Here is a 72,089-nt window from a genome sequence, read left to right on the forward strand (position 1 = left end):
AGAGTACACATGTAGTGTCTCGAAATTAGCCATATAGGCATTCGCGTAGGGGGGGGCTACATTAGCCCCCATTGCTGTACCCTTCCGCTGAATATAATAGTCATCACCAAACAAAAAATGGTTACGCCGTAATACTAATTTGAGTAGATCGATACAGAAATTCTGTTGTTCAATATACAAAAGCGAGAACTGGAGAATATTAGAAACGGCCTGTACACCCCCATCATGAGGTATGGAGGTGTACAGGCTGCATACATCCAATGTCACCAAAAGGGCATCATGAGGCAAGGAGCCAATATTAGAGACAATACTTAAAAAATGACTGGTATCTAACAGAAATGAATCAGTTTTTTTAATTAATGGAGTTAGAATTTTTTCCACACATTTAGGCCCTGGCACCCAGACAGAGGAGAGAGGTCCCGTAACAGAGAATCTGGCTTCATGTCAGCACAGAATCAGTCTTCATGTCATAGCAGAGAATCAGGCTTCACGTCACCCACCACTGGAAGAGGCCACTGTAACACATTTAGGCCCTGGCACCCAGACAGAGGAGAGAGGTCCCGTAACAGAGAATCTAGCTTCATGTCAGCACAGAATCAGTCTTCATGTCATAGCAGAGAATCAGGCTTCACGTCACCCACCACTGGAAGAGGCCACTGTCACACATTTAGGCCCTGGCACCCAGACAGAGGAGAGAGGTCCCGTAACAGAGAATCTGGCTTCATGTCAGCACAGAATCAGTCTTCATGTCATAGCAGAGAATCAGGCTTCACGTCACCCACCACTGGAACAGGCCACTGTCACACATTTAGGCCCTGGCACCCAGACAGAGGAGAGAGGTCCCGTAACAGAGAATCTGGCTTCATGTCAGCACAGAATCAGTCTTCATGTCATAGCAGAGAATCAGGCTTCACGTCACCCACCACTGGAACAGGCCACTGTCACATATTTAGGCCCCAGCACCCAGACAGAGGAGAGAGGTCCCGTAACAGAGAATCTGGCTTCATGTCAGCACAGAATCAGTCTTCATGTCATAGCAGAGAATCAGGCTTCACGTCACCCACCACTGGAAGAGGCCACTGTCACACATTTAGGCCCTGGCACCCAGACAGAGGAGAGAGGTCCCGTAACAGAGAATCTGGCTTCATGTCAGCACAGAATCAGTCTTCATGTCATAGCAGAGAATCAGGCTTCACGTCACCCACCACTGGAAGAGGCCACTGTCACACAATTAGGCCCTGGCACCCAGACAGAGGAGAGAGGTCCCGTAACAGAGAATCTGGCTTCATTTCAGCACAGAATCAGTCTTCATGTCATAGCAGAGAATCAGGCTTCACGTCACCCACCACTGGAACAGGCCACTGTCACATATTTAGGCCCAGGCACCCAGGCAGAGGAGAGAGGTCCCGTAACAGAGAATCTGGCTTCATGTCAGCACAGAATCAGTCTTCATGTTATAGCAGAGAATCAGGCTTCACGTCACCCACCACTGGAACAGGGCACTGTCACATATTTAGGCCCCGGCACCCAGACAGAGGAGAGAGGTCCCGTAACAGAGAATCTGGCTTCATGTCAGCACAGAATCAGTCTTCATGTTATAGCAGAGAATCAGGCTTCACGTCACCCACCACTGGAACAGGCCACTGTCACATATTTAGGCCCCGGCACCCAGACAGAGGAGAGGTTCATTCAACTTTGGGTTGCCCCGCAATATAATGGTAAAATGAAAATAAAAATAGGATTGAATGAGAAAGTGCCCTGGAGTACAATAATATATTGTTAAGGGAAGGTAGTTAATGTCTAATCTGCACAAGGGATGGACAGGTCCTGTGGGATCCATGCCTGGTTCATTTTTATGAACGTCAGCTTGTCCACATTGGCTGTAGACAGGCGGCTGCGTTTGTCTGTAATGACGCCCCCTGCCGTGCTGAATACACGTTCAGACAAAACGCTGGCCGTCGGGCAGGCCAGCACCTCCAAGGCATAAAAGGCTAGCTCTGGCCACGTGGACAATTTGGAGACCCAGAAGTTGAATGGGGCCGAACCATCAGTCAGTACGTGGAGGGGTGTGCACAGGTACTGTTCCACCATGTTAGTGAAATGTTGCCTCCTGCTAACACGTTCCGTATCAGGTGGTGGTGCAGCTAGCTGTGGCGTGGTGACAAAACTTTTCCACATCTCTGCCATGCTAACCCTGCCCTCAGAGGAGCTGGCCGTGACACAGCTGCGTTGGCGACCTCTTGCTCCTCCTCTTCCTTCGCCTTGGGCTTCCACTGGTTCCCCTGTGACATTTGGGAATGCTCTTAGTAGCGCGTCTACCAACGTGCGCTTGTACTCGCGCATCTTCCTATCACGCTCCAGTGTAGGAAGTAAGGTGGGCACATTGTCTTTGTACCGGGGATCCAGCAGGGTGGCAACCCAGTAGTCCGCACACGTTAAAATGTGGGCAACTCTGCTGTCGTTGCGCAGGCACTGCAGCATGTAGTCGCTCATGTGTGCCAGGCTGCCCAGAGGTAAGGACAAGCTGTCCTCTGTGGGAGGCGTATCGTCATCGTCCTGTGTTTCCCCCCAGCCACGCACCAGTGATGGGCCCGAGCTGCTTTGGGTGCCACCCCGCTGTGAACATGCTTCATCCTCCTCCACCTCATCCTCGTCCTCCTCGTCCTCCAGTAGTGGGCCCTGTCTGGCCACATTTGTACCTGGCCTCTGCTGTTGCAAAAAACCTCCCTCTGAGTCACGTCGAAGAGACTGGCCTGAAAGTGCTAAAAATTACCCCTCTTCCTCCTCTTCCTCCTGGGCCACCTCCTCTTCCATCATCGCCCTAAGTGTTTTCTCAAGGAGACATAGAAGTGGTATTGTAATGCTGATAACGGCGTCATCGCCACTGGCCATGTTGGTGGAGTACTCGAAACAGCGCAACAGGGCACACAGGTCTCGCATGGAGGCCCAGTCATTGGTGGTGAAGTGGTGCTGTTCCGCAGTGCGACTGACCCGTGCGTGCTGCAGCTGAAACTCCACTATGGCCTGCTGCTGCTCGCACAGTCTGTCCAGCATGTGCAAGGTGGAGTTCCAACTGGTGGGCACGTCGCATATGAGGCGGTGAGCGGGAAGGCCGAAGTTACGCTGTAGCGCAGACAGGCGAGCAGCGGCAGGGTGTGAACGCCGGAAGCGCGAACAGACGGCCCGCACTTTATGCAGCAGCTCTGACATGTCGGGGTAGTTGCGAATGAACTTCTGCACCACCAAATTCAGCACATGCGCCAGGCAAGGGATGTGCGTCAAACCGGCAAGTCCCAGAGCTGCAACGAGATTTCGCCCATTATCGCACACCACCAGGCCGGGCTTGAGGCTCACCGGCAGCAACCACTCGTTGGTCTGTTGTTCTATACCCCGTCACAACTCCTGTGCGGTGTGGGGCCTGTCCCCCAAACATATGAGTTTCAGAACGGCCTGCTGACGTTTACCCCGGGCTGTGCTGAAGTTGGTGGTGAAGGTGTGTGGCTGACTGGATGAGCAGGTGGAAGAAGAGGAGGAGGAAGCTGAGTAGGAGGAGGAGGGGACAGGAGGCAAAGAATGTTGCCCTGCGATCCTTGGCGGCGGAAGGACGTGCGCCAAACAGCTCTCCGCCTGGGGCCCAGCCGCCACTACATTTACCCAGTATGCAGTTAGGGAGATATAGCGTCCCTGGCCGTGCTTACTGGTCCACGTATCTATGATTAGGTGGACCTTGCCACAGATGGCGTTGCGCAGTGCACACTTGATTTTATCGGACACTTGGTTGTGCAGGGAAGGCACGGCTCTCTTGGAGAAGTAGTGGCGGCTGGGAACAACATACTGTGGGACAGCAAGCGACATGAGCTGTTTGAAGCTGTCTGTGTCCACCATCCTAAATGACAGCATTTCATAGGCCAGTAGTTTAGAAATGCTGGCATTCAGGGCCAGGGATCGAGGGTGGCTATGTGGGAATTTACGCTTTCTCTCAAATGTTTGTGAGATGGAGAGCTGAACGCTGCCGTGTGACATGGTTGAGATGCTTGGTGACGCAGGTGGTGGTGTTGGTGGTACATCCCATGTTTGCTGGGCGGCAGGTGCCAACGTTCCTCCAGAGGTGGAGGAAGAGGCCGAGGCTGCAGCAGCAGAAGAGGCCGAGGCGGCAGCAGCAGAAGAGGTAGCAGGGGGAGCCTGAGTGACTTCCTTGTTTTTAAGGTGTTTACTCCACTGCAGTTCATGCTTTGCATGCAGGTGCCTGGTCATGCAGGTTGTGCTAAGGTTCAGAACGTTAATGCCTCGCTTCAGGCTCTGATGGCACAGCGTGCAAACCACTCAGGTCTTGTCGTCAGCACATTGTTTGAAGAAGTGCCATGCCAGGGAACTCCTTGAAGCTGCCTTTGGGGTGCTCGGTCCCAGATGGCGGCGGTCAGTAGCAGGCGGAGTCTCTTGGTGGCGGGTGTTCTGATTTTGCCCACTGCTCCCTCTTTTGCTACGCTGTTGGCTCGGTCTCACCACTGCCTCTTCCTCCGAACTCTGAAAGTCAGTGGCACGACCTTCATTCCATGTGGGGTCTAGGACCTCATCATCCCCTGCATCGTCTTCCACCCAGTCTTGATCCCTGACCTCCTGTTCAGTCTGCACACTGCAGAAAGACGCAGCAGTTGGCACCTGTGTTTCGTCATCATCAGAGACGTGCTGAGGTGGTATTCCCATGTCCTCATCATCAGGAAACATAAGTGGTTGTGCATTAGTGCATTCTATCTCTTCCACCCCTGGGGAAGGGCTAGGTGGATGCCCTTGGGAAACCCTGGCAGCAGAGTCTTCAAACAGCATAAGAGACTGCTGCATAACTTGAGGCTCAGACAGTTTCCCTGATATGCATGGGGGTGATGTGACAGACTGATGGGCTTGGTTTTCATGCGCCATCTGTGCGCTTTCTGCAGAAGACTGGGTGGGAGATAATGTGAACGTGCTGGATGCACTATCGGCCACCCAATTGACTAATGCCTGTACCTGCTCAGGCCTTACCATCCTTAGAACGGCATTGGGCCCCACAAAATATCCCTGTAAATTCTGGCGGCTACTGGGACCTGAGGTAGTTGGTACACTAGGACGTGTGGCTGTGGCAGAATGGCCACGTCCTCTCCCAGCACAAGAGGGTCCACTAACACCACCACGACCATGTCCACGTCCGCGTCCCTTACTAGATGTTTTCCTCATTGTTACCGTTCACCACAATAAGAAAAATATTATTCGGGCCAATGTATTGAATTAAAATTCAGGCCTTTTTTTACAGACACCTAACACTGTCTGGCTATCTATTTAGGTACCGTATTACACTAATACAGGCACACCAGTAATGACAGATTTAGCTGAATATAAATGTGAGGCCTATTTTTTAGGCGCTGTGTGACAGGTATACCTTTAATCACAGAATTAGACTTGTATCTGCACTGTAGCGTGTGTGTTAAGTTTTTCAGAATGACACTATCAGCACCTTGAATCTAATATACCCTTTTTGGGATAGATTTAAAGTAGGCCTGATATAGCAGAAACTACTAATTTTGAAAATGGCAAATTTGGGAATAGTTTTTCAACCCAGAACAAAAACTGTGCTTTTACGGTCACTACAAATAACTTGACCAGCTAAAACAGTACTGATTTGGAGGAATATAAATGTCAGGGCTATTTTTTAGGCGCTGGGTGACAGGCTCAACTTGCCCCTGATGTATTATATGGCCAAAAAATAACCACACTATTGATGGTTAAATGCACTTGGGTGACACAGGCTCAGCCTGCACCTGATGTAGTATATGGCCAAAAAATAACCACACTGTTGATGGTTAAATGCACTTGGGTGACACAGGCTCAGCCTGCACCTGATGTAGTATATGGCCAAAAAATAACCACACTGTTGATGGTTAAATGCACTTGGGTGACACAGGCTCAGCCTGCACCTGATGTAGTATATGGCCAAAAAATAACCACACTGTTGATGGTTAAATGCACTTGGGTGACACAGGCTCAGCCTGAACCTGATGTAGGATATAGCAAAAAATAACCACACTATTGATGGTTAAATGCACTTGGGTGACACAGGCTCAGCCTGCACCTGATGTAGTGTATGGCCAAAAATTAACCACACTGTTGATGGTTAAATGCACTTGGGTGACACAGGCTCAGCCTGCACCTGATGTAGTTTATGGCCAAAAAATAACCACACTGTTGATGGTTAAATGCACTTGGGTGACACAGGCTCAGCCTGCACCTGATGTAGGATATAGCAAAAAATAACCACACTATTGATGGTTAAATGCACTTGGTGGTAGCTTGTGCTGGCGCACCACAAGCCACAAAATGGCCGCCGATCACCCCAGAAAAAAGTGATCTAAAAACGCTCTGGGCAGCCTAAAATAAGTGAGAAATTCAATATCAGCACTTCAATGATCCACAGCTGGAGATCGATCACTGAATCAAGTCTTTTGGAGGAGTTAATCTGCCTAATCTCGCCCTAACGTCGCAGCAGCAACCTCTCCCTATGGTTGAATCAGCAGAGTGACGTGCAGCGCTACATGACCCAAGCTTATATAGAGGCTGGGTCACATGCTGCACTGGCAAATCACAGCCATGCCAATAGTAGGCAAGGCTGTGATGGCCTCTTGGGGCAAGTAGCATGACGCTTTTTGATTGGCTGCTTTGCAGCCTTTCAAAAAGCGCCAAGAAAGCGCCGAACACCGAACCCGAACCCAGACTTTTACGAAAATGTTCGGGTTCGGGTCCGTGTCACGGACTACACAGTTCGGGTTCGCTCATCCCTAATAATAACGCATTACAATGCTTTAAATGAAACTGATATATTACAATACCCTAAATTAAACTGCATGATAAATTTATGTCATTCAAAGTGCTAAATGAAATTGGTATGTTGATGCTGTACAACGGATTTAATAAAACTGCACCATATATTGACTCAATACAATGCGTTAACTAAATCTGCACGGTAACGTATATTGATGCAATACAATTGACTAAATGAGACTGGTATATTAATGCAGTTGCAATACAATGCATTTAATAAAACTTCATGGTATATTGATGAAATACAATGTGCTAACTAAAACTGCACGGTATATTAATGCAATACAATTTTGTTAAAGAAAATTACATGTATATTGATGTAATACAATGTGTTGAATAAAAATTGTATATTAATGGAGTACAATACATTAAATTAAACTGCATGGTTTATTGACATAATATAATGAGTTGAATGAAACTTGTATATTGATGTGCTGAAATGCCCAATTCCAAATGTTAGCTAAATTGATTTTTTTGTTTGTTTGTAGGTAAGTAACAAAGGCATAATTAATTTAGCCCTCCTACAAACACAGTGGTAAAATGTGATGAACTGCTTAATTATACAAGGTAGCAAAACTGTGTTTTTTTCAGTAATTAAAAGAGGTGCAATAATACCTCCCTTTATATGAACACGCTGGTAATGACGCACTGAAATGCGCTTAATTATAATCGTAGCAAAATTGAAAATGGTTTCTAGAGGGAAAACAAGCAGCAATTGCACAGCTTTGCATCAAGATGTTTCATGCTGGTGTTGAAGGTGCTGGGTATAAAGCCTGTAAAACACTTATTAACTGTAGAAACTGGCTGACTGTTCATGTACAGAAAGAAATGAGATTGGTGCAGGATTTTTGGTAATATAAATTTGCTATTCATATATGAACTTTCCAGTAGCCATCAGCAACTGCCCTCAGTATGAAACACACACACAGAACTCTGAGTGACCACCCTATGCTTTCCCTAATAAAATGCTAACTTCTCTACCTGATGATTCATTCTACCTAGCTAAATATGTCCCTAAACTGCCCCTACAATATCTAGATTGATGGCTGTGATTGCCTTCTGCCAGACACACATCCAAGACACTCAGTCAGCAATATAAGCTCAGATTGGCATCTATGGCTTCTAAGAAAGCCCAGAGACTAATTGAGCTGCCAAAATCCTGCCTCTCAGCCTTTAAACCAATCAGGGCAAGCCCCCTCCCTCCCAGGGTCCCATGCTCATCTACATTCATCTATGCTGTTTTTCCCACCAATTGTCACAGTAAAATGGTGCTGGTGCCGTTTTGCACAATTCATCTGAAGCCAACCTGCAAAATTTGGGATTTATTTGGCAGCAGAATTTTTGGGGAAATTGAAAATTAATCCTATTCAGCTACAGTTGATTTGCTTATCCAGTATATACACTCACCTAAAGAATTATTAGGAACACCTGTTCTATTTCTCATTAATGCAATTATCTAGTCAACCAATCACATGGCAGTTGCTTCAATGCATTTAGGGGTGTGGTCCTGGTCAAGACAATCTCCTGAACTCCAAACTGAATGTCAGAATGGGAAAGAAAGGTAATTTAAGCAATTTTGAGCGTGGCATGGTTGTTGGTGCCAGACGGGCCGGTCTGAGTATTTCACAATCTGCTCAGTTACTGGAATTTTCACGCACAACCATTTCTAGGGTTTACAAAGAATGGTGTGAAAAGGGAAAAACATCCAGTATGCGGCAGTCCTTTGGGCAAAAATGCCTTGTGGATGCTAGAGGTCAGAGGAGAATGGGCCGACTGATTCAAGCTGATAGAAGAGCAACGTTGACTGAAATAACCACTTGTTACAACCGAGGTATGCAGCAAAGCATTTGTGAAGCCACAACACGCACAACCTTGAGGCGGATAGGCTACAACAGCAGAAGACCCCACCGGGTACCATTCATCTCCACTACAAATAGGAAAAAGAGACTACAATTTGCACAAGCTCACCAAAATTGGACTGTTGAAGACTGGAAAAATGTTGCCTGGTCTGATGAGTCTCGATTTCTGTTGAGACATTCAAATGGTAGAGTCCGAATTTGGCGTAAACAGAATGAAAACATGTATCCATCCTCTGATGGCTACTTCCAGCAGGATAATGCACCATGTCACAAAGCTCGAATAATTTCAAATTGGTTTCTTGAACATGACAATGAGTTCACTGTACTAAAATGGCCCCCACAGTCACCAGATCTCAACCCAATAGAGCATCTTTGGTATGTGGTGGAACGGGAGCTTCGTGCCCTGGATGTGCATCCCTCAAATCTCCATCAACTGCAAGATGCTATCCTATCAATATGGGCCAACATTTCTAAAGAATGCTATCAGCACCTTGTTGAATCAATGCCACATAGAATTAAGGCAGTTCTGAAGGCAAAAGGGGGTCCAACACCGTATTAGTATAATTCTTTAGGTGAGTGTATATATATATCCAAATGAGAAATTTTAAAACTGTGGCAACCATGTCTTAATTTGTTCAAGATATCAAGTCATAAAGTAAAATAATTTAAAGGGGTTTCCCACCATCAGAACGTATCCTCTATTCAAAGGAATCATTACTGATCACAAGAATTAGGGGTCAGAGTCCCTGGAGTGAACAGAGTGGTGGTCTCTCATGTTGCTCCATTCTACTCTAGGGGGCTGCTGGATCAGATACTTGTCCCCAATCCTGTGAATAGGGTAAAGCTTCTTATGATGGTACAACCTTCAAAAGAATAAAGAGGACATGCCCTTTCCCTTTCCTTTTAATCAGCTGGGAGGGAGGTCGTTCTGTGGGGAATTCTAATACTAATACTTTCTGATATGTGTATATTTTTGTGCTGCTGATATGCCTTTTCGATATAAAATAAAAATTCTAAAGGCCAATTTAATGGGCCCACCTAAAGGCCTTATTATATGAACACTCATTTCCAATCATTGTGTCACGGCGGACGTGCACTCAGACTAACAGATAAACCACCAACCAGGCTCTAAGCGAGAGGCAGGGGAAGGGTCACCTCCTAGCTAATCCCTGACCTCTCTCCCTGCACTGCTCAGCCCACATGCAGACCTTGGTGGTAGGTATGATGTGTCCCCGTGCCTGGGCTGAGACACCCTAATTTCCCTGAAATGGTGAAGAGGGGAAATAGGAGCAGCCTACTTGCACAGAACCTGGATGGGAGAGATGCCACAAAACAATCAAACTTGAAACCACACTTATCTTTCTGAACTGGAACAGACAACCTTCCTTCCTAGCTTCCAAGACCAAAGTGATTCCTATAATCTGCTCAGAGCACTGGGCTGGAGTGCTATTTAAACTAATGACCCCACCCAGTGCACCTGATGGGAGGCAGATCCAGCACGGCTCCAAAACAAAACACTAAACTCGTGCTGCTATTCTGGCCGACCTCCGCACATAGTCAGGGCGGGGTATGACACATTGCCCTGCAATAAAGTCTCAAGTGAGAAAATGCTTGTTTGTTGGTAATGGCATCTTTTATGTAGATATAAAAAATGACTGCCAGCAAACACATCTACCTCAACCAGAATATGCTGCTGACAAGCAATGTAACACTATGTAATTGTAAGCCATTCAAACACCTCCCGATAATTGCTAAGTAAAACTGAAAGCATACAAGGGCTAACCACCTTCCTATGTTGTCAAATGGCGCTCATTACAGGTAATTTTTCTGCTCATATAAAAGAACCTTTAGAAATTACTTAGAGTCAAAAAGATGACTGTTGTCATTACAACAAGGCATAAAGACACATTTTTGACTCTTCCAGAATACCAAAGAATACTACTGACACTCATATTATTCCGTGAACATTTACCAATAGAAAATCATCTGAAGAGAGATGATTTTGTCAGTTAGGAGTGGACTGCAAATATAGTCTAGAATTTTCTGTCAGATTCCATATGAATCAGCCGGGAAAAAAATAGGGTGTGCTCAACTACATGTCAAGGAGCGCTGTTTGACACAATTCGCTAAGTATCACAGAGGGCATATTTTAAGTTATCTACCTATTTTGACAGAACAAATTTAAAGTGTTAGTCTTCTTGCACACAAACATTGCGATTCCGTTCCGTGCATTGGGGACCGCAATATGCAGTCCCCAAAGCACGTGCCCATGCAGCGGCCGGGACGGATCGAGACTTATTCAACTTGATTCTATTGAGTTCTATTTTTTTGCGGTGCGGAGGCATGGACAGAAAGACCACGAAGCACTCTGTAGTGCTTCCGTGGGGTTCCGATCCGTACTTCCGTTCCGCATCTTCGTTATTGAGGACCCTTTCAAGTGAATTGGTCCGCATCTGTGATGCGGAGTGCACACGGGTCAGTGCCAGTGTATTGCGGACCCGCCGCATTCGGGCCTTAATATGGTCACACAACATTCGTGTGCAAGAGGCCTTAGGGTATGTTACATGAGGATTTGCTTCACATTGTTCTGCAAAATGTGCCTGGATTTCACGCAAGGCATTCCAAAGAGTAATATCCAAACAAAAAAAAAACCCTGTAGAATACTTAGGGGACTAGCAATAATTATGTAAGGTATGCAGTTTTGAATGTTTTAACTTGTTACATGTTCTCTTTAAATATGTCTAAATAGTTCTCAAATTTTTATGCCACCCACCTCCTAAATTGAAATTACGGAAAAAAGCAAGCTACTCCCGCTTTTAACTCTACTTTTACAAACTGACATGCATAGCACAAGTAGCTCTAAATTTTGGCACAAATTGTTAATAAATGTGTCACAATGATAAATATGCGCCATACAGTTTTATTTAAAGGGAACCTGTCATGTGGATATTTGATTATAATCTAACTAATTATATACAATCATTAACTACTAAAAAGTGCCTTAGATGTATTTACTTACTGGTGTGACAGATGGTTACCTCATAATATACACACAAAGATGCCGTATGCCGCATGCTAATGAGCTGATTGGAGTCCAGTGTGATGTCATTGAGTCCAGCGTATATTTAATTCAGAGCTATAGCCACTCCCCTGCCCACCTGCTGCTGGTTCATATGGAAACAAACTGTCACTCAGCCGCAGGTGGGCAGGGAGAGTCAGGAGCTCATGAATATTCATGACTCATCATTATCAGCTGGAGCTTTTCAATACAAGATGTTGGCAGATTGACTGGGTCAATTAAAGAAAGTGACCCAGGATTGTGCTAAGAGAATCAGTCACTTATTTATGTTGCCCTTAGTTAGGACACCATAAAACTGGTGACAGGTTCCCTTTAAGTTAGGTCAAGTTGTGAGTGCAGCAGCAAACCTTCATGGCGCAGGAAAAAGGTGAGATCAGGATGAGACACAGTGTAGTAACATTAAAATGCAGGTAAATACACAGAAACGATAGGACTCAGAATGGGGACCCTAAATGAGACCACTGCTAAATGTACACCTTTATTAAAGTTAGTGAATTTTTAGGTCTAAAATTCTGTGCTGGTTAATTTCATTATATCTGTATATCTGTTTTTCAGACTTGATAAATGATATAATTTTAGTTGTCTACAGCCACCACTATGGGAGCTAGCTATTATTTTTTTATTTCAATAGGAACTTATTAAAGGGGTTTTCAGAGATTTTAATACTGATGACCTATTCTCAAGATAGGTCATCAATATCTGATCGGTGGGGGTTCGACACAAGGGACCCTGCGATCAGCTGTTTGATAAGACACCACCTTCTGGAAGCTTACCAAGCACAGCGCTGTACATTGTATAGCGGCTGTGCTTGGTATGTTGCTTTGTCCCCTTCACTTCTATTGGGCTGAGCTGCCCCTAGGCCATGTGACAGATGAACGTGTTAGAAGTTAATGGGGCTGAGTGCGATACCAAGCACAGAAGCTATACAATGTATCCTGAGGGTAGGTCATCAGTATACAAATTTTGGAAAACCCCTTTAAATCTGTATGCAGTGAGTGCCTCCTAGTGACAAACGCAGTTAGCATGACTGTGGAGCAGCAAGAATAGAAAGCAGTTCAGTAGTTGCCCCCTCTGCACCACAGATCTCGGGCTTGGTAGTCCCTTATCAATATGCTGTTGTCAAGATAGAAATCTCATCTAACCAGAACTAACAGGCCTCCTAAAATAACTGAGAACAAGCCATGGTCTGGTAATGTAGGTAACATACTGTACGTACAGTAGGTATTCAACATACCTTTATTGTTGATATGTTTTACAGTATATCCCTTTGAACTATTTGTGTCTGTTGCCATTAATATGTGCTGAACATGAAGTTCCTTTCAGCAAGCAATCCATGAATGAATGAACACAGGTTTTTAGCAGGTGCATTTAGATGCGTTTATAGACTCAGTTATTTAAAAAAGCCATTGACAGAAACTGGTGCCTGCAAATTCTGATACTGAGTGAATTTCAAAATAAAAATGTAAAGGGTTATTAAATTATTAACATTTTCAGTGAAGTCAAATCTACATGCATATAAAAATTTAAAAGCAAATGTATGTGCCTCGAAGTTATTAAAAGTATGCACTACGTTTCAATGTCCTTTAGTATCATAGAAAAGAACTATCAATGTATTATGCAGTAATTATCCATTATTCGAAAAAAAATGTGTTTTTGCAGCTACTTGGTATTGGATGCTGTAAACCCAAATGAAATACATGCATTATGTCCTGATTAGTGGTGAGCGAGCATGCTTGGCCGAATACTTGTTCGGCTCGAACAACGCTATGCTCGGCACATGGCGGTACTCGGCCGAGTACCACATGTGCTCGAGCGGCATGCTCGAGTCTCCTTCCCGCACATTTCGCGGCCATGAATTGTGTGATCTGTGCTTCAATACATTGTGTGGTTGTCAGGGCCAGATATAGGGAAAAAATTAGAATACAGTAAACACTATTTTTTTCCCCATAATCTATCCATATTTTTGCTGTCAATGGTGCAATCAGTGATCTGTGCTTCAATACATTTTGTGGTTGTCAGGGCCAGATATAGTGATCAATATAAATATAAACTACATCAGAAAACAGTGTCTGTACCGCAGATTCCAATAATCTGGGCCTAAAATAGTGTCCATATTCTGTGTGTTTCTGTGACATAATGTCCTACATCAGAAAACTGTTTCTTTAGAGCAAAATTCAAATATCTGGGCCTAATCTAGTGTCCATATTCTGTGTGTTTCTGTGACATATACTGTCCTGCATCAGAAAACTGTCTCTTCAGAGCAGAATCCAAATATCTGGGCCTAATCTAGTGTCCATATTCTGTGTTTTTCTGTGACATATACTGTCCTGCATCAGAAAACAATGTCTTTGTGGCAAAATCCAAAAATCTGTGCCTTATCTAGTGTCTATATTCTGTGTGTTTGTGACATATACTGTCCTGAATCAGAAAACGGTGTCTTGAGGGCACAATCCAAATATCTAGGCCTAATCTAGTGTCCATATTCTGTGTGTTTCTGTGACATATACTGTCCTGCATCAGAAAACTGTTTCTTTAGAGCAAAACTAAGCTGCAAAAACCAGTGTCAGGCAGCTGCTGCCAAGGCCAATAAGATAATGGGTTGCATCAGAAGGGGCATAGATGCCCGTGATAAGAACATAGTCCTACCACTTTACAAATCGCTAGTCAGACCACACATGGAGTACTGTGTACAGTTCTGGGCTCCTGTAAACAAGGCAGACATAGCAGAGCTAGAGAAGGTCCAGAGGAGGGCAACTAAAGTAATAACTGGAATGGGGCAACTACAGTACCCTGAAAGATTATCAAAATTAGGGTTATTCACTTTAGAAAAAAGACGACTGAGGGGAGATCTAATTAATATGTATAAATATATCAGGGGTCAGTACAGAGATCTATCCCATCATCTATTTATCCCCAGGACTGTGACGGTGACGAGGGGACATCCTCTGTGTCTGGAGGAAAGAAGGATTGTACACAAACATAGAAAAGGATTCTTTACGGTAAGAGCAGTGAGACTATGGAACTCTCTGCCTGAGGAGGTGGTGATGGTGAGTACAATAAAGGAATTCAAGAGGGGCCTGGATGTATTTCTGGAGTGTAATAATATTACAGGCTATAGATACTTGAGAGGGGTCGTTGATCCAGGGAGTTATTCTGATTGCCTGATTGGAGTCGGGAAGGAATTTTTTATTCCCCTAAAGTGGGGAAAATTGTCTTCTACCTCACAGGTTTTTTTTTTTTGCCTTCCTCTGGATCAACTTGCAGGATAACAGGCCGAACTGGATGGACAAATGTCTTTTTTCGGCCTTATGTACTATGTTACTTTGTAAAATCCAAATATCTGGGCCTAATCTAGTGTACATATTCTGTGTGTTTCTGTGACATATACTGTCCTGCATCCGAAAACTGTGTCTTTATCGGACTGTAAAACAATCTGCGCCACATCTAGTGACAAAACAATTAAAATGAAGAAGACGAGCACTAAGGGACGAGGAAGTGGACGTGATGCTGATGGTGCACGCAGAGGCCGTGGCCCTGAGCGCAATGAAACTGTGCCTGCTGCCAGGGAACCAGAAAAAAAAACATCTACTGTACCCAACTTCATTTCAACTTAGCTGGGCAGCGCAGGACAACACTGTCCAAGTCGGACTAGTGCGAACAGTTGGTCCGTTGGATTGCTAAAGATAATGCTTCCAGTCGGTTAAGCACCAACCTCTCTTCCACCAAGTCTAGTCTCTGTAGCCAAGAGTCTGGTCAACCGAATCCTCTCTCTGATTATCCTTCCTCCCACCATGGAGAGGCTTGCCAATCGAGTAATCCCACACTCAGATTTTCCGAGGAGCTCTATCCAGTGCCACTATTACATTTGGCCCTCACGGCCATCACGCTTGAAGAGGGACCTGAGATATTGTGCCCTGATTCCCAACCTCTTGAGCCTTCACAGTTTCAAGAGGATGACGGTGGTGAACGGCAATCATTTGTTCACGAGGTGGATGATGATGAGGCACAGTTACCAATCACTGAGGTTGTGGTTAGGTCAAGTCAGGAGGATGAGTCAGGAAGTGGAAGAGGAGGTGGTTGACGATGAGGTCACTAACCCATTATGGGAAGTTGAAAAGCCGAGCGAGGGGGAGGGATCCACAGTACAGAGGGGGAGGGATCCGCAGCACCGCAACAGGCTGGAAAAACCAGTGGGGTTGCAAAAGGGAGAAGTCAACCCACACCAAAAAAGCCCGCAACTGTTACACCGAGCACCCCCATGCGTAAATCTACCTTGCCAAGGGGTAGGTGTTCCGCAGTATGGCGCTTTTTTGAGGAAAGTGCAGACGACAAAAGAGTGATAGTTTGCAAACTGTGCCGTACAAAAATGACCCGGGGAGTGAACACTAGCAACCTCACCAACACCAGCATTATCCGCCACATGGCATCCCAGCACCCTAAAAAGTGGGCCAAAAGCCTGGGTCCACAATCTGGGTCTGCGGGTCACACCACTGCCTCCTCTTTCCCTGTGTTACACACTGCTGGCCAATCACCTGTCGAAGGCGCAAGCCCGGATGCCCCTCGCCCTGCACCTAGACCTTCACTTGAACCAGCAGCAACAACATCCACTTCCCTGTCCCAGCGCAGCGTCCAAATGTCCATAACACAGTCATTTGAACGCAAGCATAAATGCCCACCCACAGGTTATAGCACTAATTGCGCAACTTTCAAAATTACTGAGACTTGAAATGTTGCCATTTAGGCTTGTGGACACTGAGGCCTGATGTCGGCGGCCGTCCCTCGGTACGCAGTCTCCAGCCGCCACTATTTTTCACGGTGTGCCGTGCCCGCATTACACCAGCATGTGTCCCAGAACATCACCCGTGCCCTGACCAACGCAGTTACTGGGAAAGTCCACTTAACAACGGACACATGGACAAGTGCTGGTGGCCAGGGACGATACATTTCCCTGACCGCACACTGGGTAAATGTTGTGGAGGCCGGGAGTGAGTTGTACCCTGAGATGGCACAGGTGCTTCCCACCCCCAGGATTGCGGGCCCTACATCTTTCAGGGTCTCCACCAGCAGCTATATTACTGGCTCCAACCCCCACTTCTCTTCCTCCGCCTCCACCTCCAGCAGCAGTCAGCCATCAGTCGCTAGCTGGAAGCAGTGTAGCACTGCTGTGGGTAAGCATCAACAGGCCGTGCTAAAGTTGATCTGTTTAGGGGACAAACAGCACACCACCGCAGAGCTGTGGCAGGGTATAAGGGACCAAGCCAAGCTGTGGCTCTCGCCACTCAACTTACAAAAAGGCATGGTTGTGTCTGACAATGGCCTTAACTTGGTGGCGGCTTTGGAGCTCGGCAACCTGACACACATCCCATGCCTAGCCCACGTCTTAAACTTAGTGATTCAGCGGTTTATCAAAATCTACACCTATTTGCAAGAGCTACTAGTGAAGGCACGCCGTGTGTGTGCCCATTTCTGCAAGTCGTCCACAGCTTCAGCTGGTCTGTCAACACTGCAGCAGTGCTTGCGGCTTCCAGCTCACCGACTGTTGTGTGACGTGAGCACGCGCTGGAACTCTACGTTCCACATGTTGGCCAGGCTTTGTGAGCAGCAGAGGGCAGTTGTGGAATACCAGCTGCAACATTGTCGTCCCCTTTCGAGTCAACTGCCACTATTCACAAGCGAGAAGTGGGCATTGATGTCAGACCTCTGTGAGGTTTTAAAAAACTTTGATGAATCCACACAGATGGTTAGTGGCGATAACGCTAGTTTCAGCGTAACCATCCCACTGCTTTGTCTACTCAAATGATCGCTGCTTACAATTAAGGACGACGCTCTGAATGTGGCAGACGAGGAAATGGGGGAGGACATTACACAGGGTGATAGCCAGCCCACCCTCAGTTTGCCCACCCTCAGCGCGAATTGGACCACGAAGAGGAGGAGGAGCTGGAGACAGTTGCCTCTGCTATAAAGGGTAGTACCCATGGAGCTTTAATTCCATCTGTTCAGCGTGGATGGGCAGAAGAGGAGAAGGAGGATGAGGAGATGGAGAGTCATCCTGATGTTGACATCGACGTCTTGCCTGTTGGTAATCTGGCAAAGATCCTTGTTGGAAAATTGCTCTAAAATCTTCTATCTGACAACGCTAGCGGCGGAGTCCATACTTCCTTAGGCAACCGAGGAAGGGAGACAAGGGGAACACACAGCAGTTCCAACAAAGGCAGGGCAACACTCTCCAAGGCATGGGACACTTTCATGACACCCTGCCAGCAATTGGCCTAGTGGTACAAGGAGGGAAAAGTTTTGGAAGATGGTTAAGGAATACATAGCAGACCGTGTCAGCGTCCTAAATGATCCCTTAGTGCCTTACAACTACTGGGTGTCCAAGCTGGACACGTGTGCAATTTAAGCTATAAATACACCCATCATTTTCTGGGGTTTGAAAAACACACTTTTTTTTTTTTAAAACTGTATTTTCCAGATCTGCAAGTGTTAAATTCAAGTTTAATATATACAGCTTTTATATTCTGTTACCAAAAAAACACTTTTTTGGCAATCTACAACATCTTGATTAGTCAGTGTGCAATTTAAGCTAGAAATACCCCCATCATTTCCTGGGGTATGAAAAACACACTTTTTTGACAAAAACACTATTTTCAGGCCTTGCAGCATCAGCACGTGTGAAATTACAGGCTTATATACTGCTGTCAAATTCAGTTGTTAAACAAACACTCGTTTTAACACAAAAAATTTAGTTGGCAGCCTTTGATGCAGATGTCATTGTGAGATACACCCTTAATACATTTGGGTTACATTCAGAGATTTTAAATACCGCCATTTGGTGCACCAATATTGAATTCAGGCCGTGTGAGATACACCCTCTACATACAGGGGTTGGATTCAGGCATTTGAAATACAGCCATTTTGGGAAAAGAAATATTTAATTCAGGCCTACACTGGTTCAGACCATGTGAGATACCCCCTCTACATACAGGGGTTTGAATCAGGCATTTGAAATACAGCCATTTTGTGCAAAGAAATATTTAATTTAGTCCTACACTGGTTCAGGCCCTGTGAGATACTCCCTCTACATACAGGGGTTTGATTCAGGGATTTGAAATACAGCCATTTGAAATACAGCCATTTTGGGCAAAGAAATATTTACTTCAGGCCTACACTGGTTCAGACCGTGTGAGATACCCCCTCTACATACAGGGGTTTGAATCAGGCATTTGAAATACAGCCATTCAAAATACAGCCATTTTGTGCAAAGAAATATTTAATTTAGGCCTACACTGGTTCAGGCCCTGTCAGATAATCCCTCTACATACAGGGGTTTGATTCAGGGATTTGAAATACAGCCATTTGAAATACAGCCATTTTGGGCAAAGAAATATTTACTTCAGGCCTACACTGGTTCAGACCGTGTGAGATACCCCCTCTACATACAGGGGTTTGAATCAGGCATTTGAAATACAGCCATTCGAAATACAGCCATTTTGTGCAAAGAAATATTTAATTTAGGCCTACACTGGTTCAGGCCCTGTGAGATAATCCCTCTACATACAGGGGTTTGATTCAGGGATTTGAAATACAGCCATTTGAAATACAGCCATTTTGGGCAAAGAAATATTTACTTCAGGCCTACACTGGTTCAGACCGTGTGAGATACCCCCTCTACATACAGGGGTTTGAATCAGGCATTTGAAATACAGCCATTCGAAATACAGCCATTTTGTGCAAAGAAATATTTAATTTAGGCCTACACTGGTTCAGGCCCTGTGAGATAATCCCTCTACATACAGGGGTTTGATTCAGGGATTTGAAATACAGCCATTTGAAATACAGCCATTTTGGGCAAAGAAACATTTACTTCAGACCTACACTGGTTCAGACCGTGTGAGATACCCCCTCTACATACAAGGGTTAGGCATTTGAAATACAGCCATTTGAAATACAGCCATTTAGTGCAAAGAAATATTTAATTTAGGCCTACACTGGTTCAGACCCTGTGAGATACTCCCTCTACATACAGGGGTTTGAATCAGGCATTTGAAATACAGCCATTTTGGGCAAAGAAATATTTACTTCAGGCCTACACTGGTTCAGACCGTGTGAGATACCGCCTCTACATACAAGGGTTTAAATCAGGCATTTGAAATACAGCCATTTTGTGCAAAGAAATATTTAATTCAGGCCTACACTGGTTCAGACCGTGTGAGATACACCCTTTACATACTGTCGTTCTATTCTACTATTAATTAAACACTCATTTAGGGCAAGATCCTAAATTCGAAAAATATGAGGAGAGCGTCAAATAAGGAACGTGGCCCAGGTCGTAGTGCTGCTGGTGGAGCTCCTGTTGCAGGGTGAGGATGTGGTCCATCTGTGCCAGCTACACGCTCAAGTGAAACCCCTTCCTCAGGTGCGAGTAGGCGACAAAACCTGCAGCGGTATTTGGTCGGGCCTAATGCTGCTCTACGAATGGTGAGGCCTGAACAAATGCAGGCGATAGTAGATTGGGTTGCTGACAGTGGATCCAGTTCCTTCACATTGTCTCCCACCCAGTCTCCTGCTGAAAGACCACAGTTGGCACCTGCAGCCGTTGTCCATGATTTTTCACCTCACTCCCTTGCAAATCAGCCAAGCAATCTGAGCCCCAAGTCATGCAGCAGTCTCTTCTGCTTTTTGATGACTCTGTTAGCAGGGTTTCCCAGGGCCATCCACCTAGCCCTGCCCCAGAAGTGGAAGAGATTGAATGCACCGATGCCCAACCACTTATCTTTCAAGATGAGTACATGGGAGGATCATCGCAGCATGTCTCGGATGATGACGAAACACAGGTGCCAACTGCTGGGGCTTTTGAAAGTGTGCAGACCGACAAGGAAGGCGGGGGTGAAGACTGGGTGGAAGATGATGTGGAGGACGATGAGGTACTCGACCCCACATGGAATCAAGGTCATGCGAGTGACCTATGTAGTTCGGAGGAAGAAGCGGTGGTCGCACAGAGCCACCAGCACAGCAGAAGAGGGAGCAGGGTGCAAAAGCAGAACGGCCGTCCTCTAGACAGTATGCCTCCTACTGCCCACCGCAGCAAAGGACCGAGCACACCAAAGCCAGCTCCAAGGAGTTCCCTGGCGTGGCAGTTCTTCAGACAATGTGCTGACGACAAGACACGAGTGGTTTGCACGCTGTGCAATCAGAGCCTGAAGAGAGGCATTAACGTTCTCAACCTGAGCACAACCTGCATGACCAGGCATCCAAGTGCAAAGCACGAGCTACAGTGGAGTGCAGTAGACACCTCAAAAACCAAGAAAGGTCTCTGGCTCCTCCTGCTTCCTCTTCTGCTGCAGTCGCGGCCTCTTCATCCACATCTGGAGTGACAGTGCACCTGCCACCCCGCAAACAGAGGATCTGCCAGCAACACCAACACCTGGGTCACCAAGCATCTCCACAATGTCCCACGGAAGCGTTCAGCTCTCCACATCCCAAACGCTGAAGAGGAAGTACCCCCCTACCCACCCGCGATCCCTAGCCCTGAATGCCAGCATTTCTAAATTACTGGCCTTTGAAATGCTGTCATTCCGTCTGGTGGAGACGGATAGTTTTAAGGGCCTTATGGCGGTGGCTGTCCCACAGTACGTCGTGCCGAGCCGCCACTACTTTTCAAGGCGAGCCATCCCTTCCCTGCACAACCAAGTAGGGGACAAAATCAGGTGTGCACTGCGCAACGCCATCTGTGGCAAGGTGCACCTAACTATGGATACGTGGACCAGTAAGCACAGTCAGGGCCGTTATATCTCCATAACAGCACACTGGGTAAATGCAGTGGCGGCTAGGCCTGAGGCGGATAGTAGTTTGGCGCATGTGCTTCCACCACCGAGGATTGCAGGGCGCTTCAGTTTGCCTCCTGTTGCTTCCTCCTCCTACCCTGCTTCCTCATCCTCTTCCAGCTCCTCATCCGGTCAGCGTAACACCTTCACCACCAACTTCAGCACAGCCAGGGGTAAACGACAGCAGGCAGTTTTAAAACTTATCTGTTTGGGGGACAAACCACACACCGCGCAGGAGCTGTGGACGGGCCTTGAACAACAGACCGATGAGTGGTTTGTGCCAGTCAGCCTCAAGCCCGGCCTGGTGGTGTGCGATAATGGGCGAAATCTCGTAGCAGCTCTGGGACTAGCCGGTTTGACGCACATTCCTTGCCTGGGGCATGTGCTGAATTTGGTGGTGCAGAGATTCCTTAAAAATTACCCCGATATGTCAGAGCTGCTGCATAAAGTGCGGGCCGTCTGTACGCGCTTTCGGTGTTCTCACCCTGCTGTTGCTCGCCTGTCAGCGCTGCAGCGTAACTTCGGCCTTCCCGTTCAACGCCTCATATGCGACGTGCCCACAAGGTGGAACTCCACCTTGCACATGCTGGCCAGACTGTGCGAGCAGCTGCAGGCGATAGTGGAGTTTCAGCTGCAGCACGCACGGGTGAGTCGCTCAGCGGAACAGCACCACTTCACCACCAATGACTGGGCCTCCATGCGAGACCTGTGTTCCTTGTTGCACTGTTTCGAGTACTCCACCAACATGGCCAGTGCCAATAACGCCGTTCTCAGCGTTACTATCCCACTTCTATGCCTGCTTGAAAAAACGCTCCTGGCGATGATGGAAGAGGATGTGGCACAGGAGGAGGAGGAGGAGGAAGAGGGATCATTTCGTAGGGTTTCCGGCCAGTCATTCCCAAGTGTCTCCGAGGGTGGGTTCCTGCACCCACAAACCCAAGGTACACAATTGTCCAGCCAGGCCACAGTTCTGGAGGATGACGAGGTGGAGGAGTAGGAGACGGAGGAGGAGGAACCACGTTCAGAGCAGGGTGGCACCCAGACCAGCTCATGGCCATCACTGGTGCGTAGATGGGGGGATACAGAGGACACAGACGATACACCTCCCACAGAGGACAGCTTTTCGTTGCCTCTGGGCAGCCTGGCACACATGAGCGATTACATGCTGCAGTGTCTCCGCAAAGACCGCCGAGTTGCCCGCATTCTAACTTATTACTGTGTGTCCACGCTGCTGGATCCCCGTTACAAGGACAACGTACCATCCTTAATTCCCTCACTGGGGTGTGATCGTAAGATGCGCGAGTACAAGTGCACGCTGGTAGACGCGTTGCTGGTGGCATTCCCACCTGACAGCGGGGGCACAGTGGAAGCACAAGGCGAAGGCAGAGGACGAGGAAGAGGTCGCCAACGCAGCTGGGGCACCGGCAGCACCTCAGAAGGCAGGGTTAGCATGGCCGAAATGTGGAAAAGCTTTGTCAGCACGCCACAACAACCAGCACCACCAGCTGATATGGATCGTCTCAGCAGGAGGCAGCATTTCACCAACATGGTGGAGCAGTATGTGTGCACACGCCTACACATACTGAGTGACGGGTCTGCCCCCTTCCACTTCTGGGTCTCCAAATTGGGCACATGGCCTGATCTTGCCCTTTATGCCTTGGAGGTGCTGGCCTGCCCTGCAGCCAGTGCATTATCTGAGCGTGTGTTTAGCACGGCAGGGGGCGTCACAGACAAGCGCAACCGCCTGTCCACAGCCATTGTGGACAAGCTCACGTTCATTAAAATGAACCAGGCATGGATCCCTCAGGACTTGTCCGTACCTTGTGCAGAATAGACATGTATACCGGCACTAAGCAGCCATTGTTATACTGCAGCGCAATTGCTCAAGTTTGTATTTTGGATATTTCACACTCTTTTGGATTGCACCTTCATTTTTCAAAATTAAATTAAAACCAACAACCTGTGTTGGCTATCTCATCCTCCTCCACCGCCGCTTCCACCTACTCCGCTACGTCCACCGCCTCCTCAAACTCCTACTCCATATGGAACTCCACCTCATAAATCAAATTTTTTTTTGTACGTGTTTTATTTTATATAATTTCACTACTTTGTCATTAACATTTTCGGGTGAAATTCACCAATTTTTGGGTGTATAGTACCACTGCTATACCTAGTATGCCAGTTAAAAAATAAATAAATATGTAATTAACATTTTCGGGTGAAATTCACCAATTTTTGGGTGTATAGTACCACTGCTTATACCTAGTAGGCCAGTTAACAAAAAAAAAAAAATTGTCAGTTACATTTTCAGTTGAAATTCAACAATTTTTGGGTGTGAAGTACCACTGCTATACCTAGTAGACAGGTTAAACAATAAAACAATTTGTCTGTTTCATTTTATGGTGAAATTCACCAATTTTTGGGTGTGATGTACCACTATTATACCTAGTAGGCTGTTTAAAAAAAAATACAAAATTGTCAGTTACATTTTCGGGTGAAATTAACCAATTTTTGGGTGTATAGTACCACTGCTATACCTAGTAGGCCGGTTAACAAAAAAAATATCTTTGTCAGTTACATTTTCTGGTGAAATTCAGCAATTTTTTGGTGTAATGTACCACTGCTATACCTATTAGACCGGAAAAAAAAAATATAACATTTGTCAGTTACATTTTATGGTCAAGTTCACCAATTTTGGGGTGTAATATACCCCTCCTCTACCTAGTTGACAGCTTAATAAATTTCAAGAATTTTTATTTTACATTTTCGGGTGACAATAAAAAATTGTTTTCTGTCATAGAACCCTGCTCTACCAAGTAGACAGGTTAATTAATTTCTGTAATTTTTCTGTTACATTCTTGGGTTGACATTATACAATTTTAGACGTGAATAAACCCCTGCTCTGCATAGGTGACAGGGAATACAATTTCTGAAATGCTTCTTTAATTGATGCGTGCCACCTCCTTTGATTCAATGTTTAAACTTAAACAAGGAACCAAAAAGAGAAAGCCTCACTATAACGCCATAATGAAGGGCAAACAAGAAAACAACCATGAAAACCTAAAGTGTCATCAAACAAACAACAAATGAATGCCCAATTTATTAAAAATATATATTTTATTTCATAATAATAAACAGATCATGGATATTAGAATATTAAAGATAACAAAAAAGGTATGAAGAGTCAGCAAAAAACCAGGGATGCCGCAGTCCCCCGGCCAGTGTTTCTGTAGCCCGCCAAAACATAGAACACATGTCAGGTGTGTATATATTATGCAGTGGAGTGATTCACAGAAAAGGTGGTATAAAGTACTTACCACTAAAAAGTAATAACTGTTATCATCACTTTAGTGCATAACCACTAGATGAGTCTCACGCACTGGATCCTAATGCTACACAGTGGAAACATAGACAAAATAATATCCATATGGAATTCTCAAAATAACTGAGACTCCATACACCAGGCCTTCAAATGAAGGCTATAAGCAGGGCTCATCTACTGGTATCTGATGGAGAATTTACAACATACCATGAGACATGATGAAGGGCAAACACAGCAGGCACAGGACAGGCTGAAAAACCTAAACAAGTTGTACCACATTTAAGCTTCAATACTTTGTCCCACATTTCCGCTATACTCTTTTGGCCAACATTTGCGCCTCAATAGCTTTTCCCACAATTCCACCTGACTCTTTGGCCCACATTTGGGTTTCTGTAATTTGTCCCACATTTGCGCCTCAATAGCTTTTCCTACATTTCTTCTCGATCCCAAATTTTTTAAATAAATTTATCTCCCTTAAATTTGGTCTCTTTTTCTCACGCTCCCTCTCTGGCCTGGAACCCTCATTCACCGCCACCCGTAATAACCATGGTAGGCACATAAAAGAACATCGAAAGTTGATAGAGCAGATATCAAATTGGATTGTGAACATCACGGGGACGTGCGACATGGTGGGGCAGTAAGTATGCACACACCTACACGAACTGACAGGGGTCAGCCCCTGCAACTTCCGGGTCTCCAATTTGGGCACATGGCCTGAGCTTTCCCTTTACGCCTTGGAGGTGCTGGCCTACCCTGCAGCCGGTGTATTGTCTGAACGTGTGTCTAGCACGACTGGAGGGTTATATTTCCCAATGTTCTGAGGTGTACCCTAATTTAAAAAAATAAAAATACATTTTAAAACAAAAAGCAGTGTAGGCTACCTCCTCCTCCTCCATCGCCACTTCCACCTACACCGCCACATCCACCGCCTCCTCAACCTCCTACTCCATATGGACCTGGTCCTCCTAGATCAAGATTATAATTTTTTATTTTTACATATTTTATGTTATTTAAAGTAATTTCCCTATCCACGTTTGTTTGCAGAGCACTTGCCATGCTCTTAACCACATTTTGACGACATTTGCAGCCCTCTAGCCCTTTCCATGACATTTTTACAGCCATTTTAGTGCTCAAAAGTTCAGGTCCCCATTGACTTCAATGGGGTTCGGGGTCAAGTTCGGGTCCCAAACTCAAACTTTTTTCCGAAGTTCGGCCGAACCCGAACATCCAGGTGTCCGCTCAACTCTAATCACGGACCGTAATAAGATTCAATTCCCGGAAATCCAAACACGGTCTAAGTGATCCGTCTTTCTTTTTTACGAAAAAGGAGCCGTCGGCCACAGGGGACTTGGATGGCCTAATATGTCTTTGCCAAACTCTCGGCAATATACTTCGGCATAGCCTCTCTTTCGGGTTGGGAAAGGTTGTATAGCCGAGATTTTGGCAGTTTAGCTCCAGGGATGAGATTGACCGGACAATCATATTCTCGATGGGGGGGGCAGCTCCTGAGCTCCACCCTCCGAGAATACGTCCGCAAAATCAGAGAGAAACTGAGGTAGGGCCGTAGTTGACACCCCTGAGATAGAAGCACAGAGACAGTTGTCCGTACAAAATTCACTCCAGCTACTGATTTGTCTTGTTCGCCAGTCAATAGTAGGGTTATGCTTTACCAACCATGGTAAAGCTAGAACCATCGGAGCAGGCAAGCCCCTCATAACAAAACAAGAAATGGACTCAACATGTGAATCACCCATCCTTAACTTAATGTCATGAACAATATGAGTAAGACTCTTTTATAAGACAGGGGAGGAATCAATAGCAAACACTGGTATTACCTTTTCTAATGCGCTAGTTCTAAAACCAAAATTTTTGAGAAAATGAAAGTCAATAAGGTTTACCCCCGCAGCACTGTCAACAAATACCTCAAAATCAAAATTTCCTGAGTCTAGCGCCACCATGGCAGGCAGGAGAAAACAGGTATTGCAGGAAGAATGCATATTAGCTTGCTCAGACTCCCCATTCACACTACCAAGAGTCAGGGAGGTTTTTTCTTTCTCTTTATGTGAATACCTCCGTAGTTTTTCATTATCATTTTGAGGTTTAACAAAAGGACACGCATAAACAAAATGACATTTTTTACCACAGTAGTAACATAGCTTTTTCAGCTTCCTAAAATCCCTATCACCTGAGCGATAGGAAACCTGGCCCAACTGCATAGGTTTACTCTCCTGCCCCAGATTCAAAAGTCATATCACCCCGGGGACTAGGTAGGACGGATCCACTTACAGACGGGACCCCCCACTCGAGATGAATCATATACCTTTCTCTAAGACGCCTATCAAGCCGCAATGCCAAAGACATGGCCGTCTCCAAAGAATCAGGGTACTCATGAAAAGCAAGGGCATCGTTCAACCTCTCAGATAGCCCCTGACAAAACTGACTCCGGAGTGCAGGATCATTCCACCCCGAGTCAGTTGCCCATCTTCTAAATTCTGCACAATACGACTCCGCAGTACGTTCTCCCTGTAACAAACTGCGCAACTTGGATTCACCCATGGAGACCCACTCTGGGTCATCATAAATCAAGCCCAAGAGTCTTAAAAATTCATCCACCAACCAGAGGGATGGTGAACCGGTCAGCAGAGAAAAAACCCAGGACTGCACGTCCCCTTTTAGCAGAGATATAATTATCCCCACTCTTTGTTTCTCGTCACCAGATGATATCGGCCGCAGACAAAAATACAACCTGCAGGACTCCCTGAACCGTATTCAGTCATCACCACCCCCTGAGAACCTATCAGGGAGAGCAACTTTAGGCTCTAAGCAGGCCTGTTTTCCTCCAACGGCGCGAGACACCAGAGCATTCTGACACCATGCAACAGAACTACGGAGATCAGCAACCTCCAGCGATAATCCCTGCATGTGATCAGCCAAAGCATCCATAGCCTCCATTTCGCAAACAGCAGGGATATGACAGTTTTATGGCAGGTTATAATGTCACGGAAGGTATGTCAGCAGGGAAATAACCAAACACAGAGAAAACAAACAGAACAATAGACTAGGCCCAAAAGCTAGGGAGAAATGGTCACCTCCTAGCGATCCCTGAAGCTTTCCCTATACTGCTGTGCACATGTGCATACCCTTATGGTGGATATGCACATGCCCTCATGCCTACGTCTATATACCCTGGGAAAACCCTGAGCAGAAGGGAAAGGGGAAGAGGAAAGCAGGAGGAAGCGAGCGTCTCCCTAGAGGCCTAGACAAATGACAACAAGGGAATAAACAGAGAGGACTTATCTTGAGCTGAGCTCGAGCAGACAATCCACAACACATCCAAAGCCCACAGGAATGAACTATAACCCGCACAGGCCACTGGGAGAAGGAGGAATAAATAGCCTCACTAACAATCAACCCAGTAGACCTGAGGGAAGGTGGATCCAGCTCAACTCAAACCAAAACAAAGTGAAGAGTCAAACATGTGCAGCCAGCCTGGCAGATCTCCGCACATCCACAGGGCAAGGCGTGACACCCGCACCTAAAATCTTTTACTTGGTCAGCTCACCTGCAGGCCCGCAACTCAATGTGAATGAGGCCCTCCTTTATGTGATATACAGGTTGTATCGAAATGCCTCTTCATTGTATTTTTTGGCAGAGCTTGCACTTTATATACAAGTAAATATACAGGAAAGAATGTTTTAAATCAATTTTTCCTATAAAATCGATTTGTTACTTTGGTTTTGTGCGTAAAACCTTAATTAGATTGTGGGCCTGGTGATCAGTTTAAGGCCTTTTAATCAGCAGCAGCAGCATGGTGATGAAAATGAGTGGCAAGGTGACATGGTGTGGAGATGGCAGCATGGGGAGGCCACATAGTGGCACGATGACTGAGTCTGGATAAAATATTGAGGGCACAGATTGCTTAGAAAGATGCAGATGGAATCAATCTGTGGAGCTGTATTACTGTCACCTGCAGATTAATGCAGACCAGGGCCGTAGCTATAGGGGGAGCAGGAGAAGCTGCAGATTTGGGGCCCTGACCCAGAAGGGGCCCATTCAGGAGGAGGAGGACTAAAGGATTTGGTCAGGGCCCCCTCAACAGTATTACACAATGAAATTAGATACAGTGACAGTATAGACAGTGTATAAAACTGATGGAACAGCAGCCGGCTTTGGTCTGAGAGAGCGATCTATACTAGCCGCAAGAATGGGGGCGGCATAAAAGGAAGGGGTCGCTAAAAAATTACTGTGGGATGCAGCCCCATTCAATTTTTTTTTGGTGGGGCCCAGTCAATTCTAGCTACGTCACTGATGCAGCCCACAAAAGCAAGTTCGGTTTATCAATACCAAAACCTTAACTAAATTGTGGGCCTGGTAATCAGTTTAAGGCCTTTTAAGCAGCAGCATTGTGATAAAAATGAGTGGCAAGGTGACATGGTGTGGAGATGGCAGCATAAGAAGGCCACATAGTGGCACAATGACTGAGTCTGGATAAAAGACTAAGGCCACAGATTGCTTAGAAAGATGCAGGTGGAAACAATCTGTAGAGCTGTAACACCGTCACCTGCAGATTAATGCAGCCAACAAATTCAAGTTGGGTTTGTCGGTTCCACCTCAGCTCACCAGCAGGCCCGCACCTAGAATCTTTTACTGGTTCAGCTCACATGCAGGCCCAGGACTTAAATCTCTTACAGGGTCAGCTCACATGCAGGCCCGCAACTCATGCTTCCTTGCTTTGAAGTAGTAGCCGTTTATCAGGCTCACTCTCCAAAATCGAACTATGATTCCCCGTTATCGGTGATCACCATGGTAGGCGCATAAAAGAACATTGAAAGTTGATAGGGAAGATATCCAAATGGATTGTGGAACGTGCGATCAGGCAGAAGTTATCTAGAGTCAACAAAGTGGCAGCAGGGCCTCACCTGTATAACGTTTTCTCTTCCAAAATACCGCAGTGACATTCCCTGTAATTTTTTATTACTCATTCCAATAACAGGGCATCTTAAGAGTCCTGTATTGTTATTTATCGTCGCTACCTCCCCGAGTCAGGAATGGGTAATTGCCGTGCGCCTCCTGCCTTCCTTCGATTTTTCTGCTTTAATAACTTGACCCACCCTCTCCACCCAATCAGATTTCAGCCATTGACCTCCCTTGGATGTGGTATCCCTTTCTCATGCTCCCTCTCCGGCATCAAACCCTGATAGATTTTTGTCAGTCTGTAAAAGGAGCGTACAACTCGGACAACATGGGTCCCAGCAGCGACCTGGGAGTCAAAGATGCATCCAGACATTGTCCCCATGGTGTTCCCGATCCATTTCGGTGGTGTTTCTGTCACTTTCTGACCTTTTCCAATGGACCAGGCACCCTCCCCTCTCCCATTAACTTCCATTATTCTCGGGTGCTCGGCAATGTGTTCAGCCCGAACACCCGAATACTTTGGTGCTCGATCATCACTAGTCCTGATCCAGCCTTGTCACTATAAGAAGAGGAAGAAAACATCAGTAGTAAAGTGAAATCATACCGAAACACTGTATATTTTTTACCTTTGTGGTGTAATAGCAGTATAGGAGAATTTCAGTCGATCACTGATTATAAATACTGGGTAAAATATGGTATTATTTATGTATCACAGTTAACAAAAAACGGAATAATTAGATCACTAAAATAATTATGTCCTGGAATAAATATAGATTTAATGAGCCAATATCGCTATCATCAACTAAAACACGCATTTGAAGCTACACAAAATAGGGAATATTTTATCACAACAAAACATGAATTTATAGATTTTTGTCATAAACACATGACAACAAGGGTGACTATTTCTCAGGTATATAGGATAATAAGGAAGGGACTGGGGAAAACACTAACGTTTAATAGCGAGAAAAAATGGGTAAAGGATATAGGAGTAAACACAATAGATTGGGGCAATATATATAAAAATATAAAAAGACAACGATTTCTAGTAATTTTAGGATTATTAATTTTAACATCATTCATAGAATATACCTGACCCCAATGTTGCTTAATAAGAACTACAAAGAACGAGAATCAAAATGCTGAAGATGTCGAGAAGAGTCCGCTGACTATATTCATATGATATGGACCTGCCCAAATATTCAAACGTATTGGCAAGAGGTCTTCAATTTTCTAAGAGCAGAGTCTCTAATATCCCTTCCATATTAACCGGAAGTTGTCGTCCTAGGGTGTTTTCCATCATCAATCAGGGAAAAGGAAAAAAAAAGGGTCTGGATAAGAGGCCTTATGGCGGCAAAAGTTATCATTTCGAGAGAGTGGGGAGCATATAGAGCACCTAGTATTAGGAAATCGAAAAACCTTCTGGCAAGGATTGAGAGATACGAGATATATGCGGCGGGTCCTGTATGAGCTGCTGGCCGAAGAGGGGACGGGGTGAGGGGGGTGGGGAAGGACTGGAGCGACCACCGGCATGTCCACCGATATAACCATCATGGGGGGGGGGGGGCATGGTTGATAAGTTTGGATGGACAGTGGGAGATACGAGTCCAATGTAATAGTGTACCGAACAGGGATTCTTTTATATTGGCATAGACGATGTATGATGTATTAGATTTGTATTTTTCTTCCTGTTCAAAGTGACATATAACTTATTATATCTGTTATATCACATGTGTATGTAAGGATGTACTCGGACTTGTTACTGTCAAATTCTCGTGTAACCTAGAGTTGTAATGGGAAAAAAATTTAATTAATAAATTTAATAAAAAAAAAAAAAAAAAACACCCATTTTGGGCCGAAAGCTAAATTTGTGGACTCGTCTGCATCTGTCAGTGTGCCCTTTTTGGCAAAGTACTTAATATTGCAGCCTTTGCTGCATCTGTGATTGTCAAAAATAAGCTTGAAATACTTCAATAATTTTCTGGGTTTTAAAAAACACCCATTTTTGGCAATACCCTCCATCTGGGGCCTCTGCCGCATTAGTCAATGTGCAATTGAAGCTAGAAATACAGCTATAATTTTCTTGGTATTAAAAAACACCTTTTTTGGGCAAAATACTCAATTTTACAACCCTTGCTGCATCTGTCAGTGTGAAATTCAAGCGTTATATACTGCTGTCATATTCTGTTAGTAAAAAAACACCTTTTTTGGGCAAAATAATAAATTTTACAGCCCTTGCAGCATCTGTCATTGTGAGATACACGCTTTAGATACGGCTGTGCTATTCTGTTATGAAAAAAACACCCATTTTAGTAACATAGTAACATAGTACATAAGGCTGAAAAAAGACATTTGTCCATCCAGTTCGGCCTGTTATACTGCAAGTTGATCCAGAGGAAGGCAAAAAAAAACCTGTGAGGTAGAAGCCAATTTTTCCCAATTTGAGGGAATAAAAAATTCCTTCCCGTCTCCAATCAGGCAATCAGAATGACTCCCTGGATCAACGACCCCTCTCTAGTAGCTATAGCCTGTAATATTATTACACTCCAGAAATACATCCAGGCCCCTCTTGAATTCCTTTATTGTACTCACCATCACCACCTCCTCAGGCAGAGAGTTCCATAGTCTCACTGCTCTTACCGTAAAGAATCCTCTTCTATGTTTGTGTACAAACCTTCTTTCCTCTAGACACAGAGGATGTCCCCTCGTCACAGTCACAGTCCTGGGGATAAATAGATGATGGGATAGATCTCTGTAATGACCCCTGATATATTTATACATAGTAATTAGGTCTCCCCTCAGTCGTCTTTTTTCTAAAGTGAATAACCCTAATTTTGATAATCTTTCAGGGTACTGTAGTTGCCCCATTCCAGTTATTACTTTAGTTGCCCTCCTCTGAACCCTCTCTAGCTCTGCTATGTCTGCCTTGTTAACAGGAGCCCAGAACTGTACACAGTACTCCATGTGTGGTCTGACTAGCGATTTGTAAAGTGGTAGGACTATGTTCTTATCACAGGCATCTATGCCCCTTTTGATGCAACCCATTATATTATTGGCCTTGGCAGCAGCTGCCTGACACTTGTTTTTTTACAGTTTAGTTTGCTGTTTATTAAAATTCCTAGATCCTTTTCCATGTCAGTGTTACCGAGTGTTTTACCATTTAGTATGTACGGGTGACTTGCATTATTCCTTCCCATGTGCATAACTTTACATTTGTCAGTGTTAAACCTCATCTGCCACTTATCTGCCCAAGCCTCCAATCTATCCAGATCCCTCTGTAGCAGTATACTGTCCTCTTCAGTGTTAATTACTTTACACAGTTTGGTGTCATCTGTGAAAATTGATATTTTACTATGCAAGCCTTCTACAAGATCATTAATAAATATATTGAAGAGAATAGGGCCCAATACTGATGCCTGAGGTACCCCACTAGTGACAGTGACCCAATCTGAGTGTGTACCGTTAATAACCACCCTCTGTTTTCTATCACTCAGCCAGTTTCTTACCCACATACAGACATTATCTCCCAGTCCGAGCATTCTCCTTTTATATACACTAACCTTTTATGTGGTACAGTGTCAAATGCAAAATTGTGGGCAAAATACTTAATTTGCAGGCCTTGTCTGCATCTGTCAGTGTGAGATACACGCTTTAGATACTGCTGTTCTATTCTGGTATAAAAAAAACACCACCCATTTTGGGCAAAATACTTAATTTGCGGCCTTGTCTGCATCTGTCAGTGTGAAATTCAAGCGTTATGTACTGCTGTCATATTCTGTTATTTAAAAAAACACCCATTTTGGGCAAAAAACTAAATTTGCGGCCTTGTCTGCATCTGTCAATGTGAGATACAATAATAGCCTACAATGAGAATTAATGGGATCACACCTCCATCATGAAACAAAACCTAAAAAAATTGGTGTGTATACCCAACAAATTAGCACATGAGTCCAACAACGTAGCAAAATGTAATTTATTAGATATCACTTAAAAAAATACATATAGCAAGGAGAGTAAACATGAACCAGTGTGGTAGCAAGAATATGAGGAGAGCACATGGGAAGGGGATAGTAATAATCATATACAAGTGCAGAGAGTCAAATGTGGTAATACTGAATGGAGGCTGGAACGTGCCTGGTCCACTGCACACCACCGGTATGAGGAAAATGTGCAGGGATCAAGCAAGCACACTGCCTGCAAGTGTAACAGCAGTACTGCACAGGGTTTACAGACTGTAAATACAATCACTGTCAACAAGTTACAAAGTCAATCAAACAAGATAGTGATCCCCTTCCCAGTGTCACCTCACCTGTCCAACGCGTTTCGCCAAACAGGCTTCGTCAGTGAGTACTGTGCAACTCACTATCTTGTTTGATTAATTTTGTAACTTGCTGACAGTGATTGTATTTACATTCTGTAAACCCTGTGCAGTACTGCTGTTACACTTGCAGGCTGTGTGCTTGCTTGATCCCTGCACATTTTCCTCATACCGGTGGTGTGCCTTGGACCAGGCACGCTCCAGCCTCCATTCAGTATTAGCACATATGACTCTCTGCACTTGTATATGATTATTACTATCCCCTTCCCATGTGCTCTGCTCATATTCTTGCTACCACACTGGTTCATGTTTACTCCCCTTGCTATATGTATTTTTTTAAGTGATATCTAATAAATTACATTTTGCTACGTTGTTGGACTCATGTGCTAATTTGTTGGGTATGCACACCAATGTGAGATACAATCTTGAAATACAGCAATAACATTCTGGGTTTAAAAAACACTCATTTTGGGCAAAGTACTTAATTTTGCAGCCCTTGCTGCATTTTTCATTGTGAGATACACGCTTTAGATACTGGTGTTCTATTCTGTTATTATAAAAACACCCACTTTGGGACAAAATCTTAATTTGCAGCATTTGGAGCATCTGTCAGTTTGAGATACATGCGTTAAATACTGCTGTTCTATTCTGTTATTAAAAAAACACCCATTTTGGTCCGAAAACTAAAGTTGCGGCCTTGTCTGCATCTGTCAGTGTGAGATACACCCTTTAGATACTGCTGTTCTATTCTGTTATTAAAAAAACACCCATTTTGGGCCGAAAACTAAATTTGCGGCCTCGTCTGCATCTGTCAGTGTGAAATTCAAGTGTTATATACTGCTGTCATATTCTGTTATTAAAAAAACACCCTTTTTGGGCAAAATAATATATTTTACAGCCCTTGCAGCATCTGTCATTGTGAGATACACACTTTAGATACTGCTGTGCTATTCTGGTATTAAAAAAACACCCATTTTGGGCAAAAAACTAAATTTGCAGCCTTGTCTGCATCTGTCAGTGTGAGATACAATCTTGAAATACAGCAATAATATTCTGGGTTTAAAAAAAACACTCATTTTGGGCAAAGTACTTAATATTGCAGCCCTTGCTGCATTTGTCTTTGTGAGACACACCCTTTAGATACTGTTGTTCTATTCTGCTATTAAAAAAACACCTATTTTGGGCAAAAAATTTAATTTGCAGCCTTGTCTGCATCTGTCATTGTGGGATACACGCTTTAGATACTGCTATGCTATTCTGGTATTAAAAAAACATCCATTTTGGGCAAAATACTTAATTTGTGGCCTTGTCTGCATCTGTCAGTGTAAAATTCAAACGTTATATACTGCTGTCATATTCTGTTATTTAAAAAAAAAAATATTTGGGGTAAAAAAAACTAATTTTGCAGCCTTTCCTGCCTCTGTCATTGTGAGATACACCCTTTAGATACTGTTGTTCTATTCTGCTATTAAAAAAACACCTATTTAGGGCAAAAATCTTAATTTTGCAGCCTTTGCTGTATCTGTCATTGTGAGATACATCCTTTAGATACTGTAGTTCTATTCTGTTATTAAAAAAACCTGCCATTTTGGGCAAGATCCTAAATTTGAAAATATGAGGAGAGCGTCAAATAATTGATGTGGCCCCGGTCGTGGTGCTGCTGGTGGAGCTCCTGTTGCAGGGAGAGGACGTGGTCGATCTGTGCCAACTACACGCACAAGTGAATCACCTTCCTCAGGAGCGAGTACGCGACAGAACCTTCAGCGGCATTTTGTCGGGCCTAATGCAGCTCTACGAATGGTGAGTTCAGATCAAGTACAGGCGATAGTAGATTGGGTTGCTGACAGTGCCTCCAGTTCCTTTACATTGTCTCCCACCCAGTCTCCTGCTGAAATATCAGAGTTGGCACCTGCAGCCGATGTCCATCAGTCTTTTACCTCACTCCCTTGCAAATCAGCCAAGCAGTCTGAGACCCAAATCATGCAGCAGTCTCTTCTGCTTTTTGATGACTCTGCTAGTAAAGTTTCCCAGGGCCATCCACCTAGCTCTGCCCCAGAAGTGGAAGATATTTAGTGCACCAATGCCCAACCACTTATGTTTCAAGATCAGTACATGGGAGGACGACCGCAGCACGTCTCGGATGATGACGAAACACAGGTGCCAACTGCTGTGGCTTTCGATAGTGTGCAGACCGACAAGGAGGGCAGGGATGAAGACTGGGTAGAAGATGATGTGGAGGATGATGAGGTCCTCGACCCCATATGGAATCAAGGTCATGCGAGTGACCTGTGTAGTTCGGAGGAAGAGGCGGTGGTCGCACAGAGCCACCAGCACAGCAGAAGAGGGAGCAGGGTGCAAAAGCAGAACGGCCATCCCCTAGACAGTACACCTGCTACTGGCTACCGCAGCAAGGGACCGAGCACACCAAAGCCAGCTCCAAGGAGTTCCCTGGCGTGGCAGTTCTTCAGACAATGTGCTGACGACAAGACACGAGCCTAAAGCAAAGCGTTCTCAAAATGAGCACAACCTGCATGACCAGGCATCTAAGTGAAAAGCACAAGCTGCAGTGGAGTAGACACCTCAAAAACCAAGAAAGGTCTCTGGCTCCTCCTGCTTCCTCTTCTGCTGCAGTCTTGGCCTCTTCATCTACCTCTGGAGTGACAGTGCCACCTGCCACCCCGCAAATAGAGGATCTGCCAGCAACACCACCACCTGGGTCACAAAGCATCTCCACAATGTCCCACGAAAGCGTTCAGTACCCCCCTACCCACCCGCGATCCCTGGCCCTGAATGCCAGCATTTCAAAATTACTGGCCTTTGAAATCCTGTCATTCCGTCTGGTGGAGACGGAGAGTTTTAAAAGCCTTATGGCGGTAACTGTCCCACAGTACGTCGTGCCCGGCCGCCACTACTTTTCCAGACGTGCCATCCCTTCCCTGCACGACCAAGTGGGGGACAAAATCAGGTGTGCACTGTGCAACATCTGTGGCAAGGTCCACCTAACTACGGATACATGAACAGTAAGCACGGTCAGGGACGTTATATCTCCATAACAGCACACTGGGTAAATGCAGTTGCTGCTGGGTCTGAGGTGGATAGCAGTTTGGGGCATGCCGTTCCACCACCGAGGATTGCAGGGCGATTCAGTTTGCCTCCTGTTGCTTCCTCCTCCTACTCTGCTTCCTCATCCTCTACCGGCTCCTCATCCGGTTAGCGTAACACCTTCAACACCAACTTCAGCACAGCCAGGGGTAGACGGCAGCAGGCAGTTTTAAAACTTATCTGTTTGGGGGACAAACCCCACACCGCGCAGGAGCTATGGACGGGCCTTGAATAACAGACCGATGAGTGGTTGGTGCCAGTGAGCCTCAAGCCTGACCTGGTGGTGTGTGATAATGGGCAAAATCTCGTAGCAGCTCTGGGACTAGCCGGTTTGACGCACATCCCTTGCCTGGTGCATGTGCTGAATTTTTGTGGTGCAGAGGTTCCTTAAAAATTACCCTATGTCAGAGCTGCTACATAAAGTGTGAGCCATCTGTGCGCGCTTTCGGCGTTCTCACCCTGCTGCTCGCCTGTCAGCGCTGTAGTGTAACTTCGGCCTTCCCGCTCACCGCCTCATATGCTATGTGCCCACAAGGTGCAACTCCACCTTGCACATGCTGGCCAGACTGTGCGAGCAGCAGCAGGCGATAGTGGAGTTTCAGCTGCAGCACGCACGGATGAGTTGTTCTGCGGAACAGCTCCACTTCACCACCAATGACTGGGCCTTCATGCGAGACCTGTGTTCCTTGTTGTGCTGTTTTGAGTACTCCACTAACATGGCCAGTGCCGATAACGCCGTTCTCAGCGTTACTATCACACTCCTATGCCTCCTTGAAAAAACGCTGCTGGCGATGATGAAAAAGGATGTGGCACAGGAGGAGGAGGAGGAAGAGGGATCATTTCATAGGGTTTCCAGCCAGTCATTCACAAGTGGCTCCGAGGGTGGGTTCCTGTCACGGCGGGGAGTGGGGGAAACCCCCCACCATACAATGCAAGAAGGATAATGGTAGCAACTAGGCCAGGACGCCAGGATCAGGGAGCAGGTCACCTCCTATTGCATCCCTAATCCTCTCCCTAACTCCTAACCATATGAGCGGACCCTGATGGTGGGACGGCTCATACCCTGGATTCCTAATATCCTGAGTCGCCCTGGAAATCCCTCACTTAGGGGCAGGGGAGAGACGACCAGTTCATCCACAACACGGAGGAACAGGAGTCTCTAAAGGCCTAGAAGCAGGGACAGGGAAACACATACAGCTAAAGGAGATGGCAGGTAAGCGAAACCAATAACACACTTACCTGCCACAGAAACTGACTGGAACCCGTGCACAAGTGCTGGTGTCCACAACAACATTAAAGGACACAGCACACACCAAAAACCACACAGGAACCCAGGACATCCATAGCTGCAATAAACGTGAGACACCATAAGAACATCTATGACCACAAGGGTAACCCTCACTGGAAAGATGGTAAAGCCAGGAGCAGTGAACCACCAGCACACACCAAGCCTGGAGGAACACACAGCTACAGGCTTCCAGCAGAGACTAAATAGGCCAAGCAGCCACACCCACAAACACATAACCCTTCCAACATAAGACGGCGGAAGGAAGCCACTTAAAGGGGAAGTGCACACACAAGCAAACTAAGCCACACATTACCACCGGCAACAGCATGCAAGGCAACCATGTCACGGCAATCACGCAGAAGGCCGAGACACTGCCACTGCATGCTCTAACAGCAACACGTTGCCGCGGGCAACAGCAAGTGTGGCATCAGTGTCACAGCGTTCACCATAGGCCGTGACAGTTCCTGCACCCACAAACGCCAGGTACACAATTGTCCAGCCAGGGCACAGTTCTGGAGGATGATGAGGTGGAGGATGAGGAGATGGAGGAGGAGGAACCGTGTTCACAGCAGGGTGGCACCCAAACCAGCTCTTAGCCATCACTAGTGCGTGGCTGGGGGGATACAGAGGACACCGACGATACACCTCCCACAGAGGACAGCTTTTCATTGCCTCTGGCAGCCTGGCACACATGAGCGATTACATGCTACAGTGTCTCCGCAATGACCACCGAGTTGCCCACATTCTAACTTGTGCTAATTACTGGGTGGCCATGCTGCTGGATCCCTGTTACAAGGACAACGTACCGTCCTTAATTCCGTCACTAGAGCGTGATCGTAAGATGCGCGGGTTCAAGCGCACGCTGGTAGATGCGCTGCTGGTGGCATTCCCACCTGACAGTGGGGGCACAGTGGAAGCACAAGGCAGAGGAGGAGGAAGAGGTCGCCAACGCAGCAGGGGCACCACCAGCACCTCAGAAGGCAGGGTTTGCATGGCCAAAATGTGGAAATGCTTTGTCAGCACGCCACAACAAACAGCACCACCAGCTGATATGGAACATCTTAGCAGGAGGCAGCATTTCAGCAACATGGTGGAGCAGTATGTGTGCACACGCCTACACGTACTGAATGACGGGTCTGCCCCCTTCAACTCCTGGGTCTCCAAATTGGGCACATAGCCTGAGCTTGCTCTTTACGCTTGGAGGTTCTGGCCTGCCCTGCAGCCATTGTATTGTCTGAACGTGTGTTTAGCACAACAGGGGGCGTTATCACAGACAAGCGCAGCTCCCTGTCCACAGCCAATGTGGACAAGCTCACATTCATTAAAATAAACCAGGCATGGATCCCACAGGACTTGATCGTAGCTTGTGCAGAATAGACATGTATAGCAGCCTTAACCAGCCATTGTTATACTACAGCGCAATTAATCATTGTTGTATTTTGGATATTTTACACTCTTTTGGAGTGTACCCTAATTTAAAAAAAAAATATTTAAACCAAAAACCAGTGTAGTCTACCTTGTCCTCCTCCACCGCCGCTTCCACCTACACCGCTACATCCACAGCCTCCTCAAACTCCTACTCCATATGGACCTCCACCTCAAATCAAGTTCTATTTATTTATTTTTTGTACGGATTTTATTTTATTTTATGTAATTTCACTAATTTGTCTGTTACATTTTCGGGTCAAATTCACCAATTTTTGGGTGTGATATACCCCGGCTCTACCTAGTAGACAGGTAACATTTCACTAATTTGTCTGTTACATATTCGGGTGAAATTCACCAATTTTTGAGTGTGATATACCCCTACTGTATCAAGTAGATAGGGAAAAACATTTCACTAATTTGTCTGTTACATTTTCTGCTGAAATTCACCAATTTTTGGGTGTGATATACCACTGCTATACCTAGTAGACAGGTAAAAAAAAATCATTAATTTGTCTGTTACATATTCAGGTGAAATTCACCAATTTTTGGGTGTGATATACCCCTGCTCTACCTAGTAGACTGGAAACATTTCACAAATTTGTCTGTTACATATCTGGGTGAAATTCACAAATTTTTGGGTGTGATATACCCCAGCTGTACCTAGTAGACAGGTAAAAACATTTCACTAATTTGTGTTACATTTTCTGGTGAAATTCACCAATTTTTGGATGTGATATACCACTGATATACCTAGTAGACAGGTAAAAAAAATTCATAAATTTTTCTGTTACATATTTGGGTGAAATTCACAAATTTTTGGGTGTGATATACCCCTGCTCTACCTAGTAGACAGGTAACATTTCACTAATTTGTCTGTTACATATCCAGGGGAAATTCACCAGGTTCCAGGGAAATTCAGGTTTGATTGCAGGACAAAACTTACCAGGAAAGATTAAAGGACCTTAACATGTATAGCTTGGAAGAAAGACGAGACAGAGGGGATATGATATAAACTTTTAAATACATAAAGGGAATCAACAAGGTAAAAGAGGAGAGAATATTTATCAGAAGAAATACTGCTACAAGAGGACATAGTTTTAAATTAGAGGGGCAAAGGTTTAAAAGGAATATCAGGAAGTATTACTTTACTGAGAGAGTAGTGGAAGCATGGAATAGCCTTCCTGCAGAAGTGGTAGCTGCAAATACAGTGAAGGATTTTAAGCATGCATGGGATAGGCATAAGGCCATCCTTCATATAAGATAGGGCCAGGGGCTATCCATAGTATTCAGTATATTGGGCAGACTAGATGGGCCAAATGGTTCTTATCTGCCGACACATTCTATGTTTCTATGTTTCAAACCGAGTTCATTACAATTTTGAACTCCCTAAATTCAAAAAATTTGTCTGCAATATCAACCCAAAGCTTTTCAGGTTTGCTTTTGACAAATCCAGTAAAGCGGCCCACATGTCGTCCGGGGAATGCTCATGTGACCCTGAGAGGAAGATGGGGGAATGGCTTGTCCTGATTGGCTCATCCAGGCTGTCTGTCAGTGTGTGAGCCAATCAGAGGAGCAGATGGTTATTCTGTGTTGGGCTATAAATGAGAGTGGATGGGTGTAGCAATCTGTGGCAGAAAACGATCTTGGGTAGAGTGTGCAGTCACAAACAAGCTTCTATTCTAGTGTGAGGGACAGTTTAGGGAAAGGCTAGAAAGAAGAGTGAGGAGTTGAGCCAGGGAGTGAGAAGCTGAGGCTGGGTCTGCCAGGCGGTACCTTCCAGCTGCATTTACTGTCTTATAATACAGCTGCAGCTTCTGCAGAACCTCAAGAGCAAAAACATTTTTTTTTTCTTATTGGAACAGATCGACTATTTTTTTCTCTCCAAACTTCAAGTTTCTATCATTACTAGCTTATCTTATTTCTAGCTGAAGCACTGTACGCCATCTGCTGCTGCTAAGAATTTTTTTTCAGAGCATCATGTTTGGATTATTTTTAAATGCGTTGCAGTGTAGCAAAAACAATAACATTTTTCTACTAGCAAAATTGAATGTGAATTAAACCGTATAAAGAAATCAAACTGCCTTCCCTGCACATTTCAAGTGCTGATGCAGGGGAAATAAGCTCAATACAACTGCATAACACATTTTTCAATTCAGAGAGTACAGTTTTAAATCTTAGTGAAAACACCTGTAATAGTATTCCAAAATCTGGGACAGGGCATCTTCAGACAGTACAAATGTTGGTGTGGATTGCGAAAATAGCAATAATACAAGTTTCTAACTCATGTTTTACAATCCAGAGGATACCATTTTAAATCTCATTGAAAACACCTGAAATAGTAGTCCAAACTCTGTGTCAGGGCATCTCCAGACAGTTCAAGTATTGATGTGGATTGCAAAAATAGCAATGCAAGAGTACAACATGAGGGTAGCGTTTTAAATCTATGAGTGAAAACACCTGAAGTACTAGGCCAAAATCTGTGACAGTTCATTACCAGACAGTTACAGTAGGGCTCATGCACACGGCCGTATGTATTTGGCGGTCTGCAAAACACGGATCCACAAAAAATACGGATGACGTCCGTGTGCATTCCGTGTTTTGTGGAACGGAAAAGCTGGCCCCTAATAGAACAGTCCTATCCTTGTCCGTTATGCGGACAATAATAGGACATGTTCTATTTTTTTGCAGAACAGACATGCGGATATACGGAAACGTAATGCACACGGAGTAACTTCATTTTTTTTTGTGGACCCATTGAAATGAATTGTTCCGCAATTGATGCGCAAAAAAAATCAAATGGAACGGACACGGAAAGCAAATACATTCGTGGGCATGAGCCCTTATAGTGTTTATTGTGAATACAGAAATGCAAGTGTACAACTAGTGTTTTGCACTCCAGAGGATACAGTTTTAAATCTCTGAGAGAAAACACCAGAAATACTAGGGCATCTCCAGACAGTTCAAGTGTTGATGTGGAGGGGGGGGGGGGGGGGAATAATCTCATAGTGGGTGTCACGGTCTTATTGTTGTTTGACCGTGACTCGGTTGCCGTGCAAGACTGGTTGTCGGTGGCAACGTGTTGTTGCCAGTGTGCACGTGCATTTCCCCTTTAAGGTGTGTCTCCCTGCGGTTTGGTGAGTGATGGGTTAATCCTCTAGCTAGTGGGGATTTAGGTGTGTCCTGGGTGTGGCTATTAGCTTGACTTTATCTGTGGCTTACTGGCTGGGGGCAGTGGTACTCCAGCCTTGATTGGTGTTGTAGCCCTACTCCTTTTCTGGGTGATTCTGCCAAGTCCTTGAGGACCACCTTGTTGGACATAAATCGTCTTCTTTTTGTATGCTCCTTATACCCTACCTCACTTGTATGTTAGGTGTGGGTTTATGTTCAGGGTATGTTGTACGTCTTGATTGTTGTTACATGTCTGAACTGTTGTTGGTGTTTGTCCCTGCATGTATTCCCTGTGTGTTGTGTCCTCCAGAAGAGGGTTGGTTTCCTGGAGGGGTGAACCACAAGCTTGTATGCAGCGCTGCCGGGGGCTGCCATGCACCTTGCCGCATGGGTGTCCTGGCGGAGTCTTGTGTGCTGGATACCTGTGTTAGTTGCTTGTACGGCATCCTGTTTGGTGTTAGGGCTCCTGTACATATGCACGGGTTCCAGTCGTGGAGTCTTCGGCAGCTAAGTGTGTTGTCTTGTGTTCTTACCTGCCGATCCTTTTGCTGTGTATGGTCTCTCCTTATCTCTGCTACTAGATCTTTTGAGACTCCTGTTCTTCTATGTTCTGAAAGAATAGGGTGCCTCTCCTCAGCTCCTTTGTGAGGGATTCTCAGGGCGACTAAGGGCCTCAGGTATCCAGGGTATATGCAGTCCTACCATCCAGGTCCGCTCATACGGTGAGGAGTTAGGGAGAGGGTTAGGGATGCTATAGGAGGTGACCTGCTTCCCTTTTCCTGGCTTCTTGGCCTAGCAGCTATCCACTATCCCTTTACATTGTACGGTGGGGGTCGTGACAGTGGGTTGAAAACTTGTGTTTCACACTAGAGAAAGCTTTTTTTCCCTCAATCTGCGTATTTAAACGCCCATAAAACATTAGGCCAAAAGCTGCTAATGGTGTTGATACTTCATTATTCGGAAAGTAAATTGTCAATAGCAGTGTCTTCAGTGTGTTTGTAGAATGAAAGATCTGTTACAGCTGGTCTTATATGAGAATTACTTTTTGTTTGGTGATGATTTTATCTGCAGAAATGGGGTTTGTCGATGGGCTCGAATGTGGCCCCGCCCTACGCAAATGCGTATATGTCATCTTTTGAACAACAATTTATATATTGTCACGGATGATGCTGCAGATAGCTGGAAGTTCTGGATAAACATCCGACTGGCTTGATCCCAAACTAAGGAGCATAAAGGTGACCCCTATAAAACCCTAAAAGCTCAGCCTGACTGCTAAGCACATACAAGGGTCTCAGAGGTAGACGATTGCATGCCCTCATACCTAGACTGACACCTGAAAACCCTATAATAGTGAGGGGACACGACCACCGGCTCCCTGCACTTAATACAGAGGGAGTCAGGGTCACCTAGAATCAAGCCAGCAAGAAAACACAATACATGAAAGGACTTATCTGAACAAGCAGCAACAGAAGTCTCCAGCAGTGAACACATTCAATCCAGGAAGTAGTATAAACCGCAAAGTGAGGCAGCATGGGAGGGAATATAAAGGAAAGAGGATTAGTCTAAATAGGTGACACCTGGGAGAAGGAAATGAGATGACAAAGTGAAACCAAAACAAAGAACATCATGCAAGAGGTAGAAAAGGACGTCTGTCAGACCTTCTCACAGAAGTGGCTGTGACATATATTCTCATGAATTGTTTCAGAAACATGCATATATATGGAAAAGATTCATTGATGACGTTTTTGCGTATGGGCGGGGCCACTCGAGTCACTTCACCTTTTCCTTGAATACCTAAATGGGATCTGGGAGAAACTTAAATTTACTATGACATAAAATCAGGAAAGTGTCTCTTTTCTAGACATGGTAGTAATAAAAAATAAATATGGAAATTTAAACACAGATCTCCATAGGAAGAAAACAGATAGGAATAGTATCCTGCACTATCAAAGCGCTATCAAAGCGCTCACCCACCAGCTACAAAAAAGGCCATACCCAAGTGCCAATACATGAGAGTAGAAAAGATAGTGACAGACCCTTTAACCCAGCAGAGAAGAATGGAGGAAATGACAACTATATTTTTGGAGAGAAATTATCCCCCAGAATTATTATCAAAGGCGAGGGAATCGGCGATGCAACAACAGATACAAAAGAACAAAGTTGAGCGTATAGCATTTATACACAAATACCTTGCGATTTTTATACATAGGATAGACCATGCAGACCATTAGAAACAGGATTTGTAAACACAAGTCAACGATTCGCAAGAAAAATCTACTGCTACCGATACCCTTTGCGAATTGTAGACATTCTATTTCACAGTTAAAATACCAGGTGATAGAGCAGGTTTGCCCTCCACGAAGAGGAGGATCCACACTTTAGATACACTGCAGCCCAGAGGTCTAAATAGGGATTATGAAGTTATGGCATTTTAAGGTTCTTTTATTGATTCAATATTTATTGTGATTTATTTTTTTCACAGGCCGCCACATTGCAATAATGGAATGATGTTTCTATATGAAACCAGAGTTCAGGTAAAAAATGTTTTGGTCATGCGATGTTTTACGCCAGGTTACACTTGTTCAATTAATTGGTCATTTGATGATGTCATAAGCATGTGATGTGATTGGATACCGATAAAATGGAATGTATTGTCATTTGTAATATGGCTGAGAAAGGCTATATGTGCCGAAACGTGTCCCGTTAGAGGACTACTTTTTGATAATAAAGACATAAGATTCAAGCAAGCAAGGCAGCTGGGAATTTTTTGATTTGGATTTTGTGTGGGGATCCCTCCCCTTTCCCGTGCAGCAGAAACAGGACTGTGAGCTGTTGATTTGGATTACTGTAGAAAGGAAAGGACATTTAATTATACCTCCCTGTCTTTAAGTTCCCAGAAAACAGACTTGCAAACCATTCCATACTTTGTGTGCCTGTGTACATTAGGCCAAATGCCTGGAATACTGAAGGGTTCCAAATGAAAGACCAAGGGCCAGATCTTGTCCTGTCAGACCAGAATGTGGTTAGCAGCAGCACCAGCTATCTGGCCAGAACTAGTAGTAGTAGTAGGCCACAGCTCTCCCTGACTTCGGAAAGGCATAACATTATCATTAAAGAGAAAGAGGATGAGATTCTGAATTGTATGGCTCACTTCTCTCAGTCATAGGTAGAAGAAACGAGACGCTGAATTTTACGTCCAACGTGTGGACCTTGGTAGGCGCACTGACACAACCGGTCATAGACAGTATTTAGGTTTCAGCTATTTTCATTTTATTCATAGACAACGCGTTTCGGGGTACTGGGGACCCCTTTATCAAGTCTGGATCGGATCAGCAGAGCGGTTGCTGCTGAATCCGAATGACACGAGGAGGACGCTGACCTCTGAGGTCAGCGTCCTCCTCGTGTCATTCGGATTCAGCAGCAGCAACCGCTCTGCTGATCCGATCCAGACTTGATAAAGGGGTCCCCAGTACCCCGAAACGCGTTGTCTATGAATAAAATGAAAATAGCTGAAACCTAAATACTGTCTATGACCGGTTGTGTCAGTGCGCCTCCCAAGGTCCACACGTTGGACGTAAAATTCAGCGTCTCGTTTCTTCTACCGTTACCAGAGTGGCAGGGTGGCTCCTGCCCAAGGCGACCGGACGAATCCAGGCTGCTCCAACCGTTGCAATTCTCTGCTTTTTGCCTTCATTGTGGTTGCGCCCAAATTGGTGCAACCCCAATAGGTGAGCAAACTACCTCCTATAATAGATTTTATCTTTTATTGAACATACTCACCCTATGAGCGCCTTTCTCTAATTTTATCGCCACAACTTGCTGTTCTCTCAGTCATAGCAGGATGACGTGGAGTTTACTTCTAAATCTGACATCATGCCAAAGAAGCCTTTCAGTGTTGTCCTCTCTGTCTTCACTGCACCTTCTTAATGGGGCAGGTGATTAATCTAGTTGTGCAACACTTTTTAAAAAAGTACACAGGCTTGCGCAAAGTGGTGACAATGTCCAGTAAACTGTCCTCGGAATTCAGCCATTCTTATGTGATGAAGAACGCTTTCCTGAATTTTCAGAGTGAGAACGGTCTACCGTTACACCACTTAATCCCTACATTTCAACTCGCTGGAATTCAACATTACACATGCTATAGTGCGTAAAGCTGTGAATAATTTTGTCATGCACCAGACTGCCTCAGCAGGGAACATGTAGTGAGGTCAGGCAGTGACAGCTCATCTTAGACTCCTGTTAGGAGTTCAGAAGAGGCCACAAAATTTGTCAGTGGGGGCAACTACTGCATAAATGATCTCATCCCTCTCATATTTATCTCAGATTAGATGCTGACACTCATGCAGCAGGCGGTGATGACGGAAGAAGAACAGCTAATGTATCTTGCTGTCCTCTCATAGCTGTTTATGACCCACAAGGAGAAACTCTCGCGGAGGAGGATCAAGATGAGGACCTGCCACTAGAAGAGGTGGGAGATGATTATGATGACATCGGCCACAACACCCAATTGTCTCAGTGGGGGGAGGAGCCTGAAAGAACTGGCATGCTGTCCAGAATGGCGAGCTGTATGCTTGGTTATGCACTGACAGGTATATCATTCACATCAAGTAGTCTGATGATTACTAGATTAAAGCAAAATGGGGGAATGTTTTACAATCTCCGAAAGGGAGGCCAAATTACGTTATTATGAGGTAACCTTGTGTACAAAGCTTGCTGCAGCTTTTGGCAAGCAGACACTTGCTGCCAGTGTGTCTGAAAGGAAGGCCCCTCTCCAACTTCCGCAGAGTCACCCACCTCTCGCCGCCACAAGCAGCAGTAGCCAGTTCAGTCTCCACAACATGATTAAACAGTTTTTTCACGTTATTGTTCCAGCTGAGGCAAATCAGGAAGTAGAGACTTCCCGCCTCAATGCCCAGGTTCAGGCCTACCTACAATCTTGGTTTGAATAGAATCGATTCAGCTCCGAACTGAAGTTTTTAAAAAAATTCAGCAAACCAGAACCAAAGCAACTCTCAAAAGCTTTGCTCATCTCTAGTCTGCTTTGTTATTTAATTTAATTTTTTTGTACACTAAACTTTTCCACTGTAACTGAGGCTGCACGACAATCTAAGTTACGGAATAAATGTACCCAATTAGGCTGTGTTCACAGTTTGTCCCATAGTTAATTGCTTATATGTTAAATGGATGCTTCCAACATGCCCTTCAGTGGCATCTGTCACTCTAGGTTTCCATTGTAAAAAATAATAATAATAATATATATATATATATATAATTTTTTTTGTTGGTCTCTGTACTACGGTTTTGCATCTCCCCCCCCCCCAACATATCTATGTTAAATGTGATACAAAAATGTGATGTGAACACAGCCTTACATGAATAGTGTGTGTTGGGTCTAGATAGATCCAGCAGCAGCCTCCTAGCACCAGCATCCTGGCAATCACATAACCAGTCACATGATCCACGAGACAAATAGAGTGCTGTGTTCAAGCAATCAGAAAAGGCATTCAGCTGCCCGATCAGTAATGCAGCAGCCTTAAAACGGTGTCATATATATGTAATGGCTGTTTTAAGCACTTGACGTGACCACGGTATATTTACAGTATAGGGCTGGCATACATTAAGGGGTACATTTATTAAGACTGGTGTTTTAGATGCTGGTCTTAATAAGTGTCATGATGGGGAATGGGGGAAAACTTCCCACCGTATAGCGTAGGTAAACGGGGAAGCAACTAGGCCTGGACACCAGGAAAAGGGAGCAGGTCACCTCCTAAGCTGCCCTAATCCTGGCCCTGACTCCTAACCGTATGAGCAGACCCAGATGGTAGGTGGGCTCATACACAGGAACCTCGGACCCTGAGTTGCCCTAATCCCTGAATAAAGGTTAGGAGCTAGAGATGACCTGTTTCTCCAGAACGCGGACGAACAGGAGTCTCACAGGCCAAGCAGCAAAGGTAAGGGAAGACAGTGAGCAGCAACTTGGTCGGCAGGTAAGAACCCAGTGATACGACAACACAACGGAACAACAAGCACTTACCTGCCGCAGCAACAGGGTGGCACACCAGCACCAAGACTACCTGGACCTCCATGTGGACTGAATGCATGGCGTCCCCAGGCAGAGCTGCTCACTGACTTCCGGGGGAACCCAGGGGCCCTCTCACCTAAGGCACAGACAGACAGGGGAATGTCTAGCAACCATGCTGGACAACACACCAAACAGACCAGACATGGAACACAACACTAGACATAACAACACACCCTGTAGATAAACCCTCACCAAACATATACAAGGGAAGGAAGGGTAAAATACATAAGGCTGACATCGGATGACCTCGATGTCTAACTAGGTCGCCCTCAAACTGGAAGGATGGAATATCCAGGGCAGGAGCATAGTTTCAGCACACACCAAGGCTGGAGAACTACTGACCTCAAGCTCACAGCACAAGAATAAGAAGAGCCATGAGGCCACACCCAGAACACACCTAGCCAGGAAGTTAACCCCTCCAGCACCAGACAGGGAAAGAACCAGAAGAAGGAGGAAAGCACAAACATGCTGCATCACAACGCGTTTCCCCTGGCAACCAGCATGCATGGCTAACGTGTCACTGCCCACAACAACAAGACCGTTACACAGCCATGACAATAAGCTAACGGTGGATCGCTGAAGTTATGTAGAAGTGCCGACCTCTATATAACATCAGCATATCCACCTTCCTTGCTGTCTTACATTTAGACCATTTTCTACACCTTAACCAGACCTCATGCCACCCATGTGAGTGGGGAAGAAGTCACACTTAAAGTTAGGATTATACTTGGAGTAGGACAACTTTAAGGGGGGCATTTGACAATCTATTTATGCCACTTTGTGCCAATTTACATGGCTAAATTTGCCACAATATGCAACTTTTCCCTTCTCAAGGTTGTGGCGTGGGCAGAGAACCAGGTGGGCCAACAGGCCCGGCTCATTTATCATTTTCCATGATGGCTTTTGGCCTAAAAAAAATGGGTTAACGCCATGCCAGAAAGAGGGCTTGTGTAGGATTACACTTGAAGTAGGATTACACTTGAAGTAGAATAACATTAAAGGGGGCATTTATCAATTGATTTATGCCACTTTTGTGAGGTAGACAGGTTGCTAATTTTGTTGCATGCTATATGCAAATTTTCCCTTCTCATGCCACCTTTTCAAGGTGGCGAGAAAAGGTTCTGGCGTGGGCGGAGAAACAGGTAGGCCAACTGGACCAGCTCATTTACCATTTTCCATGACGGTTTTTGGCCTGGAAAATGGCTTAACGCTACGGCAGCAAGAGGGCTAGCGTACAGTTAAGCCTGTCACACAGCCTGACGACTAAAGTGCCAAAACTTATGTAGACACCTGTGTCTATACGTAACTTAGGCACTACCTCCAGCAATGCAGCAGGACTTGAGACTGGCATGGAAAACGCTAGTCTTAATAAATGTTCCCCTAAGACTTTGTATTGCTCACTAAAATGAATCTTTCAGAAACAGATGTCAATAGGATTTACTGAGCCAGTTAATTGAGCTGCTAGAATTTTTTAATCGCTACTTGATAAGATTAGTGAGCGATTTTACTAGCTACTTTTTTCCTCCATAGAGAAAATTAAAAATTGCTTAAAAATCTCTTGAAAATTGCTTTACGGTTTTGAGTACTCTGGGAAGGTCTTTCTGCAGAAAGTGTTTGTATAGCCTCTGTAAGTTTTCATGTGTTTTCTAATGGACTAATAAGGAATAATAATGCACGTAATTGCATGGATAAATATTAGAGATGAGCAAATCAATTCTAAAATCTAATTCATTATGTATTTCAGAAAAGTTTGTCCGCCAAACAAATCTGAAGCTTTTGGAATTAATTTTGGTTGAATTGCATAAAATTGGCGCCATTTTATTGTGAATATTAGCAGGGAAAATGACAAGAGAGGAAGAAGATTGAGGATCATATGACACTGAGACAAAGTGCTAGGGAGAGGTGGCCCTGATTGTCTCAGAACCTGACACATCAGCCAATCAGGGGGGCAGTAGAAGAATCACTATACTATGTTCAGCTTCTGACCTGGATGGATGTGTCTGGCACTGTCTGATAAAATACAATTGCAGGCACAAGCCACTAGTGTAGTGTCATATAGGGACAATATAGGGAGAGAAAACAGACAAATAATTGTGTAGATTTTAGGGAATTTGATCAGGGAAAGCTTTGAGGGAGTAAGACTGGGTTCACACAGGCGTCACGTTTTGGCTCAGGATGCGTCCCGGGTGCATTGCGGCAAACCCACGCGAGTAGGTATGCAATTGCAGTCAGTTTTGACTGCGATTGCGTTCAGTTGTTCAGTTTTTATCGCGTGGGTGCAATGCGTTTTTCACGCGCGTGATAAAACACTTAATGTGGTTCTTCACTGAAGTTCAGGTTTGGGTTTGGTGTTGTGTAGATGTAATTATTTTCCCTTATAACATGGTTATAAGGGAAAATAATATCATTCTTAATACAGAATGCTTAGTAGAAGGTCAATTGAGGGTTAAAAAATAAATTAACTCCTCCAATTGATCGCATAGCTGCCGGTCTCCTGTTCTTTCTTCAGGACCTGTCAAAGGACCTGTGGTGACGTCACTGAGCTCATCACATGGTCCAATCACATGGTCCATCACCACAGTGATGGACCATGTGATTGGACCATGTGATGTGACGTCACCACAGGTCCTTTAGCCGGCAGCTCATGATTAAAGAAGCAAGAAGAGATCGGCAACTACGCGATCAAGAGGAGGAGGTGAGTTAATAGTTTTTTTTATTTTTTAACCCTCAATTGACCTTCTACTAAGCATTCTGTATTAAAGAATGCTATTATTTTCCCTTATAACCATGTTATAAGGGAAAATAATACAGTGAATAGACTTTCATCTTAGCAACCATGCGTGAAAATCGCACAGCATCCGCACTTGCTTGCGGATGCTTGCGATTTTCATGCAGCCCCATTTACTTCTATGGGGCCTGCGTTGCGTGAAAAAGGTACAGTATAGAGCATGCTGCAATTTTCACGCAACGCACAAGTGATGCGTGAAAATCACCGCTCATGTGCACAGACCAACAGAAGTGAATGGGACCGGATTCAGTGCGCGTGCAATGCGTTCACCTCAAGCATTGCACCCGTGCGGAAATCTCGCCCGTGTGAACCCAGCCAAAGGATCTGTTTACACTGTACAGTATTTAAAGGGTTTCTGTCACCAGAATTAACCCTATTAAACTGGGTGACATTAGCCCCCCTGCTCCTAGAGGCTAATTTGCATATTATAAAAGTTAGAATTGTGCAATAAGGGGGAGCATCAATAAACATACAAATAGTAGAGTTAGGTTCTGCTGACATTAGCACATCGCTAATGTCAGCCAGTTTAATAAGGTTAATTCTGGTGACAAAAAGCCTTTCATATAGCAGCTGCTGGCAGCTAGTTCTGTATTGTAAAACCCTGTGCAAGACAAATAAACTCATTTTTTCTGTATATAAATAGACAAACAACTTTTCTTTTTCAAAGGTTTATACAGTTCATAGGTATATTGCCAGCACTGTACCCTAATACAATTCTGTTGAAAATGATAAGCAATTGCACCTTTTTTTTCTTCTAAAAACCAATTCAGTGCATTATATCCATGTTATTAAACGCGTTGCATTACAGGGAGTGCAGAATTATTAGGCAAGTTGTATTTTTGAGGATAAATTTTATTATTGAACAACAACCATGTTCTCAATGAACCCAAAAAACTCATTAATATCAAAGCTGAATATTTTTGGAAGTAGTTTGTTTTTAGTTTTAGCTATTTTAGGGGGATATCTGTGTGTGCAGGTGACTATTACTGTGCATAATTATTAGGCAACTTAACAAAAAACAAATATATACCCATTTCAATTATTTATTTTTACCAGTGAAACCAAAATAACATCTCAACATTCACAAATATACATTTCTGACATTCAAAAACAAAACAAAAACAAATCAGTGACCAATATAGCCACCTTTCTTTTCAAGGACACTCAAAAGCCTGCCATCCATGGATTCTGTCAGTGTTTTGATCTGTTCACCATCAACATTGCGTGCAGCAGCAACCACAGCCTCCCAGACACTGTTCAGAGAGGTGTACTGTTTTCCCTCCTTGTAAATCTCACATTTGATGATGGACCACAGGTTCTCAATGGGGTTCAGATCAGGTGAACAAGGAGGCCATGTCATTAGATTTTCTTCTTTTATACCCTTTCTTGCCAGCCACGCTGTGGAGTACTTGGACGCGTGTGATGGAGCATTGTCCTGCATGAAAATCATGTTTTTCTTGAAGGATGCAGACTTCTTCCTGTACCACTGCTTGAAGAAGGTGTCTTCCAGAAACTGGCAGTAGGACTGGGAGTTGAGCTTGACTCCATCCTCAACCCGAAAAGGCCCCACAAGCTCATCTTTGATGATACCAGCCCAAACCAGTACTCCACCTCCACCTTGCTGGCGTCTGAGTCGGACTGGAGCTCTCTGCCCTTTACCAATCCAGCCACGGGCCCATCCATCTGGCCCATCAAGACTCACTCTCATTTCATCAGTCCATAAAACCTTAGAAAAATCAGTCTTGAGATATTTCTTGGCCCAGTCTTGACGTTTCAGCTTGTGTGTCTTGTTCAGTGGTGGTCGTCTTTCAGCCTTTCTTACCTTGGCCATGTCTCTGAGTATTGCACACCTTGTGCTTTTGGGCACTCCAGTGATGTTGCAGCTCTGAAATATGGCCAAACTGGTGGCAAGTGGCATCTTGGCAGCTGCACGCTTGACTTTTCTCAGTTCATGGGCAGTTATTTTGCGCCTTGGTTTTTCCACACGCTTCTTGCGACCCTGTTGACTATTTTGAATGAAACGCTTGATTGTTCGATGATCACGCTTCAGATGCTTTGCAATTTTAAGAGTGCTGCATCCCTCTGCAAGATATCTCACTATTTTTGACTTTTCTGAGCCTGTCAAGTCCTTCTTTTGACCCATTTTGCCAAAGGAAAGGAAGTTGCCTAATAATTATGCACACCTAATATAGGGTGTTGATGTCATTAGACCACACCCCTTCTCATTACAGAGATGCACATCACCTAATATGCTTAATTGGTGGTAGGCTTTCGAGCCTATACAGCTTGGAGTAAGACAACATGCATAAAGAGGATGATGTGGTCAAAATACTCATTTGCCTAATAATTCTGCACGCAGTGTATAGCAGAATTATTTTACTGCCATAACTCCATTTTTACACCTGTGTTATTGAATGCATAGTTCAAAGGTATTTTACTACATTGTTATAACCATGTTAGTGGATACAATACTGCATCAAACCATGTAGTTAAAAGACAATTTAATATACAAATTTCCATAACAACTGTGTTAATAAATACATGTAGAGTCATTTATTAAGACCAGCATTTTAGCAGGGAGAGCACAAGAATCCCATTCACTCTAATAGATCACTATTAGAGTAAATGGTACAGTATAAAGGATCAAAAGATTCCCTCTTCCTAAGGTGGCTAGTAGTATTAAAAAGGTAAAAAAAAAAACTTAAAAAAAATAAATAAATACCAAAATATTAAAAGTTTAAATCACCTTTTCCTAATTTTACCATACATATAAAAATATATAAACATAAATTATAAATACATTTATTCATTCATTTTTATGTACAGTGCCTTGAAAAGGTATTCATGCCCTTTGAACTTGAAGATCATCCGTGAACAGCAATTTTCAAGTCCATAGATTTTCAATAGGTTTTATGTCTGGACTCTGACTACCCCAGTCTCACGTCTTTTTAAGCCTCTACCAGATTTTCCTCCGGGATTGCCCTATATTTAGCTCCATCCATTTTCCCATCAACTCTGACCAGCATCCCTGTCCCTGCTGAAGAAAAGCATCCGCACAGCATGATGCTGCCACCACCTCCACCATGTTTCACAGTGGGGGTGGTGTGTTCAGGGCAATGTGCAGTGTTAGTTTTCTGCCACACATAGCGTTTTTCATTTAGGCAAAAAAGTTTAACTTTGGTCTCATCTGACCAGAGCACCTTCTTCCACATGTTTGCTGTGTCTTCATTTCAGGTACTTTAATAGCTTGGCGCTACATTGATTTGGTCATGGAACCAGTAGTATGGCCATTTCTCTAAAGCATCCTAGGAGGCGTTTTTCAACAGCACCACACCTGGCTGCATGTTGCTTGACGTACTGTGAGAAGTCTGTGAGCCATAAATGTGCTACTATAGCCTGCAGCATCTCCAGACTTGTCTCCCATCGAGCACACCTGGGACGTCATTTGTCACCAATCTAAAAGGGACCTGCCAGCAGATCATCCTGATTTGAGTACCCAACTGCATTCAACATGATAGAACATTTCTCATCTCTGCATGTGGTGCTTATACTTGATACTGAATAAATGAAGATGTTTTGAATCTTTTGTTTGCATTTTTCATCGTTAACATGTCTGTCTAATACTCATAGATCAAATCATGTCGTTTTAATAGCAGGATCCCCAAAGGACTTAACCATGGACAGGATTTAATCTATGAGTATTGTCATTTTAATATTTGCTATATTGCTCCAACATATCTATAATAATTGGTGTATTACATGTTTTTAAATATGTCCTAAATACATTTGATATGCAATTGGATCCACGTCAGGGAGGTTGTAAATGAAGGGTTGTGTCGCGTTACATCAGGTTATGATTAAGGCGACTATCCGAAACACGAAAACCAGACATGCTTCACTGCTTTGGAAGATTTTTATGAAGCATTGAATTGGATCTATTAACTGGAAACTGGGAGGGTCTTAATTATTTCCTTATTTAAATCAAGGTGGTGACCTTTTATTTTGGCCAGTGTAAAAAAACCATATATAACAATGGAGAGGACCAGATTGTCTCCACCTATAGAAGCTCCGGTGTCTTAATTGATCAACAGCGCATGTGTGGTCACATGACTGCTGAGCTGCGAACACTTGATGAGTTATGAAGTAGCAAGTCAGTGTCTGTCTGCATTGTGATGAAATAAGGTTACAGAAGACTCGGTCTAGTAGTAAGGAAACCAGTGAATCTGTGTTCAGTTGACATACAGTACAGACCAAAAGTTTGGACACACCTTCTCATTCAAAGAGTTTTCTTTATTTTCATGAACATGAAGGCATCAAAACTATGAATTAACACATGTGGAATTATATACATAACAAACAAGTGTGAAACAACTGAAAATATGTCATATTCTAGGTTCTTCAAAGTAGCCACCTTTTGCTTTGATTACGGCTTTGCACACTCTTGGCATTCTCTTGATGAGCTTCAAGAGGTAGTCCCCTGAAATGGTCTTCCAACAGTCTTGAAGGAGTTCCCAGAGATGCTTAGCACTTGTTGGCCCTTTTGCCTTCACTCTGTGGTCCAGCTCACCCCAAACCATCTCGATTGGGTTCAGGTCCGGTGACTGTGGAGGCCAGGTCATCTGGCGCAACACCCCATCACTCTCCTTCATGGTCAAATAGCCCTTACTTTCAAAGTTTTCCCAATTTTTCGGCTGACTGACTGACCTTCATTTCCTAAAGTAATGATGGCCACTCGTTTTTCTTTACTTAGCTGCTTTTTTCTTGCCATAATACAAATTCTAACAGTCTATTCAGTAGGACTATCAGCTGTGTATCCACCTGACTTCTCCTCAACGCAACTGATGGTCCCAACCCCATTTATAAGGCAAGAAATCCCACTTATTAAACCTGACAGGGCACACCTGTGAAGTGAAAACCATTTCAGGGGACGACCTCTTGAAGCTCATCAAGAGAATGCCAAGAGTGTGCAAAGCAGTAATCAAAGCAAAAGGTGGCTACATTGAAGAACCTAGAATATGACATATTTTCAGTTGTTTCACACTTGTTTGTTATGTATATAATTCCACATGTGTTAATTCATAGTTTTGATGCCTTCAGTGTGAATCTCCAATTTTCATAGTCATGAAAATAAAGAAAACTCTTTGAATGAGAAGGTGTGTCCAAACTTTTGGTCTGTACTGTATGTTTGAAGTAAATCGACGATTGCGATAGTACCTAACAAGGAGTAGTAGCTGTTACCTGGCAACTAGAGTTGAGCGGACACCTGGATGTTCGGGTTCGACGGGTTCGGCTGAACTTCACAAAAAAGTTTGAGTTCGGGACCTAAACTTTACCCGAACTTGACCCCGAACCTGAAGCCCATTGAAGTCAATGCGGACCCGAACTTTTGAGCACTAAAATGGCTGTAACAATGTCATGGAAAGGGCTAGAGGGCTGCAAATGGCATCAAAATGTGGTTAAGAGCATGGCAAGTGCTCTACAAACTAATGTGGATAGAGAAATGACTTTAAATAACATAAAATACATAAAAATAAAAAATAATAATCTTGATCTAGAAGGACGAGGTCCATATGGAGTAGGGGGTTGAGGAGGCGGTGGATGTGGCAGTGTAGGTAGAAGCGGCGGTGGAGGTAGCCTACACTGCTTTTTGTTTTTTCATTTAATTTAATTTTTTTAAATTGGGGTACACCCCAAAACATTGGGAAATATAACCTGTGATAACCCCCTCCAGTCGAGCTAAACACACGTTCAGACAATACACTGGCTGCAGGGCAGGCCAGCACCTCCAAGGGGTAAAGGGCAAGCTCAGGCCATGTGCCGAATTTGGAGACCCAGAAGTTGCAGGGGCTGATCCCTGTCAATCAGTTCATGTAGGCGTGTGCATACTTACTGCCCCACCATGTCGCACATCCCCATGATGTTCATGATCCAATTTGATATCTGCTCTATCAACTTTCGATGTTCTTTTATGCGCCTACCATGGTGATCACGGGTGGCGGGGAATCAAGGTTCAAGGCCGGAGAGGGAGCATGAGAAAGAGAGGCCACATCCAAGGGAGGATTCATTTTTTCAAATTTAAAATTATAGAGCGGAAATATGGGACAAAGTATTAAAGCAAAAAAGTGGGACAACTTTTTAAAGTTTAAGCATTGAATGAAAGGTTGTGTCGCGCATCAATTAATGAAGAATTTCTTAAATTGTATTTCCTGTCAACTATGCAGAGCAGGGGTTTCTAACCGGCAAAGTTTGAAAAATGTCACCTGATAATGTAATTGACGATTTTTTTTAATTTATGTTCCTGTCACCTATGTAGAGGTGCCCCAGTGGCATCCACCATCTATTTGGATATCTTCTCTATCACCTTTCGATGTTCTTTTCTGAGCCTACCATGTTGATCACGGTTATCGGCGAATCAGGGTTCCACGCCGGAGAGGGAGCATGAGAAAAAGAGACCAAATTTAAGGGAGATAAATTTATAAAAATATTTTGGGAAAGTTATTGAGGCGCAAATGTGGGACAAATTACAGAAGCCCAAATGTTGGCCAAAAGAGTAAAGCGGAAATGTGGGACAAAGTATTGAAGCGCAAATGTTGGCCAAAAGAGTAAAGCGGAAATGTGAGACAAAGTATTGAAACGCAAATGTTGGCCAAATGAGTAAAGCGGAAATGTGGGACAAATTATTAAAGCTCAAATATGGTACAACTTGTTAAAGTTTAAACATTGAATCAAAGGAGGTGGCGCGCATCAATTAAAGAAGAATTTCTGAAATTTTATTCTATGTCACCTATGCAGAGCAGAGGTTTAGTCACGTCTAAAATCGTATAATGTCAACCCAAGAATGTAACAGAAAAATTACAGAAATGTATTAACCTGTCTACTTGGTAGAGCAGGGGTCTATGACAGAACAAAATTGTTTATTGTCACCCAAAAATGTAAAAGAAAAATTATTGAAATTTATTAAGCTGTCAACTAGGTAGAGGAGGGGTATATTACACCCAAAAAATTTGTGAATTTCACCCGAAAATGTAACAGACAAATTTTTTCTTTTTTTTTACCTGTCTACTCGGTATAGCAGTGTTACATCACACCAAAAATTCGTGAATTTCACCAGAAAATGTAACTGACAATTTTTTTTTTTTTTTTACCGGTCTTTCAGGTATAGCAGTGGTACATCACACCCAAAAATTGGTGAATTTCACCCAAAAGTGTAACTGACAAATTATTATAATTTTTTTAATGGTTTAATAGGTATAGCAATGGTACATCACACCCAAAAATTGGTGAATTTCACCCGAAAATGTAACTGCCAATTTTTTTTTAACCTGTCTACTAGGTATAGCAGTGGTACATCACATCCAAAAATTGGTGAATTTCACCAGAAAATGTAACTGACAGTTTTTTTTAACGGTCTAATAGGTATAGCAGTGGTACATCACACCCAAAAATTGGTGAATTTCACCAGAAAATGTAACTGACAATTATTTTTTTTAACCTGTCTACTAGGTATAGCAGTGGTACATCCCTCCCAAAAATTTATGAATTTCACCAGAAAATGTAACTGACAATTTTTTTTAATGGTCTAACAGGTATAGCAGTGGTACATCACACGCTGTGGACAGGCGGCTGCGCTTGTCTGTGATGATGCCCCCTGCCGTGCTAAACACACGTTCAGATAATACACTGGCTGCAGGGCATGCCAGCACCTCCAAGGCGTAAAGGGCAAGCTCAAGCCATGTGCCCAATTTGGAGACCCAGAAGTTGAAGAGGGCAGACCCGTCATTCAGTACGTGTAGGCGTGTACACACATACTGCTCCACCATGTTGGTGAAATGCTGCCTCCTGCTAAGACGTTCCATATCAGCTGGTGGTGCTGGTTGTTGTGGCGTGCTGACAAAGCTTTTCCACATTTCGGCCATGCTAACCCTGCCTTCTGAGGTGCTGGCGGTGCCCCAGCTGCGTTGGCGACCTCTTCCTCGTCCTCTGCCTTCGCCTTGTGCTTCCACTGTGCCCCCGCTGTCAGGTGGGAATGCCACCAGCAGCGCGTCTACCAGCGTGCGCTTGTACTCGCGCATCTTACGATCACGCTCCAGTGGGGGAATTAAGGACGGTACGTTGTCTTTGTAAAGGGGATCTAGCAGCGTGGCCACCCAGTAATCAGCACAAGTTAGAATGTGGGCAACTCAGCGTTCGTTGCGGAGACACTGCAGCATGTAATCGCTCATGTGTGACAGGCTGCCCAGAGGCAACAAAAATCTGTCCTCTGTGGGAGGTGTATCGTCTGTGTCCTCTGTATCCCCCCAGCCATGCACCAGTGATTTCCATGAGCTGGTCTGGGTGATGGCCATGAGCTGGTTTGGGTGCCACCCTGCTGTGAACATGGTTCCTCCTCCTCCATCTCCTCCTCCTCATCCTCCACCTCCTCATCCTCCAGAACTGTGCCCTCACTGGTCAATTGTGTACCTGGCGTTTGTGGGTGCAGGAACCCACCCTCGGAGCCACTTGTGAATGACTGTCCGGAAACCCTACGAAATGATCCCTCTTCCTCCTCCTCCTGTGCCACATCCTCTTCCATCATCGCCAGCAGAGTTTTTTCAAGGAAGCATAGAAGTGGGATAGTTACGCTGAGAACGGTGTTATCGGCACTGGCCTTGTTGGTGGAGTACTCGAAACAGCGCAACAAGGAACACAGGTCTCGCATGGAGGCCCAGTCATTAGTGGTGAAGTGGTGCTGTTCCGCCGAGCTACTCACCCGTACATGCTGCAGCTGAAACTCCACTATCGCCTGCTGCTCACACAGTCTGGCCAGCATGTGCAAGGTGGAGGTCCACCTTGTGGGCACGTCGCATATGAGTCGGTGAGCGGGAAGGCCGAAGTTGCGCTGCAGCGCTGACAGGCGAGCAGCAGCAGGGTGAGAACGCTGAAAGCGCGCACAGACGGCCCGCACTTTATGCAGCAGCTCTGACATATCGGGGTAATTTTTAAGGAATCTCTGCACCACCAAATTCAGCACATGCGCCAGGCAAGGGATGTGCATCAAACCGGCTAGTCCCAGAGCTGCTATGAGATTTCGCCCATTATCACACACCACCAGGCTGGGCTTGAGGCACAAATCACTCATCGGTCTGTTGTTCAAGGCCCGTCCACAGCTCCTGCGCGTTGTGGGGTTTGTCCCCCAAACAGATACATTTTAAAACTGCCTGCTGTCGTTTACCCCTGGCTGTGCTGAAGTTGGTGGTGAAGGTGTTACACTGACCGGATGAGGAGCTAGTAGAGGATGAGAAAGCAGAGTAGGAGGAGGAAGCAACAGGAGGCAAACTGAAGCGCCCTGCAATCCTCGGTGGTGGAAGGACATGCGCCAAACTGCTATCCGCCTCAGGCACAGTCGCCACTGCATTTACCCAGTGTGCTGTTATGGAGATATATAACGTCCCTGACCGTGCTTACTGGTCCACGTATCCGAAGTGAGATGCACCTTGCCACAGATGGTGTTGCGCAGTGCACACCTGATTTTGTCCCCTACTTGGTTGTGCAGGCAAGGGATGGCTCGACTGGAAAAGTAGTGGCGGCTGGGCACGACGTACTGTGGGACAGCCACTGCCATAAGGCCTTTAAAACTATTTGTCTCCACCAGACGGAATGACAGAATTTCAAAGGCCAGTAATTTAGAAATGCTGGCATTCAGGGCTAGAATTCGCGGGTGGGTAGGGGGGTACTTTCTCTTCCTCTCTAGTGTTTGGGAGATGGAAAGCTGAATGCTTCCGTGGGACATTGTGAAGATGCTTGGTGACCCAGGTGGTGGTGTTGCTGGAAGATCCTCTGTTTGCGGGGTGGCAGGTGGCACTGTCACTCCAAAGGTAGATGAAGAGTCCGAGACTGCAGCAGAAGATGAAGCAGGAGGAGCCAGAGACCTTTCATGGTTTTTGAGGTGTCTACTCCACTGCAACTCATGCCTAGCACTTAAATGCCTGGTCATGCAGGTTATGCCCAGGTTGAGAACGTTTATGCCTCGCTTCAGGCTCTGAATGCACAGCGTGCAAACCACTCGTGTCTTGTCGTCAGCACATTGTCTGAAGAACTACCACGCCAGGGAACTCCTTGGAGCTGGCTTTGGTGTGCTCGGTCCCTTGCTACGGTGGCAGTAGCAGGCGTACTAGAGGACGGCCGCTCCGCTTTTGCACCCTGCTCCCTCCTCTGCTGTGCTGGTGGCTCTGTGCGACCACCGCCTCTTCCTCCGAACTACATAGGTCACTCGCATGACCTTGAGACCATGTGGGGTCGAGGACCTCATCGTCCTTCACATCATTTTCCACCCAGTCTTCTCCCCTGCCCTCCTTGTCGGTCTGCACACTTTTGAAAGCCCCAGTAGTTGGCACCTGTATTTCGTCATCATCATCCGAGACGTGCTGTGATGGTCCTCCCATGTACTCATCTTGAAAGATAAGTGGTTGGGCATCGGTGCACTCAATATCTTCCACTTCTGGGGCAGGGATAGGTGGATGGCCCTGGGAAACCCTGCTAACAGAGTCATCAAAAAGCAGAAGAGACTGCTGCATGACTTGGGGCTCAGACTGCTTGGCTGATTTGCAAGGGGGTGAGGTGAAAGACTGATGGACATCAGCTGCAGGTGCCAACTCTGATCTTTCAGCAGGAGACTGGGTAGGAGACAATGTGAAGGAACTGGAGCCACTGTCAGCAACCCAATCTACTATCGCCTGTACTTGTTCAGGCCTCACCATTCGTAAAGCCGCATTAGGCCCGACCAAATACCGCTGCAGGTTCGCCTACTCGCATCTGAGGAACGGTTCTCACTTGTGCGTGTAGCTGGCACAGATTGACCACATCCTCTCCCTGCAACAGGAGCTCCACCAGCAGCACCACGACCTGGGCCTCGTCCCTTATTTGACGCTCTCCTCATATTTCTCGAATTTAGGATCTTGAATTAATAGTACAATAGAACAACAGTATGTACAGGGAGTATCTCACACGCCCTGAACCTGACTAGGTCTCAATTTAATTTGTTTGCCCAAAATGGCTTTATTTCAAATACCTGAATAGAACCCCTGTATATAAGGGTGTATCTCACACGCCCTGTCCCACACTAGGCAGCAATTAAAGATTTGTGCACAAAATGGCTGTATTTCAAATATCTGAATACAACCCAAATATATAAAGGGTGTGTCTTAGAATGACATCTGCAGCAAAGGGTGCCAAATTTTTATTTTTTGCCCAAAAGGGTGTTTGTTTAATAACTGAATATGACAGCAGTATATAACCCTGGAATTTCAAACGTCTTGATGCTGCAAGGGCGCAACAATTGTGTATTTTGCCCAAAAAAGGGTGTTTTATTAATAGAAAAATATAACCCCTGTATATACAGGGTGTATCTCACACGCCCTGACCCACACTAGGCCGCAATTAAAGATTTGTGCATTAAATGGCTATATTTCAAATATCTAAATATAACCCAAATATATGAAGGGTGTATCTCGCAATGACATCTGCAGCAAAGGCTGCCAAGTAATTTTTATTTGCCCAAACGGGTGTTTGTTTAATAACTGAATATGACAGCAGTATATAACCCTGGAATTTCAAACGTCTTGACTAATCCTGCAAATGCACCCGAGGTTGTATATTGCCAAAAAAGGGTGATTTTTTACAACCAGATTATTAGTGCTGTTTTTCAAGCTTGGATTTCAATGTCACCAAAGCTCAGATGCAGTGCTGGTGCACTGAGCTTGCATAAAATGGCCGCCGCTGCCGCCCACCTAACTGACTTATAAAAGTTATTTTTTGTCGGTCACTGGGCTCAGGGCAGGATAAAAAAATTGTGCCCTGCACACACACAAAAAAATGTATGTAGATCGCTGAGTTAGATTCACGTTTTGAACAAAGATTCAGTCCTATTCTCTCCCTGAAATCACCAGCCGCCTCCTCTCCCTACACTAGTAACAGCAGAATGACGTGCAGCGCTACGTGACTCCGGCTTATATAGAGGCTGGGTCACATGCTGCACTGGCCAATCACAGCCATTCCATTAGTAGGCATGGCTGTGATGGCTTCTAAGGGCACACAGTTGCTCTGCAGCCTTTCAAAAAGCGCCAAGAAAGCGCCGAACACCAAACCCTGAACTTTTACTGAAATGTTCGGGTTCGGGTCCGGGGTCCAAAAATCCTAAAGTTGGTTCGCTCAACCCTACTGGCAACCAATGGTAGCCATGCATGCTCAGACCACTTACATACAATTACGGTATGTAGCATCAATAAGTGTTGTTATACAAACAATAGAAGTAATATATGTATCTGTTCTTATTAAATATACACTTAACAAAAATATAAACACAATGAGTTTTGCTCCCATTTTGCATGAGCGGAACTCAAAGATCTAAAACAATTTATTACATACACAAAAGACCCATTACTCTCAAATATTGTTCACAAATCCATCTAAATCTGTGTTAGTGAGCACTTCTCCTTTGCCTCATAGATGTGGCATATCAAGGTGCTGATTAGACAGCATGAATATTGCACAGGTGTGCCTTAGACTTCCCACAATAAAAGACTACTCTGATATGTGCAGTTTGATCACACAGCACAATGCCACCGACGATGTTGATTGTGGCCTATGGAATATTGGTCCACTCCTCTTCAATAGCTGTGCGAAGTTGCAGAATATTGTCAGGAACTGGAAATCGCTGTTGTATACGCCGATCCAGAGCATCCCAAACATTCTCAATGGGTGACATGTCCGGTGAGTATGCTGGCCATGCAAGAACTGGGATGTTTTCAGCTTCCAGGAATTGTGTACAGATCCTTGCAATATGGGGCCGTGCATTATCATGCTGCAACATAAGGTGATGGCCGTTGAAGAATGGCATAACAATGGGCTTCAGGATCTGATCACGGTATCTCTGTGCATTCAAAATGCCATCAATAAAATTCACCTGTGTTCGTTGACCATAACATATGCCTGCCCATACCATAACCCCACCGCCACCATGGGCCACTCGATCCACAACGTTGACGTCAGCAAACCACTCACCCACACACGCTGTCTGCCATCTGCCCTGAACAGTGAAAACCTGGACTCATCCGTGAACAGAACGCCTCTCCAACATGCCAGATGCCATCGAATGTGAGCATTTGCCCACTCAAGTCGGTTACAACGAACTGCAGTCAGGTCCAGACCCCGATGAGGACAACGAGCATGCAGATGAGCTTCCCTGAGACAGTTTCTGACAGTTTGCGCAGAAATTCTTTGGTTATGCAAACTGATTGTTGCTGCAGCTGTCCGGGTGGCTGGTCTCAGAAGATCATGGAGGTGAACATGCTGGATGTGGAGGTCCTGGGCTGGTGTGGTTACATGTGGTCTGCGGTTGTAAGGCCGGTTGGATGTACTGTCAAATTCTCTGAAACGCATTTGGAGAAGGCTTATGGTAGATAAATGAACATTCATTGCATGGGCAACAGCTCTGGTAGACATCCCTGCAGTCAGCATGCCAATTGTAAGCTCCCTCAAATGTTGCAACATCGGTGGCATTGTGCTGTGTGATCAAATTGCACATTTCAGAGTGGGCTTTTATTGTGGGCATTCTAAGGCACACCTGTGCAATATTCATGCTGTCTAATCAGCACCTTGATATGCCACACCTGTGAGGTGGGATGGATTATCTCAGCAAAGGAGAAGTGCTCACTAACACAGATTTAGACAGATTTGTGAACAATATTTGAGAGAAATGGGTCTTTTGTGTATGTACAAAATGTTTCCGATCTTTGAGTTCAGTTCATGCAAAATGGGAGCATGACAGAAAGTGTTGCGTTTATATTTTCCACCATACTGCATCATATAAGATTATGAAGTTCTGAGTGCATTTTAACTCCTCCAGCAAAATTATGATCTGTGACCCTGACCCTGTGGTTACATCCTGTTGCAAGACTCACAGGGAGTGTCTGAGGCATCATGTCTCTGCCTGTCCGTCCCCTCCCATCTGGAATGTCACAGATCCAAGCCTGCTTGAAGCCCTATTGGAAAAGGAAACCGAAAGTGTTGCGTTTATATTTTTGTTCAGTGGATATTGCTGTTTCTTCATATATTCTTGTAGTATGCTTGATGAAAGGACTGGTGATGTCTCGAAAGCTCTCTATGTAACATCATTACTTCTATTTTTGTTAGCTATTAAAAGGTATCAAACCTGCAATACACTTATTTTGTTTCTCTTAATGAGAGCACTAAACTAGTTTTCTAACACGGTACCAGACTTTTTCCTTTTACTATCAATAGCATGTATAGAAACATAGAAGGGCCTGTTTGTATCAGTAAGTCCTATAGGCCAGGCAATGCTCCATGGTAAATATGATATATAGTCAGGTCCAAAAAAATTTGGGACATCGACACAATTCTAAGATTTTTGGCTCCATACACCACCACAATGGATTTGAAATGAAACTAACAAGATGTGCTTTAACTGCAGACTGTCAGCTTTAATTTGAGGGTATTTACATCCAAATCGGTGTAGGAATTACAACAGTTTGCATATGTGCCTCCCACTTGTTAAGGGACCAAAAGTAATGGGACAATTGGCCTCTCAGCTGTTCCATGGCCAGGTGTGTGTTATTCCCTCATTATCCCAATTACAATGAGCAGATAAAAGGTCCAGAGTTCATTTCAAGTGTGCTATTTGCATTTGGAATCTGTTTCTGTCAACTTTCAAGATGAGATCCAAAGAGCTGTCACTATCAGTGAAGCAAGCCATCATTAGGCTGAAAAAACAAAACAAACCCATCAGAGAGATAGCAAAAACATTAGGCGTGGCCAAAACAACTGTTTGGAACATTCTTAAAAGGAAGGAATGCACCGGTGAGCTCATCAACACCAAAAGACCCGGAAGACCACGGAAAACAACTGTGGTGGATGACCGAAGAATTCTTTGCCTGGTGAAGAAAACACCCATCACAACAGTTGGCCAGATCAAGAACACCCTCCAGGAGGTAGGTGTATGTGTGTCAAAGTCAACAATCAAGAGAAGACTTCCCCAGAGTAAATACAGAGGGTTCACCACAGGATGTAAACCATTGGTGAGCCTCAAAAACAGGAAGGCCAGATTAGAGTTTGCCAAACGACATCTAAAAAAGCCTTCACAGTTCTGAAACAACATCCTATGGAGAGATGAGACCAAGATCAACTCGTACCAGAGTGATGGCAAGAGAAGAGTATGGAGAAGGAAAGGAACTGCTTATTCATCAGTGAAGCATGGTGGTGGTAGTGTCATGGCGTGGGCATGTATGGCTGCCAATGGAACGGGTTCTCTTGTATTTATTGATGATGTGACTGCTGACAAAAGCAGCAGGATGAATTCTGAAGTGTTTCGGGCAATATTATCTGCTCATATTCAGCCAAATGCTTCAGAACTCATTGGACGGCGCTTCACAGTGCAGATGGACAATGACCCAAAGCATACTGCAAAAGCAACCAAAGAGTTTTTAAGGGAATGAAGTGGAATGTTATGCAATGGCCAAGTCAATCACCTGACCTGAATCCGATTGAGCATGCATTTCACTTGCTGAAGACAAAACTGAAGGGAAAATGCCTCAAGAACAAGCAGGAACTGAAGACAGTTGCAGTAGAGGTCTGGCAGAGCATCACCAGGGATGAAACCCAGCGTCTGGTGATGTCTATGCGTTCCAGACTTCAGGCTGTAATTGACTGCAAAGGATTTGCAACCAACCATTAAAAAGTGAAAAGTTAGATTTATGATTAGTATTCTGTCCCATTACTTTTGGTCCCTTAACAAGTGGGAGGCACATATGCAAACTGTCCTACACCGTTCACCTGATTTGGATGTAAATACTCTCAAATTAAAGCTGACAGTCTGCAGTTAAAGCACATCTAGTTAGTTTAATTTCAAATCCATTGTGGTGGTGTATAGAGCCAAAAATCTTAGAATTGTGCCGATGTCCCAATATTTATGGACCTGACTGTACATATTAGCTCTCTTCCAAGAGAAATAAATCTGTCTTTGTAATGCCATCTAGTACAGATGGCCTCTCACCTAGCCAACCAAGCTTCCAGATCTGTACAGATGATGGACAAGAACACTGTCTGCAGATTGGTCTATTTTACTTTTAGAGGATCTTGGTTTGGTTGAAATCCTTAGTCATGTTGCAAGTTCTTTTTAAAGGGATTCTGTCACCAGTTTCACCTGATTAAAGTGCCAAGGCGTCATTTCCTAATATGCTAATTTACATCACCATTGTGACCTATTCTCAGCTCCATTCTGTCACCAACCCCTCCTTCACTGCTTTGTCACTGCCTGGCTCTGTCAAAGCAGCCAGAGAAGGGCAGGCTACAGAAAGGAGCTTGGGTGCAATAAGAGCATTTTCATTTTTTATTACACAGAGTTGCAAAAGTATTTCGATCCAGGTTCTGGTTTGAAAAGTGTAGACATTTTTTTTTGTGGGACACCCCTTAAGATACATTGAGTGGAAAAACTCTGAGGCAGCCTTTTCATTTCATGCTCTGATGCTCTCCTTTGGCTTTTTTTTTGGAGATCCGGTGATGTGCCGGGCTCTCTATGGGTAAAGCTAGGCGGAGGCTTCTGCCTAGCAATGAGCCCGGTGACGTCATTGGCACTAATGGGAGGGCTTTAGTGCTTTCCTAGTCTGTAAAACGGCTAGGCCAGCACTAAAGCCCGCCAATCAGTGCCGATGACGTCACTAGGAACATTGCTTCCGTCTAGCAGTGTAAAAAAAAATAAACAAAGAGTCCGTGAAATGCTTCAATGCTCATGTCATAAGATCTGCTTGGGTAAAAACAGGGATATGTCCGGGTTCAGCTCTCAACCCAGACAACCCCTTTAATGAATACACAGCAAAATCCACATCAGTTTTGTGCCGACATGAAGTGGATTTCACGTTACACATTGCAAATGATGAAATCTACATTGAAAAATTTACTTTGTAGGTTAATTTCCACGCCATCATGCACACGCTGTAGCTATTTATATTTAGTGACTTTCATTTCTTAAATGCTCATGTATGAATTATTTTGTTATATTTCTGCTTATTTCTAAATGCACTGACAAAATGCATGTATTAAAATTTACAATACATTTGTATGTGTTAGCAGATACGTATACAGTATGCTGGCATTTTCATTTGGATGAGCTATTAGTAATTGCTGACCCTATGTTCTCGGCATGGTTCTGAAATAACTTAACCATCTGGAAATTTAACATTTTTGAACAAGAGACGACTTTCCAGTTTGTATAAATAACATCATGATATTTTGTCATAAAAAAATGTGAAGTGACTGATTTGGAACACTCTCGGCTGTGAAATGGATAAATAGCTCTCTAGAATGTTCTTTTCTAATCCTTTAAATAGAAGCCAAAATAATCTAAGCAGGTGCACACACTTTATGGTACACACCATATCTGCATATAGATCTGCAGATGAGTAGATGATGAAAGTGTTGTGATGTGCTACTGCTCCTACTGCATGTGATTAGCAGTCTGATGTCAGTGTTTTTAGATGTCTATTTTTAGAGCTGTATCTAGAACTATAGGCTAGATATTTCAATTTTAATGTGAATATCCAATTTTTTTATGTATTGATCCTTTACAATATAGATTGTACCAAAGACACAGAGCAAGGAGAGAATATTAAAAAGTAAAAGATAACAGTATGGTTAGGTTAAAGTGCAAAAAACTGACCATCTGGATTCTGTGTTTGAGTACCGCCGTCTGCTTCTTCGTGTAATTGATGACATGTTATCCATACTAAAAATATATCATCTGACTGCAATCAATAAAACAAATTTTACTGTTACAATGGGATATTCGTAGGGACCTCAGTATGGCATGGTGATATTAACTGAAGAGGAAGCACAAGTACTTATACAAGAAAGAATACAGTAGGGGAGATACAGTCATAAGAAAAGCAAAGTACACCCTCTTTGACATCTATGATTTTACGTATCAGGGCATAATAAAACAAATCTGGTCCTTGGAAGGTATTAAAATTAGATAAATGCAACTTCAGATAAATCAAATGTAGGCCAAAGTGCAGAAGCTGTGTGTGAAAACTTAAAGTGGTTTTCTCGTTTTACAATAATAAAAGTCAACCTTGCTGCATTATATAAGATGATGAAGTTCTGAGTGCATTTTAACTCCTCCAGCAAAATTATGATCTGTGACACAGACCATGTGTTTACATCCTGTTGCAAGACTCACAGGGAGTGTCTGAGGCATCATGTCTCTGCCTGTCCATCCCCTCCCAGCTGGAATGTCACAGATCCAAGCCTGCTTGAAGCCCTACTGGATAAAGACTGCCCTAAGACAGCATCATTGCTGACACCATGTCTACAGGGCAGAGAATGAGCAGAACATCGCGCTCAGAGGCAAGATCATTGATTATGTTGTATCGACAGGGCAGAAACTTACAAGCCTTCCCATGAGTCAGATGTCGATGTGATATCATCGGGACAGGTAACCAACATAGTGGAAAATGTCATATGATTGCAATGAAGTGCAGGAAAATGAGGCATTACAATTACTATTAGTAAGTACCGTATATGCCGGCGTATAAGACGACTGGGCGTATAAGACGACCCCCAACTTTTCCATTTAAAATATAGGGTTTGGGCTTTACTCGCCGTATAAGACTACCCCTGAATGCCCAGCCCTCCCTGTCTTCAAGACGATCTTCTCCAGTCCAGGGAACTGACTGGGATCTGTGGATGGCACTGTTATGGGGAGGGGGATCAGTGGATGACACTGCTATGGGGAGGGCGATCAGTGGATGACACTGCTATGGGGAGGGGGATCAGTGGATGACACTGCTATGGGGGGATCTATGGATGACACTATATAGCATCTTATGCTATATGTGTCATCCACAGATCCACCCCATGACAGTGTCATCCACAGATCCCCCTCCCATAACAGTGCCATCCACAGATCCCCCTCCAAATAGTGCCATCCACAGATCCCCCCTAAACAGTGCCATCCACAGATCCCCCCTAAACAGTGCCATCCACAGATCTCCCTACCCATAACAGTGTCATCCACAGATCACCCCCCATGACAGTGCCATCCACAGATCCCCCTCCCATAACAGTGTCATCCACAGACCCCCCATGACAGTGCCATCCACAGATCCCCCTCCCCATAACAGTGTCATCCACAGATCCCCCCATGACAGTGCCATCCACAGATCCCCCTCCCCATAACAGTGCCATCCACAGACCCCCCTCCAAATAGTGCCATCCACAGATCCCCCCTAAACACTGCCATCCACAGATCTCCCTCCCATAACAGTGCCATCCACAGATCCCCCCCTTCCCCGATGCTCAGAGGAGTATACATTTATTAACTGTAATCTGTAACTTTAAATGAGCGCTCATGTCTTTACTAGGGTACCTTACTCTCAGCTCTGGTAATAGGCAGTGCGGGCGGCGCTCACTCACTGACGTCACGCGCCTGCGCCACCTAGTGGGAGGAGCAGGCACGTGACGTCAGTGAGTGAGCGCCGCCCGCACTGCCTGTTAGCGGAGCTGAGAGTAAGGTACCCTAGTAAAGACATGAGCGCTCATTTAAAGTTAAAGTTACAGATTACAGTTAATAAATGTATACTCCTGTGAGCGGCGGGGCCCTGTATATTCTAACCCCCAGGCAAGCGTCCCCGTCACCATGGGAACGCCTGGGGGTTAGAATATACCATCGGATCTGAGTATACCCGGCGTATAAGACGACCCCCGACTTTTGAAAATAATTTTTAGTGTTAGAAAGTCGTCTTATACGCCAGCATATACGGTAATAACTTGTTGTTTCCTGTCAATTGATGCTGAGAACTGTAAAACCGGAATACCCCTTTTAGTAACCCTGTGTCCATAGGAATTAAGAGGATAAGTAGCAGCCAGATGCTGATAATCAAATACCCATGATTAATTAATCATCAGCAAGTACGACCACCTCTATAAAAACAGACATTTTAGCAGTTTGCTGGTTCTGTGCATTCAGGTGTGTGTTGACACAATGCTACAAAGGAAACACATCAGCAATGATTTTAGAAAA

Source organism: Bufo bufo, chromosome 2 (assembly GCF_905171765.1).
Source record: "Bufo bufo chromosome 2, aBufBuf1.1, whole genome shotgun sequence".
NCBI lineage: Eukaryota > Metazoa > Chordata > Amphibia > Anura > Bufonidae > Bufo > Bufo bufo.